This window comes from Cynocephalus volans, chromosome 2 (genome assembly GCF_027409185.1).
Source record: "Cynocephalus volans isolate mCynVol1 chromosome 2, mCynVol1.pri, whole genome shotgun sequence".
In the NCBI taxonomy this organism is placed as follows: domain Eukaryota; kingdom Metazoa; phylum Chordata; class Mammalia; order Dermoptera; family Cynocephalidae; genus Cynocephalus; species Cynocephalus volans.
Genome location: NC_084461.1, coordinates 90993134 through 91065222, shown reverse-complemented (window position 1 = coordinate 91065222; position 72089 = coordinate 90993134).

The window sequence follows — 72089 nt, the reverse complement described above, 5'->3', positions numbered from 1 at the left end:
TTTTTGTTAAAGGTGCTAGGAAATTAAATCAGATTATAGTGCCAGAAGGTAACATCCATTAACTTAAACCTTTATTGGTAATGGAGGTGGAAATGTTGCTTATTAAAATCACGTGAGAAGATTTTTAAATGTCACCCACTCTACTTATTGGAGACCAAGTATAGCCTGAAAAACAACTTCACTCGTTACCTCAATATGTACATCAAATTGGGAACCAGTACTCTCCCCCCTCAACAATAAAACATTAGCATTGTTAAATTATAAGCCATCTCGTATCTTCTTGGATAAAGTAATAAGTAGATTGTCAAACATAAATTACCACCAGGAGAGATGGCCTCCTTTATATGTAATCTCCTTAAGCTTTCCTTTTCTGGCCTCTTTCTTTCTAAAGAGCTATTTTTGATGTTTATTTCAGCCAGATTTAATTTGTCTAAATACTTCTTTAAAAAGAATTTGAGTACATGTTATATTTCATGAGTGACCTCCATCAGCTTATTGCAGAAAGTTAGATTTTTAGATTTGCAATTATTTAAAAGTCAATAGCAATGTGTGTGGGTGTGGGTGGGTGTGAGTGTGGGTGGGTGTGATTTCTGTAAAATCAAACAAACAAGCAAAACAAATCCTGTCTTTAAGCTACACAAGAAATCATCTAACTTGACCTTGAACTTTTCCCATAAGGAAAGTCATTCATAAAGACGTTTTCCTTTACGCTAAAGGCTCAGACGGAGGGATGTTTGATCAACTGTAGTCTTTGAACTAGCAGGAAGGTGTTTGCTTTGTATTTTTTGTATTATTTGTATTAGTTTGTATTATTTTCTTGAGACAATAACAATTCCTTATACTTTAGTATAAAAATTACATATTTCCTATCAATCTATCAATTATCAATGTATATTGATATAAGGGCATCTCCTTGAATTTATAAAAGAAACATGCCTTTGATTCCTATTGAGATCGTGGTGGTTTCTCTATTTCATAGTCAGGGTGGTGGAGGACAATGAACTTTATTTCCTGGGAGGAATAATATAAGACTCATGAAGTGGAAACTATCTTTTCTTGAATTACTCCAGTACTTTGCATCAATGTTAGACTGTTCTAGCTATGAAGTTCTAACATTTTGATTCATACTCATTTTCAAAGTATTCATTTACAGACTATAATTTATGGAATTTTAAATAAAGAAAATCCAAGTGTAGTAGTAATATGATCCTAGACTAAGTAGTCTCACATAGAAAAGGATTATCAACACAGAAGTTAAACCAAAACACACACTTTGCCACTGACATTCATTAATTATAGCAGCCAAACTTGAAGGATAAGCCTTCCAACATATTCTATAACATTGCTCCCAACTTATACAGTCATTGTGTTTTGGATATTTTATAATTATCTTACAATTTACTTAGCAAGATATGTGGAAAAAGTATATTCTCCAAAATACAGATCTGTAAATTTGAAGTTTTGGATTCCAGGCAGAATTCCAGGGATATATATTAAAAGTGTTATTTATGTTTACTCAAAAAATAATTAATGTATTGTTACTAAGAATAAACCTTATCAGGTAAATGTGTGTGTATGTTTGTAATAGGCTGGCTTTTTAGGACACTATTTTAAGTAGTTTAACTATAGCTTTGTAAGGCATTGCATATTGTTGCCTGGTATAAGGCTAATCTTTTCACTTTTTCAACAGCCTTCAAACTGAACTTGCTACCATCACATTGCCCCCTGTGTAATCGATTCCAGTATGGATGGGATGCATATTCTTAAATATCCATGTAGTAACATCTCTCTGTTGCTCACATATCTTCACTATTTCTGTGGATCCCAAGACAAACTAACTCTTACTCAGTTTTTCACAGCTCATCTTTAAATTGTTACTTTGTAATTATTTTTTTTATGATTTCATCTCAGATATATTTTCATTATTTCACATTCATGCTGTTTACTGACTTTCTAATTTGGGCATCTGTTCATGAACTTCCTCGGTCTAGAGTGTTTCTTCCTCACCTCTTTATGACCAGAGTACCTTAAACATTTAGTTTAAATGCTATTTCCTACATATATATTTCCATAATCTTTTATGGTTAAAACAAACAAAACAAAAATAATAACCTTCTTTTTACTATGAAAAACCCGTCTTCTAACATTGTCTGCTTCTTTCTGATGTCTAAGCTTTCCAACATATGCATTATAGTTATATATGAAGAGTAGTAATAATTATTGGCATCATTGTAGTAATGACAGCTAACAGTTGTTGAGTAATCTCCTACTATGTGACAGGCTAATACCTTTGCATATAGCATGTACTTGTATTTAATCTCCTAAAACCTCTTATTGGATATGTGTTCTTATCTTTAAAGCTGATCAATCTAATCACATTATCACATAATCTAGTCACATTATTACAAAGGGGTGAATATGGGTTCGAAACCTAAACAAATTGACTACAGGTTTTACCACCTTAATAACTATGCTCTATGTAGTAGATTGAATTGTGTCCCCCCAAAACTCACTGAAGCTTGAATTGTGTCCCCCAAGTTTTATGTGTAAGACACTTGGCCTCCACTGTGACTCTTAAGAGGGTGGAAAAATCTTATTATGGTAATTGACAAGTGGAGCCTTGAAAAGGCGATTGGATTGTAGGACCCTGCAGTAGTGAATGGATTAAAAGTAGCGATTGAGGACATGTTTCTGAGGGCTTTAAAAGAAGAGAGAGGAGAGTCTGTCCGTCTCTCTCTTGCTCTCTCTGCTCCACCATTTTCACAATGTGATACTCTATCATCAGTGAAGTCACCATCAAAGAAAGCCGTCACCAGATGTGTCCCGATCTTCGGACTTTAGCCTCTGAAACTGTAAGCAACAAATTTCATTTTCTTTATATATCACCCAGTTGGAGGTATTTTATTATAAGCAACAGAAACAGACTAATATACCCTACTTCTTAGAACTGAAGGAGAGCTACACTAACTGTAATGGATCTGAGAGTAGACTCTCTTTTTTTTTTTTTTTTAAATTTTATTTTGTCGATATACATTGTGGCTGATTATTGCTCCCCATCACCAAACCCTCCCTCCCTTCTCCCCCCCCCAACAATGTCCTTTCTGTTTGCTTGTCGTATCAACTTCAAGTAATTGTGGTTGTTATAGCTTCTTCCCCCCCCCCCGGTTTTGTGTGTGTGTGTGTGTGTGTGTGTGTGTGTGTGAATTTATATATTAATTTTTTAGCTCCCACCAATAAGTGAGAACATGTGGTATTTCTCTTTCTGTGCCTGACTTGTTTCACTTAGTATAATTCTCTCGAGGTCCATCCATGTTGTTGCAAATGGCAGTATTTCATTCGTTTTTATAGCTGAGTAGTATTCCATTGTGTAGATGTACCACACTTTCCGTATCCACTCATCTGATGATGGACATTTGGGCTGGTTCCAGCTCTTGGCTATTGTAAAGAGTGCTGCGATGAACATTGGGGAACAGGTATACCTTCGACTTGATGATTTCCATTCCTCTGGGTGCAGCTATCCCACTGTTGGGAATATAGACTCTCTTTTTGATACAACTGTAATATCACACAAGTATGGACAATTGACTATAATAAGTTAGAGCTTAATAAATATTTATAAAAATACAAATACACACAAAAGCAAAAAAGTGCAGAAATATTAACAGAATTTTGGTAAAATATAGTGAGTTTGCAACTGTTTTCGTAATAATATTCAAAGAATGTTGATTCAGGGTCTTTTGAAAAGGAGGAGGGTTTCACTACTTTCCTCTAGAATCCTTCCTTTAGCTTCATTCTATTCATTTTTTCACTGATTTGGGTAGAGATGATATTGAAATTGTCATAAAATTTTCAGATAATATAAAGCTAAAAGAATAGTAAAAATGTTAAGTGATATAACCAAGATGCCAAAAACTCTTAACAAGATGAGATAATTTTATTTTATCAAGGCAAATATAAGATAGGGGCAAATGTAATAATAAGGTAATGAACGTTAAGCAGTGGGATCCCTCAATTAAACTGGCCCTTTATAAAAACTTTCTACCTAATTTTGTATTTGTAATTCTGTTTTTATTTTTGTAAAGAAGACTTTTAAAAAATATATAAGCTTCTGAAAAGCCTGGATCTGTCTCTGTGTAAGACTCTACAACATAGTTTTATTCATCAAACACATGTGAGATGGAGTCCATTCCTAAGGAATGGAGGATTCTAAGAATTAAACCATGTCATGGTTTCTTTTTTACATTATTAACTGAAGAAAAATGAGTGGCCTTTAAAGATTTTTTTAAGAGCAGGACACAAAAAGAAGTCAAGAGGAACCAAATCAGGACTGTAGGGTGAATGCCTGATGATTTCCCATTGAAACTCTTGCAAAATTGCCCTTTTTGATGAGAGCAGGAACATTGTCATGGAAGAGAAGGACTCTCTGGTGAGGTTTTCCCAGGGCATTTTTCTGTTAAAGCTTTGGCTAACTTTTTTTTTTCTTATGGTAAATGCAATTTGAATTGCTGAGGTTTTTGTTTTTTTATTTTCTTTAAATTGAAATATAATTGATTGAACATATCTGTGGGGTACAGTGCTGAATATCAATACCTGTGTGTAATATGTGATGCTCAAATCAGGATAATTAGTATATTCAATATCAAACAATGTAATCATTTTTGTGGCCCTTCACCAATTTCTTGCTAAACCTCCCTCCCTAGCTTTGGCTAACTTTTTCAAAACATTCTCATAATAAGCAGATGTTATCATTTTTTGGCCTTCCAGAAAGTCAAGTAAAATGCCTTGGGCATCCCAAAATGGTTGTCATGACCTTTGCTCTTAGAATTTTCACTTTTGCTTTGACGACCACTTCCACCTTTTGGTAGCCATGGCTTTGACTGTGCATTTTCTTCAGAATCATACTGGTAAAGCCATGTTTCATCTCCTGTTACAATTCTTCAAGAAATGTTCCAGGATCTTGATCCCACTTGTTTAAAATTTCCATTGAAAGCTGTGCTACTGTCTACAGCTGATCTGGATGCAACAGTTTTGGCACTCAGTGAGTAGAAAGTTTGCTCAATCATAATTTTTCAGACAGAGTGGTATAAGCTGAACCAATTCAGATGTCTATGGTGTTGGCTTGTCATATGTTATAACAAGTTAGTTCAAGTTTAATTTGGTGCAAAAAAATTTTGCAATCCATGCATAGTTCTTTTATAATATGCATTTTCCATGAACTTTTTGAAGACCCCTTGTATATCTCCTACTGGTTCTGTTTTTCTGCTTGAACGCTGACTAGTAAACATCAGTTGACAATTAGCTCTGTAAGGATCAAAGATCTGATGTGGTTATCCCAAAAGTGAATTCAATCTTGGGTTGCTGATGAAAGAATGTCAGTGAAAGCTCAGTGATACATTTGACAGAACAAACTAGAATGTAGATTACTGGTCCCTAGCCTTCATTTCCCATGCTTCTGGAGAGACAGACTGAAGAATCTAAAGAGATTTAATCTAAAGTATAGAATAATAGTTAGGGTAGAAATGATGGATATTTAAAAATATTTAAGTGTTGTCAAATGGAGGAAGCATTTGATGGACTCTCTATAACTCCTCAAATGGTCTTAGAAAAGCAACTCTTGATTTATGCTACAACTTCCCAGTATAAGATGAGTCATTCCTGTATACACTTTCATAGCTTCAGGTGTGTTTTCTAATACCACATATCACAGTTTGTAATTATACATGTATTAGTGCTATTGTTTAATATATTTCTCCTTTACTATATTGTATGCTCCATAAATACCCAGATCATGGTGAGGTTTAATTCTTTGTTTTGTTAGTATGTTTGTTTGTTTGTTTGATCACAATTAAATCCCCAAACCTAGAACACTACCTGGCTGACATGTGGTAAGGGCATATAAAATCTTTGTTAAAAATCAATCAAACAAACCTAAATCAAAATATCAATCAAACTTCCATAAATCAATAATTCAATGAATGCCTACACTTAATAATTTATAAATTTGACTTATAACATCCTTGCAACATTTAGGCAAATATATATATATTTACATAAAGTACATTATTAAAATATAGGCAATATATTAGATTTAGCATCTCTTAAATGTATATTTGAAATCATTGCTAGTTTGGTAAGAAAGTATTACACAAAATTTTTCAACTAGGAGAGGTTATCACAGTCCTCATCACTCTCCTTATGTCTGCTCTGTTTCAAACATTCAAGCATACAAGTGTCTATCTCATTTTATCACTGAACTTTTGTTTTAAAAGTTCAGTGATAAAACAAATTATGAGCAAACTTGAGAGAGAAGGATACCATTACACAGGGTCACAAAGGAACTCACAAATGTTATTAACTCCATGCTTGCAGGTGAGTACATGGTAAATGAACAGAAAGTCAAGTATTATCAGACTAGCACACCCAATAAGTCATTAAACTAAGAGTCTATAAACATACCAATCAATTTTTGCCAACAATGTATTAAAGGATCACATAAAGACTCCTCAGGAACTGGATGTAGAGAAGAAATTAGGAGCTTTTTATTTTATTTTTTTAAATTTCTACATTAATGGTCTGGAGTTTCCACTTTACTCCCAAGGGCAGTAATAATGGTGATAATACCGTACCCACTGATAATATGTTTTAAAGACATAGCAATCAGCTATCAGCCCCCAAGGCCGTTTACTTTCAACACATTTTTTTTCAACATACACTTTTTTAAAAGAAGAATTGCTGAGTCACTAATGTAAAAGAAGAAGTGTGGATTCTAAGAATTGGCCTAGATATCTCAGGGAGGTAAAATTTAGCACTGAGCATCATGCCTAGCACGTAGCAGATATTCAATACGTATTTGTTGCATGAATAAATGAAAAATAAATGAATGGCAACTTTATGACATTTTCAATGATTTTATTTTACAAATTAATATAATTTATTTTTTTAAAAAGACTAAGTCACATGTTTAAAGTCATAGTGTTATTTAATGACAGAACCGAACCTAAAATTCATGTTCTAAAGTTTTTCCTACCAAATTGTGTTGTCTGGACGCATTCCACAAAAGTGAAATGGTGCCATACTGAAGTGATTAAGAGAGCAGAATTTGCAGCCAGAGGCTGGATTTGTATCTTTGCTCTTCTAATCACAAACTTTGGAAACTTGGCCAAGTTTCTAAACTCTCTGGAATTAATAGATATAATTTATATTCTCGCATATCTGTGCAAGGTAGCTTTAATTAGAGGCAATGTCAGGAGACAAATGTGGTGGTAAAGAGTGAGGGATCTAGATTTACTCTATGTGAAAATTTGTGTTCCACCAATTACCAACTCTGTAATTAGGCATGTTTATTTCATTTATTTTATTTTAAAGACATTCATAAGGTCTTAATATGCACCAGAATTTTTTTCTATATGCTTTACAGTTATTGAGTCATTTAACCTTCGTAAAAGAGGTGGGGATTGTATTATACTCATTTTGCAGATGAAGAAACTGAGGTATTAATGAAAAGCAGCATAGTGCAGTGATTAAACACATAGCCTCTTGAGGGTAATCGCTTAGGTAAAAATCCTGTCTCCACCACTTTCTAGTGATATGATTGAGATTATTTATTTAAGCTAACTGCATCAGTTTTCTCATCTCTATGTGATAATAATAGTATCTTCCCCTAAGAGTTGCTGTTATAATTAAATTGGACAAAATGCCAAGAAATTAATACAATGCCTGGCACATAGGAAGTGTTCAAAATGTTAACTATTAACACTGTCATTGTTATTATTATTGTTAATATTATTGTTATTACAGGTAGGGAAACCAGTTCTTCAAGAAAAGTAGTCACAAAGCCCTTGTAAAGGGATTAATAAGTGAGCAAGAGGAATGCAATCTCAGTTTATCTGTCCCCAGATCCTGGGCTTTTCCAATTATAACCTTTTTCTTTATGGAGTACCATTGGCCTCTCTCCACTGATGACAAGCTCATAGCTAGTCTGCTTCATACTGTTAAATATAATTAGAAGCAGAATGACTCCAGGAGTCTGAAAAGCAAAATAGAAGAGTTCCAGGTCTTGCAACAGACATCTCCATTATGTAATTCCAGAGCAACAAACTCATGTCACACACAGATTTTTTAAATCTGCCCAATCCAGTGTTAGGTTAGTTGCTTTTTTTGTACACATACCCAGTCAGCTTCCCATTTGTTGATGAGTGCCATAATACAGATAAGAAAGACAAAGTACTCTGCATCATGAAGCAAGTGAAGTGATAGTTTTGGAAACAATATAGATATCCTTAGTCTCAGCCCAGCTGAGTTTCTGTATGTCACATGATTTTATCACTGTTTTAAAATCCATTTTAAATGTTCACACAATTTTATGCTGATCACTTCCAGGTTGTTTGCTTGTACCTTATTCTTCTGGCTTTTTCTTTCTTTCTTTTTTTTTTTTTTGCAATGGCCTATGTCTTGGAGTTGACAAAAGATGATAGTGTGATACATTTTTCACTTGCACATACCTATATCTGTGACTTTTTAAAGATATTCTGTAAACATATTCTATTCACAGAAAAAACTGTCTTTCTGGGAACTGTAAAAATAGAAAGAAATAAATAGGAAATGCACTAAACAGGAACAGAATTAACACTAATCAGACAGCTTTGCAAAGTTTCAGCAACTTCAGACTTGATTTCAGAAACTTCATATTGATTTCAAAATAGAGTATTAATTATGTGATGAAGTGAATAAAACTCAAGGTACCCTTTAGAGAAGTTTCCTAAGGCCATCACTTTCTCAGCTGAATAAATTTCTAATGTCATCATCCAGGAAAATGAGAGTTTCAGCATGAGAACTGTGCCCCCTGGAATCATAGTTATTAAGTCTGCCCTTCTCCTATAGGACCTACGCACTTCACCACGTTCTTTCTCTCCAGCAATCATGCAATGTTATTAAACTACAAGTGAATCTCAAATTACAAATACAAATTATCCAGCTACAAGCATTCTCTCTCACAGTATTCAGTTCAGGTTGGCGCATTTCCACACATAATGGAAAGAGTGTTGGAAGAAAATCAAAAGACCTTGGAATAAGTCCCAGTGCTAGCGCTTTCCAGTTCTGTGACCTTGGGCAAGTCATTTGGCCTCACTGGTTTATAGTTTCCACATCTTTAAAACAGGGGATGATAATTTCTATTATGGCTGATGTGAGGATCAAATATAATGTCTGTGTTTAAGCACAATGGAAATAACCAAATTCCATGCAAAAGGGAGATATGATTTCAGTTGCTTTCCTTTCTTCTTTAGTTTCAAATGTGATGAAAAGCACAGTTAAATGTTAGAATATATAATGAATAAATACATAAAGGGATGATTTGGGGGTGAGTTTTATTGTTGTTGTTTTTGTGAGTTAATTGATATATACATTTAACCAACAACTATCAAGCACCTAATGTGTTATTACTATAATAATATTGGAGCCAGAGAAGACCAGAGGTTTCAGAGATAAGTAAATTAACAATGCCAACTCAGAATATTTACTCTGTACCATGACAGAAGGAGGCATAGAATGGTATAAGATGAGACTAAAACATAAGTGAAAATGAAGGGAGAAGGGAGTGACTTAGAGATGATAAGGCTGGAAAAAAAGTCAGGGCCAGGGTCACTTTGTAAAACATTTTATTCTTTTAATAAATTTTGTATGCTGATTTTTAGAATGCAGAGGTATTTGGAAAATCATTCCCTACTGGGTTCTCTAATAATTATAATGCCCTTAATAGGCACGTAAGTGTGTTTTGTGCAATTTATCCACCAAAAATCAACAAGCTAGTGTGATACAAGCCAGTTTGTTGGAAGAATCTCTAATATTCTAATATCCTCAAAAATATGAATTTTTTGCTTTACGTTGTGAGCACCATTGGTTGGTATGTATACTGCTTGAAAATTAGTCCAGCTGAGGTAAAGTTTTTATTGTTTTGCTGTTCTGATTAAACATAGATTGGCATACACAACTTCTGGTGGAGCTAGAACTTTGGTCACCATAACTAATCTCCGCCAGAGGCAGAAAATCTGCAAGTCCACATGTACGTTTATTTTACATCAAAATTTCCAAATGCTTTGTGTTTGTGTCAGCAAGGAGAAATGCCTTATTTTTTTCTGTCAATGTTTAGATTATTTTACTATTTCATCACTCGACAGTAATATTCTATTTTTATTTTACTCATTTATTGCTTCTGTGACTTCTTCAAAATCATGAGATTATTTCTAAACGTCACACAATCCCGTCTTTATCAATGATCATCTCATCCTCCATATGACCGTTTCAAGCATTTCAGGTTCTAAGCCCAGATGACTGTTAAAGCCCAGACTAGGCAGAACCAGGAGAGACACCCCAAACTCTATAATATGCATCTTTGCCTATGAGGCATGTTAAATTGCAGGTTGGTTAGGTAGGGTCCTCCCCGTTCCCACTGGTTCTATGCAACCATATTTTTGTATGACCTGAAATTTTACTCTAACTGCAGGGAGACCTGAGCATATTAATTAGGGATGTCATGTGGCCTGGCATCCTGTAGCCTACCCTGAGGCCTGAACCAGGTCTGTGAGAGATTAGCATCTTTCAATTAGAGCAACTCTGCAAGGTCGACAGCTGCCCTGTTCCCACATGCCTGGAGAAATATGAGCTCTCCTTTGTGGCATTTTTCTCCTTGCTCTAGGACAAAGATCAGAAAACATTTTTTTTTTTTTCTTTTAATTTATATAGGGGTTGTTTTTTTTTTTTTTTTCTGTTTTTTAATAGAAAACTTTCTCTGGTCTTGTAAAATAGTAAATATTTTAGGTTTATAAGCCAAACCTCTTTGTCACAAGTATTCAACTCTGCTCTTGCTGCACAAAATCACTCATAAACAATACCTAAAATAGAATTTCAGCAACTTGTCGAAGAGCTTACAAGTAGTGAGTGACTGTGGCAAGTTTAGACCTACTGCTAATATTAAATGTAATAGAAACTTTACAAAATTATTTTGCTCAGCACATATATATTGAGGGCCTGCTTGTGCCAAGAACTGTTCTGAACAGATATATCACATGGAAATGCAGACCCTCATACAGCTTATGAGTTAATAAGATCAGCTTCTGTATATGGTTAAAATAGTACCTGAAAGCTTAAAAGTAAAACTGTCTTTTTTGACCCCTCATCCAAATCACCAGACACATTTTTTTTTTTACGACGTTTTGTTTTAGATTTTTAGTTAATCGCCTCCATAACTCTAAATACTACATTTACACAACTCTGTCATGATTGGCCGAATTTAGTATGTGCCTCTACTTTACTGAAGATGAAGATATTACTTCCTTTTCCATTTCTTATTCTTCTTTCTTCCACATTACAAATTTTTTGGTAAACTTGTTACTTTTATTTTATCGAAGTTTTTATATTTACATTTTGCTTTGTAATGATAATTATATGTTCAGTGTTTTGCAATTAGCTTTTGACATAAAAATGTCAAAAACTAAATGATATAACACACCATTATAACTTATTAAGTATTGTTTGGTGAAAGTTCAGATATTATTCTATAATTTATTTGTTCTGTCAGAGTAATATAATGTTCAAGTGGGTTCTCATTTTATATACACTGCAAATATTCTTTTAATTTAGTACTCATGCACGGACTGTGGCATTACTATATAGTAATCTTCTAAATATTCAACTTGAACTGAATAAACAACATTAATATTTAAATGAAAAATATAAATATAAATGTATATTAACAAAAGTTACCAATAAACGTTTTGGAAAGTTTTTGCATACTGCCCTAGGAATTTTCAGAGTGGGAAATATAAATACGGTCTTTGGGACATGCAAAAGCTTTGCTATTTCCAGACTTCTTTTTTTCACCATTGGAAAAATTTAGTATGAACAATATTATTTTCTTTGTGTGAATGGATTAGGAATAAAAAAGAAAATTACCCAGCAATATAATTCATTTTTCTTCACAATTTGGAAACAAAGTTTTATTTTCAAAAGCTAAGAATGTAACATAGCAATTATGACATATCTTGGTCAAACAAAATTCTATCATTATTTCACTATGTTCTTTGATAAAAATAGACAAATAACTTTAATTTTAAGAAGGAGCAAGTATTCATTTTAGGACAATAGCTAATCGTTGCCTGATCATTTTTTCTAGTTTAGTTAAGATACATTGTTTTTTTATATAAGCATTCATATGTTGATTCTTATAAAATGACATTCTAGAAAAAGTAAGTTTCCCATATCTGAAGAAAAGTTACTTTTTGTGTTTTTGCTCACTAAAATGCCACCTTCAATCAGATTTTTATTAAATATTATAATATAGTGAATTGATAACAGTTGATACACAGGTCTTTGAAAAAGTCTTTTTTCTTTTTCTTATATTCACCAATTTTATTACTATTATATCTGGAAACAATGGCAAGATAAGAAAATGTTCAAAGAAAAGGAAAAAAAGAAAAAAAAAGTAAGAGCTGGAAAATATCTTAGTTTCAAAGAGATTTTTTTTAGAAATAGAACATGACAGGCTGTTTCTTGGTTTTCCATTTGCCATTGCTAAACTTCTTCAAACCCAAGAAGATGACACAGAGAATAAAATGGTAAAGAGAAGGACTCTTTGCTGCTTTCTTTCTCTTAGTGCAACAAACTTGTTCAAAACAGTTCTTTTATGGGCCTGTTAAACATTTTGCTAACAATCCTAAAAGGAATTGTTTAAAAAATGAATGATGCTGAATAATGAAATGACTTTGTTGACCTTTTAGCACATCATGGTCAGGTTTCAATAGAAGGGGAAAGTGCCGAAGAGATGACATGTAAAGTCTTATAAAAAGATAAGTAATACAGAGATACTTGCCTTTTTAAAAAACTGGAAAACTAGACTTCAGGAGACAAGTCAGATAAATAAACAGAAGCAGCCAACTTTTGACTTATCTGTTTATACTGAAGATGATGTGCAATTATTTAGCATTTCTTTTAGACAAAAACTTCCATGCATTTTTACCCCCAGAGTAAGGCATTAAAATGCCAGTACCTTAGTATGCACATATAACCTTACAATAATACTCCCCAGAAAATATTAAGAAAATCAATAAAGAAATCAATATTAGTCAAGAGTCTGCCAGAGCTGCAAAATACATTGATGGCTTCTCTTTTACGTGTTTTTAAAAAATTGATTTTAATTGTTTGGTTACTGATTTTCTTAGAAGTTCATCTTGAACTTTCTTTCTTTCTTTCTTTCTTTCTTTCTTTCTTTCTTTCTTTCTTTCTTTCTTTCTTTCTTTCTTTCTTTCTTTCTTTTTCTTTCATTCTTTTGTTCGTTCAACTCAGAAACATGATATTGTGAATTAAAATACAGACAGTGTGGCTCAGAAAAAAATAATCAGTGTTCCTTCTTAAGAAGGAAAAAGAATATTTTCACAGCTTTGCTAGTAAGTTAGACAACATAAGCTATAGGTCTAACTCAAAGAAAGAAACTCCTTAGAACTAATTACTGTCCGCTTTCTACTATGGCTTGAATGTATCCCCCAAAAGCTCACATGTCGAAAACTTAACTGCCCTTGCAACAGTATTAAGAGGTGTGATGTTTAAGAGATAATTAGGTTATAAGGGCTCCACCCTCATGAAAGGATTAATGCTGTTATCCTGGGAATGGGCTCCTAATAAAAGGATAAGTTCAGCTTCTGTTTTCCCTCTGTCTCATGTGTTCACTCTCCATATGATGCCTTCTGCCATGGGATGACCCTTACCAGGTGTCAATGCCATGCTCTTGGACTTCCCAGCCTCCAGAACCATGAGCCAAAAAATATTTCTGTTCCTTATTAAAAAAATAAAATAAAATAAAATAAAATAGAGAAAGAATACTGTGTGGAATAAAACAGAAAAATTTAAATATACAGTAAATTTTCAGTATTTTTAGTAAAAAATAAATATAATTCTAGTCTCATATCTAACACTTTTGTGTCAAACTGTGAACATTTTTAAATGCTTAATTTTGCAAGTCATAAATACATCTTTTTTGATTACTCATTCTCCACATTTTTTGCTCCATTTGTGTGCTCTTCTTTACAATACAACTTCATGAAAGAGTTTTCTATACATATGGTTTCCAGTTCCTCTCCTCTATTCTCTCTGAAACCCTCAATTTAGTCAGGCTTTCTTCCCTACCATTCCATGGAATCTACCTTTGACAGGTCCCCCAAGACCTCCAGTTTGCCAGAACCAACGATCAATTTTAATCCTCATCTTTTAAGGGTAAACGAAGGAGAGACAAAAAGAAACCCTAAACCAAAGGCCTTAATATGGGAAGATTTTTGGAGTTTTTGAGAAGCAGGAGAGAAAAAAAAAAAAAAAAAAGCAACTAGAGGCTCAAATAAACTAGGGAGAAATAGAATAGGGTACACAATCATAGAGTTAATAAGGACAACTCATACAGGGCCTTGTAGGTCATTGTAAGATGTGGCTTTTTCATTTCATGATATGCATAGTCACTGTGGGTAGCATTGATATGAACTGACTTGTGTTTTAAAAGGACCAGTTTCACTGGTGTTGTGATAATAAAATGGGGGTGATGAGGATGGCAGGTCAGATAAGAGTATGATGGAAAGCAAGGAGACATGGTAGAAGAAAATCTATCAAGAAGAAGGAAATGATTAACTCAGGCAAATGATGTGATGCTGAGAAGATAAAATGCTCAACAATGCTGGCTATTAGGAAAATGTAAATCACTAGAATTACTATAATCAAAAAGACAGATAAAAACAAGTGTTTGTGAGGATCTGAAAAAGTTGGAATTAAAAATGGTGCAGTCATTTTACAGTCCATCAAATTGGCAGTCCCTCGAGATATTAACCACACAGTTACAGTGTATGATCCAGAAATTCACCTCTTAGTCATATACCCAAGAAAACTGAAAACATGTGTCCACAAAAAAATGTTCATAGCTACATTATTCATAGCAGTAAAAAAAAAGTGAAAACAACCCAAATGTCCATAAACTGATGAGTGGATAAACCCATTGTGGTGTATTATTTAGCAATAAAAAGAAAGTACTGATACATACTAGAGCATGGATAAACCTTGGAAACAATATGCCAACTGAATATAGCCAGCCCAACAAGAGGATGTGTTGTTTTATTCCATTTATATGACATGTCTAGAATACACAAATCTATAGAGGCAGAGGGTAAATATTGGGCTGGGGAGTGACCTGGAATAGGGAATGACTGCTATTGGTTTAGGAGTTTTGTTTTGGGGTAATGAAAATGTTCTAAACAGATTTTGCCAATGATCACATAACTCTGTAAGTATGCTAAAACCACTGAATTATATACTTCAAATGAGGTGGTTTTAAAGTATCTGACATATCTCAACATGCATGTTAAAATAACCATAAAAGAATTAATAAATGAATGGAGAAGTCAAAACATAGCTTGCTAAGTCAATCAGTATATACTAAAGCTGAAAGCTGGAAATTTTCTAATAAATGTAAACAGGGTAGACTCAACCTGAAGTCTTTGGACAACCATTCCTTTATTTCTACATCATTTTGTATAAACTGCTGCAGTTACTTGTGTAAGAGAACAGAGAAGTGAAACATCTGCGTGATTTTCTTTATTTTTTTAGAACACATGATTTCTTCTGATGAACAATGTTTATGCCTTTACAATAACAGATTTTAATCAATATTATAAAGATATATTCCTGTTTATTCAACTTGTGCTTATCCATGCTGATGAAGGGAAGCAAGTGTAAGGGAGAGGCACAAATCATGTATGTTCGACTTTAAAAGTAGTGTAAAATTCTAAAAATTTCCAGTATTATAAACAAGCTGTTAAAACTTCCAAAACCTGCCTGTTCAGAATCTCCTGCCTGCCCTGTAGCTTGGCTTACTCAAATCCTCTCTCTCCCACTCCAGACAGAATTAAGCAGGAGGATTAACAAATATGAAATAGATGATTTAAAGCAAAGAAGCTCAATTTATAATCCAGAAAATTAATTTCAATTCATGATTCTTTTATCCACTTAATTTTATTATCTTTATCTTATCATTGACCATGGAAGCATAAATAGACATTTCCAGACCCAGTACCAGTGCCTTTCTGGCAAGAAATTACTCAGGGAGCACTGTGTAAATCAGACCGTTTTGCCTGCCAAAAGAAAAAAGGCGTACTTTCAAAATGGAGTTATCTTCCTTTAGCTTGAGAAGGCTAGTCTTAAAGTAAAGACAGAGAAAGCAATGATTTCTTAATTACTTGATTTTAGCCAATAATAATATTTCTTTTTCCTTTCTTCTGTGGATAGATATTCAGTTTATTCACCTGTGGGTCCACAATGATGCTTCACAGTAATGTTACAATCTGCCCTTTCTTTCACTTCAGCCCTAAACCTATACTATGTATCCTCCCCAGGCAAATGTCCTGCAGGCAAATGCTGCAGCCAGCAGCCTTGCTTTCAAGGAGGAAGGAGAGGTTGTGCCTGACCCAGCAGTTCTTCAGGCAGTCTGACAATTTCTGTCTCTGATTTCTGCCTCACAGTCCTCTCCTGCTCGCCCATCTGCCTCCTGAAAGTTTGAATTTGATACTGGGTTCTGTTGGGTTCTATTGGCACTTTAGTTTCCATCTCTGCTCTAGCTGTCTTTCTTGAATATGTGCTCTGATTTATCTATACTATCTTACCTACATTGGATCTTTCAGAAATCCATAAAATTACTTTTTTTCTAGATTCTTTTTTTTTTCAGCATTACAATGGCCTTCTCTGTCTCCTTTTTAGTCTCCTCCTTCATCATGATGGTGTGTGTGTGTGTGTGTGTGTGTGTGTGTGTGTGTGTGTGTGTGTGTGTTCTTTTTTCTTTTTTTTTTTTCTGGAAAACATGGGATTATTTACTGACCTGAATAGGATAAGAATGAGGGGGAGGCCAATAGCCCTACTCTTTTCACTGACCTGGAGTCTGGTGGTTACATTTTATCTGTGCATCTAACTTCATATATACTTTCTCAAAGTTGATATGAAGCACCTAAAGAACTGAATGGGAGATTTTGCTTCACTGCTGTCTACCTACTTTACTTTCCACCCTCTCACTCTCTCTGTTAAATCTGAGCACTTGGGTCTACCCCTGTCTTTTCTTGTGTATTGCAGTCTTGGAGGAAGGAATTATCTGCCTTTTTTTGTTTTTTCAGGAAGGTTAAGTTCCTGAATGTCATCCTGAAAATAAATTTCCTATTAGGAACTTAATGTAATCCAGGATAAATTGTATGTAATATAATCCCCATGCCTGGCTGGTTGCAAAAGTTCAGGGACTTACTCTTTCACCACATCATGCTCAGTATACTATCACCAATGCGTGAGAACAGATTTTGTAGGTAGACTCTATTCTTGTAGAAGCCATATATCTTGTATTCTTTTTTATTGTCAACTGCCACTATTCTCCCTTGGGACCTATTTTATTTTTTCTTTGCAAATGACAAAACAAAACAAGTCTCTGCCTACAATGGCGAGTGAAATTTCTGCACAGAATTTCAGACTCTAAGACTGGTTGTGTGCCCGTATGTTCTTCATTAACTAAGAAAGGATATCGGTGTACTGTGTTCATATTCTGCCCATTTCTTTCTCCCCTTTCTGAACCTACGTGTCTGTATACAACCACATATTAGAAAATAAATAAGTAAATAAGGACCACATTTCTCTCTTATCCATGCAGCAGATAATGATATATTTCATCAAAGATCAAGTGTACACAATGAGCAAAAAATAAATCACAAATTGTCTCATCTCCTTTTTCCATCTTCTGGTTTCTGATATCTTACCTAGTTGGAATCTCTGTTAGCAAAGAAATTAATCGAATAAAATTGTCAAGGGTTTTTAATTACAGTTGATAAGTGAGCCTATGTATAAGACATCACGACATTTAATATATTTCATTTTTTATTCATACATTTGCATAGTAATTGTCTGCAAACTATTATACTTTACTCACTTTATATAAACTTACTTTATCTGAAGAAGATCCTGGAGGAAAAGATGGAGATGGCTAGTTCAAACAAAGAGTGACCTTATAAATGTCAACAGGAATGATGAAATAAACATAATACCATCTTAGTGATCTCAAAAGTCATCTGCATATCGAATGGAAGAGAAACGGAGTACCATAAAATGTTTTATCTACCACGCCTGCCAAAAGATTAGGTAATTTACCAGACTTTTGTATAGTGAGAGTCATTTCCTTTATGAGAAAATACAGAAGAGTACACAAACATTACACTGTTACTCTTCCTGTAAGCACCTGAAAGTATAAAGATTTTATGGTTTTTTTTTATTTCATTAAAAAAAGATACTTTTCTATTTGTAAGCCAACCAAGTTGCTGTAAAAATGTTAGAATACTTTGGCAATGTGATCTTTTAAAATTGTCATGCATGGTAGGTTTCTTGGGGAGTGTTTAATGGAGAAACCATGTTCTTTAAACAGAGAAAATAAAGTAAACTTGAATGCTGGTGTGAATCATATTTTGAAACATATCAAGTAAGTATAAGTACTGAACACACTGATCAAGCATTAATTTTCCAAATATCTGTGTTGATTCTTCCTCATAAGTACATTATTTTATTTAAGCAAAATGGAAAATAAAATACGTTTTTTATTTATAAAAAAAAAAAAAAATCTTTGCCTTGGTAATCAGACTACTGCAACAGATAGGCGAGAGAGCAAAAAATAAGTTGGAACATTATTGAATATTATCAGCCTTTGTTGTCTTGACAAGCTATAAATTAAATTGTATTTTTTTTAAAGTATGAATTTGCTTGTGTCTTAAAAAACAATATGATTGCACAGGAAAAATAATTCATTTTTAATTATTATTTCACATATTTTTTGTTATAGAACTAATATGATCTCATTGTAGGTGTGGTAAAAAATTCAGAAAAATATTCATAATGAAAATCTTATCACCTATTTTCCAAAGTTCTGCAGATAAAATTGGTGGATTATTACATTGGTGTCCACTAATGTATGATACCTCTTAGTATCTGCTCACTTACATGGGCTTGGCCCTCTGACTTGCTTTGGCCAATAGACATCAGCAAAAATAACACAAGCTGAGGTTTGGTAAGAACATTGCATTGGTGATTGCTTTTTTGAAACATTGCCACCACTGTGTAAAAAACCTGGACTATTCTTCAAAAGAAACCATGTGGAGGACAACTAAGGCATCCCGACCTATAAGCCCCAGCTAATCTCCAGCCATGTGGCTCTGGTCTTCTTGGACCATTTAGCCCTAGGAGAGTAGCCAGACAACTGAACTTAATTCAAGTAACCCCAGGCAAGATCAGCAGATAAACTGTCCAACTAAGCTCAGCCCAGATTGTAGAACAGCAAGCAAATAAATGATTGTTGTTTTACGCATAGGTAACTGAAATAGAAATTGGAACCTAAATCTGGGGTGCAATTCTTCAAAAACATTAAACATATGGCATTAGATGTGTGACTGGACATTGGGTGAAGGGTGAAAATATGGTGCAAAAAAAACTTAGTTAAAGTTGAAAAGACAGTGAGGAAACTACCGTTGTAGGCTGAAAGGAAAGTGAGCTATTTGTTTCATGGTGGTAAATAGGAGAATAGTAATTGTCAGTTGGCTTCTTTTAGCTGAGTAAAAAGAGGGAGATAGAGATAGACAGAAAGATAGAGATAAAGTGAAGAAAGACCTAGTTGGCATGTAAGCAGCATTTAGAGGAAATATAGAACATTTAGCAATTATTATTAGGCTGGCAAATACAACTCTTTTTCAAGCCCATTCCACTTGATGAAAACAAGATTTTCAAAGTAAGAAATGGCTTCAGAGTAAGGATTACTCAAGGGTATTGCTGTAAGATACTTTGTGAAGACTTCTGAAATTTAAAGGTAATTAATGGCTAGCAGATCCTCTAAGCAGGAAAACAGAATGGCTTCTAAGAACTTTGGGAACAGAATCAGACACTAATCACAGAAAATTCCCTGCCCCTAGAATAAGGAGTCCTGAGGACCTGTTTGGCTAGATTTCAAATTCCCTATTGATGAGTATGGACTGAGGACTCCCATTCCACCCTTTTTGAATGCACGCAATTGTTGTGATTATCATGTCTTTGCCTATTCATTATAGAGCAGGTGTCTGCTCCTGCCTTCCTTCCCCTCCCCCTCCCTCCCTCCTCACTCTCTCCCTCCCTCTTTCTTTTTCTTTCTTTCTTTCTTTCTTTCTTTCTTTCTTTCTTTCTTTCTTTCTTTCTTTCTTTCTTTCTTTCTTTCTTTCTTTCTTTCTTTCTTTCTTTCTTTCTTTCTTTTTCTTTCTTTCTCTCTCTCTCTCCTTCCTTCCTTCCTTCCTTCCTTCCTTCCTTCCTTCCTTCCTTCCTTCCTTTCTTCCTTCCTTCCTTCCTTCCTTCCTGTCTGTTCTGAAGTCTCAAGATCAAGAGTAACTGCTGCTGAAAACTCTCATCTTCATCCAGACTTTTGAAGACGAGCAGATCATGAAATTCAGGCAAGACACTGCCAATGTTCTCCAGCCAAAAACCACCAGAATACACCTTAAGGAGAAAAGACTGGAATAAGACTAAAGCTAAAATTGTTAAGTAATCAATGTTTGCCAATTTTAGCCAGAAGAGGGGATATGTATTATTTTTTGTGTTTATTTTATAATAATCTTGGTTTTGTCTATGTTTAGATATGTGTAGGTCTTGTTTTTCTTTTTGTTTGTTTGTTTTTCTTTGGTCTCACTTCATCATGCTTTCAAAGTCAACTTGTTTTGCATTCTGTGAGATTTTTTTGTTTTGGGAAAATACCACAACCTAGATGAGAATACCAGGCCTGCTCATAACAATACTGTGACCTAGATGTTAGTGTCAGGTCAGTTCCTGGATGTCAATGGCTGATTTTCTCTTTCCTCTCTTGTCTTTTCTCCTCTTTCACTCAAGTCAGCCCTTCTTCTAGATAATATTAAGATATCCAATCTTAAAACCACTGCTACTTCCTGACAGAACAAAATTCAGAGAAAAACTCCACTTTCTTGAATATCATAAGAGGAGATACTTGGGGAGTCTTGGGAGAATATGAGTGTATTTTTCACATGGAAAAGTCTTTAATCATTGCATCCAGAGAGCAGGTTGTAGTAGACTATTACGTTAATATTTCCTAATAAATCATGCCCTTCAGTATCCATGCCTTGCTGTAGTTACTTGTATACTGTCTCTGGGCTTGGTCAGAACATGAAAAAATTAAGAACATGCCACCCCAATATATGCCACTCTTGCATATTGACTATTTGGAGTTAAAGTCACTTGAAAAACAGCAGGAGCCCAGCCCAAACTGATGATTTGTGAAACCAACATTAAGCTGTGTTGGCTACTCAACAAAAAATAAAGAACATGTTCAACTTTTGGTGACTTAATTAGTCTTAAAGCATTTTATAAGTGACAATATTTATAACAAAAGGAATTATGTGGTAAATATATATTTTTTAATATTCTTTATTTTCCTCACTTAACATGCTGAAAACCTCTTGTAATAATTAAGAAAACTAAGGCTTAGGTTACAGTTCTACTAAGAACCATTCTGGATTGTATAAACAAATAGTGTGCATTTTTTGAAAAAGACCTTAGTAAAATAATTTAAAAACGCATATTGAACTAGAAGTATTTGAAATCAGAAAAATATATCATACTCTTAATTTTTAAATTATTACTCAGATGTCTGTGTTATTAACCACTGAACACCCTTCTAGGGAAAGGATACTTTGTAGGATGTGTAAATGAGACTTACATGTAACAAAAAATATAGAAAAAGAGAATATTAGATACCACTTTAACCTTATTTGGGTTTTATATTATTGCTAGAATTTCAAAGGGAGCATTATTATTATCAAATTGACTTTCTTATTTGAACAGATACACACTACAAAATATGCAGTAATATCTCTGATATGGGGGTTTAAAAATAAAGTATATATTTTAAGGAAGGATGTGGAAGGACCCAATACATTAATTTATTAGTAGTATTCTATTTCTCAGATTTGGCAATATGTCCTTGAGTGTCATCACAAACAAAGAAAAAAAAAAAAACCAGCAAATAAATAAAAGCCTAGTATATCATCAATCAAGAAACATGATTAATTTAATTGTACACACCTGAGGTTCAGGAACAAAAAGAGGGAAAGTGTATTAGTATCTGAACCTTGTTTCAAAAAACATTAGTTCAGATTAATAATCACAAATAATATTGATATGACTGGAATAAAAGTGAAGAAGTTCCTATGGCTCATAGAATCCTACATTTTGTGATATTAGAAATAGTCTTTATACATAAACTACTCTCTAATCTACATTTTAAGAAATTATAAAGCAGGATCTTCCCTATGACTTCATTACCTGTCAATCTATGCAGAGTATGTGGTAATAAGTCATCAACAACTCTTATCTAGCTCCATCTTTCTGTTAAGAGAGAACTTTGAATTCATGGAGCTTGGAATAGTTACTGAGGTTTTAAATCTTTAGACAATCTTCTTAGTGTTAGATATCTGCATTTCTCACAACTTCAACCTTAGCAATATGCCTGTATCATGTCTGGCCAAAATTATGGAAGACTTTTTTATTCCCACAAGAACTGAAAATAAGTAACATACCTTAAACAGAAATGGGTTTAGCAAATTGAAAGTTTTTTGGTCCTCTTTTCCTGTAGCCTTCAGGAAAAAAAAAAAAAAGGTGCTGTGACCATGAGCAAAAAGAAAAACAAATACCGCTCTGCAGTACAGCAGCCCATTTCCCAGGCCAGCAAAGCTACTCATGAGCTTTGCCTGGGCTGGCATAGGAAGAAAGAGCCACAGCTGATGGGAGGAAGGGATCACTCAGAGGTCAGTGAAACGTTGGGGAGAACTCATGTGGAGACTGACTCATAAGAAATATTTGGAGTGCTGGGAAAAAAGGGGAGGGGCTGATCCACAAGGGGAGCAGTGGGGTGCAGTATTGGCAGCTGTTCTATCTTCCATTTGACATGGGTGCCACACAGTGAAGACCAGTCAGTGCAAAAGAGCTGAAGGAGGCACAGGTTGCAGGAAAGACTCAGTCCCGGGCCAAATTGTCCACACAGTTCAGATATGCTTGTGCAGACTCCACATGATCCAGAAGTGACTAAAAGGCCAATATAAAATCTGTTCTGCACAAAATGTTATCCCCAGTCTGAGAAACAGTGGCAAGGAAGCAGTTTAGCTCAGGCACAAAGCGCAAGATCCAATTCCAGCAGGAAGTTTCCCTCAATCCATGATTAACAGCAGGACAGTAAATTAATCCTAGTACAGTGTATAAGTGGTGGTGATTTCTGTTAATCCATCAAGACTGGAAAAAAATTAAATAAATAAAATAAAAATGAAAAAAATAAACAAATAAAACCTAAAGGACAAACCTAGCAATAGCAAATACAACAATCATGTAAGAGAGACAAAATTAAAAGGTGTAACTTTAAACAACTATGTCAGAAAGTGTGTGGTGGGGGGCATGACATCAAAGTGTAGAGTTGACTTTGTTTTTTCTTCTTTTTTTTTTAGCTAATAAAGGTAAACTGTTAGTTGAAAATAATCTGCTATTACTGTAACACGTTTTTTTGTAAAACTCATGGTAACCATAACCCAAAAACTTATAGTAGATATATTAAATAGTGAGAAATGAAAAAATACTAGTAGAGAAAGAGAAAAAAATCACAAAAGAAGACAGTAAGACCAGAAAAAAAAGGAAAAAAGGATCTACAAAACAACCAGAACAAAGGTAACAAAAAGTCAGTAACAAGCCCCAATGTATCAATAATAACCCTAAATGTAACTGATTAAATGCCCTAGTTAAATGACACAGAGTGTCTCAATTTGGTTGGTTCTGGTTTAAAACAAGAACCAACAACATGCTACCTACAAGAAACTCACTTAACTAATGAAGAAACACAGCAGCTGAAAGTGAAGAGATGGAAAAAGGTAATTCATGCAAATGCAAACCAAAAAGAGAAGGAATAGCTATTCTTACATCAGATAAAACAGACATCAAGCCAAGGAAAGTTAAAAAAAAAAAAAAAAAAAAGATTAGGATAGACATTATAAAGTGATAAAGGGATCAATTCAACAAGAGGATATAACAATTCTAAATATGTATGCATCCAAATTCAGAATTCAGAGGACCTAGTTATACAAAGCAATTACTTTTGCACCTAACAAGAGTGATGGACTGCAACACAATAATACCTCACTTTAAACAAAAGACAGATTGCCCAGAGAGAAAATTAACCAAAAAACATCAGATAAAATTGCTGTACACAATGGAATACTATTCAACTGTAAAAATATAAATAAAATAAAATGAAATCCTGGTATTTACAGCAAAATGGATGGAACTCAGTAAAGTAAGCCAGGTACAGAGAGACAAATACTGCATGATAATCAATCACATGTGGAATCTAAAAAAAGGTGGGTGAAAGAAAGTGAGCCGAGATGCCGAGTACTGTTCAAGCTTTATTAAAGGAAAAGAATGTGCCAGGCTGCACTCAAAGTGATGGGCAGCCTGGGGTTGCCCTCAAAATGAGGGACAGCACTAGATGTGGGGGTAGGAGAGCTTATATAGCACGCCAAGGGCTGGCTGATACCATCAAGGAGGGGCATTATGCTAATGTGGAAACTATGCGACCATAGTGGAGAACTGCACCCTTGCAGAAGCAAAAAGGTTTCTGTTTAAATCATGCGGCTTCTCCTATAGGGAAGGGGGGGTGGTGGTGATGGAGTGGAAGACAAGCCTGGCGGCTATTTTGTGCTTATTGTGTGCGCAATGGCGCCAGTACCATCTAAATTCTATCGGTGGAGAGACGGGGTTCTCATAGAAGTAAAGATTAAAATTATGGTTACCAGAGGCCAGGAGGGAGGAGGTTTTAGGAGAAGAGAGAGAAAGCGGTGGATTAACAGGTAAAAACAATGCTAATCTACCCTCAGTGAATTATTGTACAGTAAGTATTTGCATGTATTGAAAGAACACAGTGTATCCCACAAATACATGTAACTAAATATTAAAAGAAAAAAGAAAAGAAAAGAAAAAAAGAAAAAAAAGAAAGAAATGTTGCTCACTGGAATTAGAATAGCAAAGGCTGAAAACAAACCAGAGATTCTGCAGAAGGTGTTAATATAGAATAAGGATTAGGAATTTATATGTATATGTGAACCTAGTTCATTTTTCAGGAGAGTGCATGATTTAAAGCGGAGCATAGTTTAAAAGGGATTAAGACCTATAGAAATACAGCAGACTTAGATGCCTCAACGGGATTTTAAGGTACCAGTGGCAAGTTGGTATTCACAGAGAAACCCCTATTTAATGCAACCTTGGCATAACAACTAGCCTTGATTTTGTTTAATTCCTCAGTGATGGTTTTTCATCTTTTTATTTTGATACCTATTGCTGTGTTTGCTTCATCCAGTTCTTACGTATTTATTCCTATTCTGGCAAAGTGAGTTACACTTTAACATTTTTATTTTGTGAGATTTAACATTTATGTCTCGACTCTTTCTAACCTCACAATGGCCTTTAAACTGAGAAGACCAACAGCCTCCCTTCTAAACCTTTTTCCTAACTCTCTACACTGTGACACCTTGATGTTTTTTTCCCCTAATCTTTTTATTACTTTCAGTGACAGGTTTTAGTTTTGTTGTCATTCTTTTGTGAAGGATATTTTTTAAGTCTGGCAATTGTTAAGTCATGAACCTTATCTGGAAGTCAAAGTCTGTTTAGGGAAAAAAAAAAAAAAAAAAGATTCTGAAACACAAAGCAAGGTTAGGGAAGCAGAACTGTGATTCTTTCATTTGCTAGTTATCCTAACTTTGTAGGCGTGGACATTTTTTGTTATTTTATTCAGTGAATTTAAAGGGAGAAAAAGAAAAAGCTGTAAATCTAAATCTCAGTGTCATTTCCTGACTGAAGCAGACTGGTAAATTTCTCCAAAGGCTACTGCATTAGGATTCTCCTAGAATGTGAACATTTCTAAGATACTATAAGGGACTCCTTAAACAATCAAGTTTTAGAGCCATTGGGAATGATTTAATAATCCATAACAAACTTGCAATCTTCTGTAATTCTTTTAGTGATGTGAAAGCATTCTGTGCCTGCCTTTATATTCTACTTGACCTTTAAAATTACCAATTCTTAGCTCATTCTTGTTGATTCAGGACAAGTTAGACACAAAGCTGTCTTCTATGAGTCAGACTGACAAACATTTTATCAGGGTTTAATTAGATTTTTCTTTGTTACAACCAATGACTCAATATCCCTTTCATAAAACAATGCTGAGAGAATTTGTCAATGCAGCCTCAAGGGGGAAGGAGTGGGTTACCTAAGATATTTGCCAACATTGTAGAATCCAAAAACCTTTCAAAGATAGGGCTGATCAGCTGATTTTACATGGAGTAGATACTGTTTTATTTGTAACACAACATTTGATATATAGATCCATGGCATTATGTTTTTATCTTGTAATACTGACACTGCTGGCAGCTCAACCTGCTACTCCATTAGAACATCCCGTAGGAATTCTGAAATTTATCAGCTGTCCATGTAAGGAGATAAAGCAAAGGGAAAAAAATATCATGGCTTAACAGGACTGTACCTCCAGAATCAAAGCTTTTAAACCACTATCATGAGTAGTCTGAAAGAAAAATGATGAGAGGCAACAGCAAATAAATGTTCATAAACAGTGTCTTCTTTTGTGTGAACACATACATTCTATTCAGCTTATTTTTTCCCTTCAGAATCACAGAATAACAAATAGTTTTACTTTATTCCTCATTCTGAATTCTTATCTATAACAATGCCTTATCTAGAAGGTGGTTAAGACATAAGTGGTGTAGATACCTCAAGTCAAAGCCTCTTAGTTGCTGGAAAAAGAGAGCATAAGAAGGTATGAAGAGACAGATGCACTTTAGAGGAGATTCTCCAGCACACAGACTGTAGTTCCTATGTGGCCAATAGGATCTAAAAGAAGAGCCTTACTGAAATATTACAAATGAAAAGAAAGTTTTGTCTAATTAGCCAAAACTTCAGCCACTAAGGTCAGAAAAACACTGCCCAATAGAAATTTATTAGATAATGGAAATATTTTACATCTGCACTATTCATAACATTACTGCCACAAGCTAAATGCAGCAACTGAACTTGAAATAGGGATAGTTAGACTAAACAACTAAATTTCAAATTTTATTTAACTTTAATTTAAACTAAATGCAGCTATAAAACATTGGTCTAGTTTATGAAATTAAAGGAAAAAATAGTTCTAACAGTATAGGTAACTTAAAGAGTTTGATGAACCCACTTTCTCTTGCGTCCCTTTCCAAGTCAGTATTATTGAATGCTTTTTCTTTTTTACATTTAAGCATCACTTGCGTACGGAATATTTGAAACATTTCTATGCAGAAAAAGGTATTAAACATTTTTATTTTAAAGAAGTCAGATGACGGGTAAAGGGAGACTGTTGAAGAACTTTATCCATCTGCTTTCTAAGATTTCCAAATAAATATTTCCCTCATCCAAACTCCATTAAAATGGTCATAGGATGATTAGGGACTCGGATTAAAGAGACATAAATAGATACTACATTTATTTCCATTGTTAAAATGCTGTGGGCTTTGAGAATTCCAAAGGAGAAGATAACATTACTGGTAAAAATGATCAGATATTAATATGATTAATCATCTGTTTGGTTTTTACAGCTCCATGTATATGTGTTTGAGTACGAGTCTGCTTCAAAGAAAGTACTTAAGTTTCTCCCTTACTTCCCCTTTCTTCCCATTACTTCCTCAATTACTTATTTAAAAACCCTGTGTTTAACATGTATCATGTCATGTGCTAAATTGAAAGTGACTTGTGCCTTTCAAATAATTGTGCACCTGATTATGCAGAAGAGCCTGAATTCCACTACTTCTGTAAAATGTGTTTTTCATCTTGAGAAACAACAGACATTGAAATGATGGTAAAATTTGTATTTGCAAATATACTAAACTTCTTAAAAATACTTATTTGTTAAGTGATTTTATAGCAAATATTTCGGTGATAACAAAAGGTGCAGATTTTTTATAATAAATAGGATGCTAAATAAGAGGGCAGTTTTGAAAATTTCTAGGTACATACAACTTAACAAGACTTAATTATGATGAAATTGAAAATCTGAATAGACTGACACCTAGTAAGGAGATTAAATCAATAACCAAAAACCTCCCATAGAGAAAGTCCCAGATTCAGATGGCTTTGCTGGTGAATTCTACCAAAACTTTAAAAGAGATTGATACCAATCATTGTCAAATTGTTCCAAAAAAAATTGAAGAGCAAGAGACAATTCCAAACTCATTCTGAATCAAGCATTACCTGATACCAAAGCCAGGCAAACACACCACAAGAAACCTACAAATATCCTTTATAAATATTAATGTAAAAATAATAATATACTAAGAAATCAAATAAATAGATTATCACCATGACTAAGTGGTGTTATTCCTGGAGTACAAGGATGGTTCAACATATAAAAATCAACAAATGAATTACACTGTATTAACAGAATGAAGGAAAAAATAAACCCACGTGATTTTTTCAGTTTATGCAGAAAAATCGTTTGATAAAATTCAGCACACTTTTATGATAAAAACACTCAACAAACTAAGAATAGAAATATCTTAACATAATAAAGGCCATACATAAAAATCCACAGCTAATATCATACTCTATGGTGAAAGATTGAAGGTTGTTTCCTCTAAGATCAAGAACAAGAGAATGATGCCCACTTTCACCACTTCTATTCAACATAGTATTGGAAGTTCCAGCAGAACAATTAGGGAAAAAAGATCAATGTAATTCAAATTAAAAAGGAAGAAGTAAAATTATTTGTTTTTATTTATTCTTTTTTTGATTTTGCTAGTTTGCATCTTTTTATTTCACTTATTTATTTATTTATTTATTTTTTATTGAAACATAGTTGATTGTACATACCTGTTGGGTACCGAGTTGAATATCATTCCCTGTGTGCAATGTATGATGCTCAAATCTGGATAAATAGTATATTCAATAGCATACAATGTAGTCATTTTTCATGTCCCTTTACCAATTCTTCCCTTACCCCGCATCCTCCCCGATATTTCCCACTTCTGGTAACCTCAGTTCAGCTCACTCCTTTTGAAAGTTCAACATATTATTGTGATGGCTGTATCTTTCTTTACTTTTTTTTTTTTTTTTCATTTATTTATGTTTTAGCTCCCACTTGTGAGTGAGGACATGTAGTATTTTTCTGTGCCTGTCTTATTTCACTTAACACAATTTTCTCTAGGTTCATTCATGTTGCTGCAAATGGAAGTATTTCACTCTGTTCTTAATGACAGAATAGTATTTCATTATATGTACATACCACATTTTCCTTATCCAGTCATCTGATGATGGATATTTAAATTGGTTCCATATCTTGGTTACTGCAAATAGAGCTGTGATAAACATGGGGGTGCAGGTATCCCTTTGACATGATGATTTCCATTGCTTTGGGTATATACCCAGCAGTACAATTGAGGGATCACATGGCAGTTTTATCCGCAGCGATAAAACTGAGAAATCTGTATACCATTTTCCATAATGGCTGCACTAATTTACAGTCCCATCAGCAGTGGAGGAGGGTTCCCTTTTAACTACATCCTTGCCAGCATTTGTTATTCTCTGTCTTTTTCATATTAGCTAGTCTGTCTGGGGTGAGATGATATCTCAGTGTGGTTTTGACTTGCATTTTCCTGATGCTGAGTGTTGCTGAGTGTTTTTATGTGTCTGTTGGCTAACTGTATATTTTCCTTTGAGAAATGCCTATTCAGCTACGTTGCCCAGTTTTTAACTGGGTTTTTTGTTTGTTTGTTTGTTTTACTGTTAAGTTGTTTGGGTTCCTTGTATATCCTGGATATGAATTCTTTGTCAGATGAATATTTTGCAAATATTTTCACCCACTCTGTAGGTTGTCTTTTTGCTCTGTTGTTTCTTTTGCTATGCAGTAGCTTTTGAGTTCGATATAATCCTATTTGTTTATTTTTATTTTTGTTGTCTGTGCTTTGGAGGTCACAATCATAAAGTCTTTGCCAATTACTACTTCCTGAAGTGTTTACCCTATGTTTTCTTGTAGGAGTTGTATAGTTTCAGGACTTATGTTTAAGTTATTAATCCATTTTAAGTTGATTTTGGTATATGGCAAAAGGTACAGGTCTAGTTTCATTCTTCTACATATGGATGTTCAGTTTACCAGCACCCTTTATTGAAGAGGCAGTCTTTTCCCCAATATATGTTCAAGGTGCCTTCGTCAAATATCAGTTGGCTATAAGTATGTGGGTTGATTTCTGGAAAAGCTTTGAGCTTTCCCCCACTCAGTATGATTTTGGTAGTGGTTTTGTCCTATATGTCTTTTATTGCTTTGAGATACTTTCTGTCTATACCTAACTGTGAGATATCGGATGTTGAATTTTGTCAAATGCTTTTTCTGCATCTGTTGAGATAATCATATGGTTTTGTCTTTGATTTTGTTGATGTGGTGTATCACATTTATTGACTTGCATATGTTGAACCATCCTTGCATCTCTGGGATGAATCCCACTAGATCATTGTATTAGTCAAGGTTTTCCAGAGAGACAGAATTAATAGGATATGTTATGATTATATGAGAGGTATTTATTAGGGGAATTAGATCACATGGCTATGAAGAAAATACCATGATAGGCCATCTATAAACCGGATGCCAGTAGCATGGCTCAATCCAAGTCCAAAGGCCTCAAAACAAAACCAGGGAAGCTGATGGTGTCCTTGGTGTAAGTTCTGGAACCCAAAAGCTGAAGATTTTTAAGCTCTGATGTCCATGAACAGGACAGAAGAGTGTATCGCAGCTCCAGGGGATCGAGAGAGTGCCTCACCTCTTTCCTATGTCTTTTGTTCTCTCTGGACCCCCAGTGGATTGGATGGTTCCCATCCCATGAGGGTGGGTCTTTCACACCCAGGCCACTCAGACTCTCATATTAATCTCTGCTGGAAACATCCTCCTGGACACACCTGAAAAGATTGCTTTACCAGGTTTCTCAGCATTCCTTCATCTAACCAAGTTGACATCTAGAATTAACCTTCACAATCGTGGTGTATAATTTTTTGATGTTTTGCTGTATTTTACTTGCTAATATTTTATTGAGAATTTTTGTGCCTATGTTCATAAAAGATATCAGCCTATAGTTTTCTTTAGTTTCCTTTTTTTGTTGTATCTGTCTGGTTTTGGTATCAGAGTGATGCTGATCTCATGGAATGAGTTTGGGAGAATGGCCTCTGCTTCAATTTTTTGGAAAAATTTGAAGAGAATTTGTATAAATTCCTCTTTAAAGTTCTGGTAGAATTCAGCATTAAAGCCATCTGATTCTGGGCTTTTCTTTGTGGAGTGACTGCTGATTACTGCTTCAATCTTATTGGTTGTTATTGGTCTTTTCAAATTTTCTATCTCTTCTTGGTTTGGTCTTGGTAGTTTGGATGTGTCCAGGAATTGATCCATTCCCTCCTGGTTTTCAAACTTGTTGGCATATAGGTGTTTATAATAGTCTTTCATGATTCTTTGTATTTCTTTGGTATTGATAGTAATGTCTCCTTTTTCATTTCTAATAATATTTGTTATTTGGGTATTCTCTCTCTCTCTCTCTCTTTTTTTTTTTTAGTTAGCCTAGTTAGTGGTTTGTCTATTTTGTTTCTCTTTCAGAAAAATCAACTTTTTGTTTCATTGATCTTTTGTATCATTTTGGGGGTTTCTATTTCATTTTGTTCTGATCTGTTCTTAATTATTTCTTTTCATATACTAATTTGGGGATTGGACTGTTCTTGTTTTTCTAGTTCTATCACATGTAGTGTGAGGTTGGTTATTTGAAATATTTCTGTTCTTTTGACATAAGAATTTATTACGATAAACTTCCCTGTAGTACTGCTTTTGCAGCATCCTACAAGTTTTGGTATGATGTGTCTTTATTTTCATTAGTTTTGAGAATTTTTTTGATTTCCTGTTTTGATTTCTTTTTCGACCCATAGGTCATTCAGGAGCATGTTGTTTAATTTTCATGTGTTTGCGTAATTTCTAGAGTTTTGCTTGTTATTGATTTCTAGTTTTAATCCATTGTGGTCTTAGAAGATAGTTGAAATGATTTCAGTTTTTCAAAATTTGTTGAGGCTTCATTTGTGATCTAACATGTGGTCCTTCCCAGAGAATGTTCTATGTGCTGATGAGAAGAATATATATTCTGTGGTTATTTGATGAAATGTTCTGTAGATATCTGCCAAGTCCAATTGGCATAAAGTATGGTTTAAATCCTGTGTTTCACTGTTGATTTGCTGCCAAGGTGATCTGTCCAATGTAGAGAGAGGGATGTTCAAGTCCCTCACATCTGTGGTGTCTTGATGACACCTGTCTTGGGGGCAGTGGCCATACCTCCCTCAAACATAGTGTCTTTGGTGACAGTAAGGTTACCTTATGGAGGTGGCAGTGGCACCAGAGGCTGCTACTGCCTCCCTTTCATCTGCAGTATATTCAGCAGTGTCCTTGGTGGCAGTAAGGTTATCTCATGACAATGGCAATGGTAGCAGTGGTTGCAGCTGCCACCCTTGCATCTGTGGAGACCATGGCTGCATTGATGGGCCACCAGCAGGACTGCTGCTCTACGGGTAGCTGCTCTGCAATGGGCAATGGTTCTGGGACTGGACAATGGCTCTGGTACCTGCAGTAGCATTGGCAGTGGGCCCTTTAAATCTTCTTCTGCAGGAGGAACATGACCTGGGCACCCCTACTCCACCCTATTTCTGTTTTTAGATGACATGATCTTGTATGTAGAAATGATTCTACACCAAAACAAACAAATGTTAGAACTGATGAACAAATTCACCAAATTTGCAGAATACAAAATTAACATGCAAAAATTAGTTGCATTTCTATACACTAACAATAAACAATCCAAAAAGGAAATCGATTCAAATTACAATAGCATCAAAAAATAAACTACTTAGTAATAAACTTAACCAAGCAGGTGAGAGAAATATACATTGATAACTACAGAGGGTTTCTAATAGAAGTTGAAGACACAATTAAATGTAAAGGTCTTCAGAGTTCATGCATTGGAAGACATTATTAATATGCCAATACTATCCTAAACAATCTACAAAGTCAATGCAATCCCTATGAAAATTCTAAGTTAATTTTGCAAGCACAGAAATTCCATCCTAAAATTCCCATTGCATCTCAGTGGACCCTGAATAGATAAACCACTATTGAAAAAAAGTGGAAAGTTGGAGGACTCACATTCCTGATTTGGAAACTAACTACAAAGCCACAGTAATTAAAACAATGTAGTAGTGGCCTAAAGACAGACCTATAGACCATTGGAATAGAATGGAGAGCTGAGAAATTAACCCTCCCACACATACTATCAAATGATTTTTTGACAAGGGTGCCAGTAACTTCAGTGGGGAAAGAACTTGTTTTTTAAAAAAACAAATGGTGCTGGGAAACCTGGATATCCACATGCAAATAAATAAAGCTGGATCCTAAAGTTGGATCCTTACCTTATATCATATACAATAATTAACTCAAAATAGATTAATGGTCTAAACATAAAAGCTAAAAGTACAAAACTATTAGAAGAAAGCAGGGTAAAACTTTATGACATTGGAGTTGGCAATGATTTCTTGGATATCACATTAAAGCACAGGCAACAACAAAAAAATAAATAAACAATCAAAGCAAACTTTCATGCATCAAGCACAATAGCAGAAGAGTAAAAGGAAATCTACAGAATTGGAGAAAATATTTGCAAATCACATACTTGATACATGATTAATATCCAGAATACATAAAGAACTCCTGCAATTCAGCAACAAAAAAGCAACTCAATTCACAAATGGGCAAAGAACCTGAATAGACATTTTTCCAAAGAAAATATACAGACTGCAATAAACACATGAAAAAAAAAATAGTTAGCATCTGTTGTCATTAGGGAAATGGAAATCGAAACCACAATGAGATAGATACCACTTCATACCCATTAGAATGGCTGTTATAAAAAATAAAAAGTAAAAACATATATAGTAAAAGTGTTAGGAAAGATGTAACGAAATTGGAACACAAATGTGCTGCTGGTGGGAGTATAAAATGGAGAAGCTACTGTATGGCAGTTTTTCAAAAGAATTAACATGGCATTACCACATGATCCAGTAATTCCACTGTAGAGTATATAGCCAAAGGAATTGAAAGCAGGGATTTGAACAGAAATTTCTGCACTAGCGTTCATACCAGGATTATTAACAGTAACCAAAAGGTGAAACAAACCAAATAATCATTGATGAATGAATGAATAAACAAAATGTGGTGTATACATTCAATAGAATATTCTTCGGCTTCAAAAAAGAAGAAAGGTCAGACACAAGCTGCAGCATGAGTGAACCAGAAAGACGATATACTAAACAAAATACATCAATTATAAATAGATGCATATTGCCTGATTCTACTTACATAAAGCACATAAAGCAGTCAAATTTATAGAGACAGAAAGTAGAATGGTGATTGTCAGGGCATGGGGGACAGGAAAATGGGGAATTTTTATTTAATAGAGTTTCATTTTGGGAAGATGAAAACATTTTGGAGATGGATGGTGATGAAGTTTGCACAACAATGTGAAGGTACTTAATACCATTGAATTATACATTTAATAATGATTAAAATGGTAAATTTTATGTTAGGTATATTTATCATAATAAAAAATAAACATCAACAAAAAGCAACATAGTATCCTGCATTAGATGCTCTCCACTCTTTTCTGGAACAGAAACTGGACATTACTGGAAAGACTGGTGTTATCTGAACACAATCCCTGGTTTAGTTAATATTACTGAACCGATGTTAATGTCTTAGATTTGACAAAAGTACCATGGTTATATAAGAGGTTAACATTGGGGAAAGACGAGTTACAGGAACTTTCTGTATCTTTGCAATTTTTCTATAAATCTAAAATTATGCTAAATTATTTAATGAAAGAAAATTTAGAGGAAAAAATTTTGCTGTGCATATTTACAATTCATCTAACATTAACCAATAGCTTTACTCAATAACTGAACATTTCTCAACAATTCAAAGATTTTTAATTGCTCTACCTCTAATCACTCCTCCTATTTTTGGCATTATTATTTTCTAGTATTTTCACTCTATAATGGTTTCATATTAGTGTTTATATTTACCCACATTTTTATCAATTCTATGTTAACCATTTTTACTTATAAATTGTACTTTATTACTGGGATATTTAATTCCTTCCTGAGGTTTACCCTTTGGGATTTCTTTCCCTGAGAGTCTGTTAGTAGTGAATTCCTCTCTCTCTCTCTCTCTCTTTCTCTGATTGTGTTCTTATATTGATTTACAGTAATTTTATCTCAGCACTTTGAAGATACACTTCTGCCTTTGGGACTTAATTTTTGCTATGAAAAAACTATGGTGCTTTTAAATTGAATTTTAAATAGTCTTTCTGTCCTTTCATCCAAACTCTTTCTTCTTTTAGGGTCCTCACCTGATACCGAATTTTCTGGCACCTTGATCTTGGATCTTTGATTTTAGGATCACCTCATCTTTTCTGTGTGTTTTCCAAATTCATTAGAATATGTTTACATATTGTTTGTTTTTTCAATACATTAGTCATTTTTGTTCTTATTTGAATCTAAAGATTTGTGTTGATGATAAATTCATAATGTTGATGATAAATTATAAATACAGAATTTATAACACTCTAACAAATTGTTTATATTATGTTCTTTTGAAAAAATGCTATGACCCTTGACCCTTTCACATATCTTCAATGTCATATTTACCTTTGATTATGAGTTTTTATTCAATTGCATATTCTACCTCTTTCAAAATGTATATTTCATTCTATTTAAAGTGTGTAATGTAGGTGTTTCCTTCAAATAGATTTTCTTCATCATTCATTCATGCTGGTATAACAAAATACCCTAGACTTTGTACTTTCTAAATAAATTTATTTAGTTCTGGAGGGTGGGATTCTATTATCAAGGTGACAGAAGATTAAGTATTTGGTGACAGCCTGTTTTATCATAGACAGCACCTTCTTGCTACGTTCTAACATGGTGGAAGGGGCAGGTGGCTCTCCAAGGCCTCTTTTACAAGGGCGCTAATCCCATTCATAAGGACTCTGTGTTCATGAACTGATCACCTTCAAAAAGGCCCATCACCATATACCATCACCTTGGATGTTATAATTTCAAACTATAAATTGTGGGGGTACACAAACATTTAGACCACTGATAGCTTTTATGAAGTTTGTTATTATAATAAAATTCCCCTTCCCTTGATGAGAAATTGAATGTTTTATCTTCTCTAAGTTTCAGTGGACTTTTCATCCCCTGATAATCATGAGCAAAATATTTAAAAAGATTTTACATATATACATATTTTGAAAAAAAAGTCTGAAATTTTGAATAAAAAGTATTTTTTTCCTTACTCATTATTTCAGTTAACAGATTAACAAGAATAGGTAATATCAAAATGCATAATATTTACATAGCAACACTTACAGGGAAAATTTTAACTGTAAATGCTAAAAGAAAAAAGAATGAATAAATTAAAGTTGTAAGTTAAGTATCCAACAAAGAAGCTTGAGGAGTTTTCTGTTTCTATCAATGATGAAGTAAGAGAGACTGAAATTATCCTTTCTCCTTAAATAATGACGAAAATATACTGTAAAACTATATATAATAGTCGTTTTACGATACTAGACATAAGATAAAAGGCTTTGAAAGATGAGAAATCATTGAAGTGAGCATATTATTGCCCAAGTCTGAAGACAAGGTCGATACTGCAATGCAGGGAGGAGAACCCATGGAGAATATGATTGTCTCTATAAATTTGGAGACAGAATGGAGATTCTAGAGAGAAAAAGGTATCTTGAGTTAGCAGGACAGAGTTTAAAGAAGAAGAAAGTTAGACAAAGAGAAATCTCCAAAGATTGCAGAAGATCTCCTGTGCATATTCAGCAGAATACTAATCAACACATATGTGTGATCAGAAAACTACCTGAGATCAGGAAAAGAACTATCTGAAAGGATTGGTGGTAACAACACCGACCAATCACACAGGGATAGAAATAGTGTCAGTTCTTACCAGTTATATTAGAATATCCAAAGTACCTTTCCATAACAGTGCAATACTAGACCTATAAAGTAAACATCACTCTGGTCCTGCCTAAGTATTCTTAAAGCAAGAGCCAAAAGGGTCAAACTACTTCTAAGTAACTTTATAGTGTCCCAAAACAAAGCACAAGAAAATTTTTAGAAATAAAAAAGACACTGCGTGCAACAGTTAAAATACACAATGTCTGCCATTCAATCAAATATTAACAAGAATGTACAGAAGCAGGGAAGCACAATACATTACAAAGAGAAAGATAAGTCAATAGAAACCAATCTAGAACTGACATACATGACAGAGTTTTAAAAATGAACATTAAAACAGTTATTACAAATGTATCCTGTATATTCAAAAGTTAAGTAGAGACTTGAAGAATAAAATATTTAAAGGATCAATATCAAACTTTTAAGAAAAAAACTACAATGTCTGGAATGAAAAATACACTGGGTGAAATTAATGGTAGATTTGATATTGCAAAACAAAATAAATGGTACATTTGGATATATAGCTATAAAAACTCTCCAAAATGAAACATAGAGAAAATAAAAGAATTTAAAAAATTAAAACAGCAGCAGTGAGCATGGAATAATCTCAGGCACCCTAACATGTGTGAAATTAGAATCCCAAAGGAGAAGGGAGAGAGGGTGGGGCAGAAAATAAATTATAGAAATAATACTCATAAATTTTCCAAAATTTAATAAAAACTATTAACCCATGTATCTGAAAACCTCCAAATCTCAAACACAAAATTGGGAAGAAAAATTACAAAGATAAATAATTGGTGTGAAAGTGATATTCTTAAATGCTACTTTATAAGGACATGATTATACATAAGCAAAGATAAGAATAACAGCAGATTTCTCAGAAGAAACAATACAAGAAAGAAGACAATGAGTAAACATCTTTAAATTTCTGAAAGAAAAAAAGCCATTGTAGATTTCCATATTCAGCAAAAATATAATTGATACGTGTAGATCTAGGGATAGGGTCTGAAGCTCACAGACCCCTCGAGCCCATTCACAAACCCTTCACACACAGATCTGTGAGCTAGGTAATGGGCAAAAAGGTCCTTGGACCCTTGGTTGAAGTAGGAATAGTCTTTATTCAGCACACACATGTCTGAGAGCTAGGCAGTCCACAGAGAAACTCAGAAACTCAACTGCTACTGGCAAAGTCCAAAGACAAACTGAAACTGAGCAGCTGCCAGCAGAGTAAACATGCTCCACTGTTAGACAGGAGCTCTCTGCTGCCAGCCTGCTTCACAAACTGCAGAACACACAAAAGCATAACTAGAAAGATACATGGGTGCACATGCAAACTAACTCCACCCACACACAACTTGTTTACAAGAAATATCAAGTGAGCCTAACTAAATTATTCTATTTTCCACACAATCCACCCCTTCAGGGTCCCTCGCCGTACAATCTATGTGTTAAAAATATTTTGCGATGTTCCCTCAATGAGGATAAATGACCCGTTTCTTTATACAACCTATTGTCTGTTCGATATGCCTTATGGCTTGTCCTTAAGGCTTGTCCTTAAGGCTTGTCCTGTAGTTCTGTCCTTTAGTTGCACATGTCCAGTTAGTAGTCATCATTGATGTGATTTCCATTGGAATCTTGTAGTCATACTAACGTGAAGTTCAGTGCATATTCAGTAGATGATCACGCCAATGTATGTATGTACCCATTTGACTCTGGTGCGGTGCCTGCAGCCAGAACACTATGGGCAAAAAGACAGAAAGGTTATTGGTACCAGTAAGGGAAGTTCTCGCCCCTCTGGTAAGAAACATGCCTGTTTGCCATTCTGAGAAAGGATGGTTGCAGGAATAGGTATTTTACCTGGTTTGGGGCCTCACAAGTCCATAGAAACAGAAGGCCGGTAAATCTCTGACTTTGGAAGTAGTCCCTCAAGACCCACCTGCCACCATGTCAGGGGCACTCTCACATGAGTTATCTGCCCATCAGGGACACCCATCTGCTCATCAGGAGCACATCTGTCCATCAGGGGCATTTTTTCTCGGGTTTATGTTGTACCTGGCGAGCCATTGACCACCCAGTCTTGCAGCCAGCATGCTGCATTCTCCAGTGTAGCCACCTGGCCACATCAGGTGCTGGAGCTCTCTCCAGCCATCTTACCTTAGCCAATGCATCACCTTCACCATTGCCAATTCAACATGAAGCCTCAGGTCCTCACCTGTCCCCAAAAGACGAGCACCTTGGCCTGCTCCCTAATGGAAATGGAACATTTCACCTGCCTCCTTGGGAGCAACCAAAAAATCTTTTAAATCCAATGAATGTACCTTGCTACCAGTTTCTGGACGTTTAGTAAAATACTGTTCAGGGCATAATTGCTGCCACAAGGCAAACAGAACTGCATTGGGTTGCTGGTCAATTTTCTTTTTATCAACCCCTGCTGCAAGCAAGTCAAATCACATCTGCGTATTACTTGGTCCCTTTGGGATAAAATCCTGAGTATTTCTTGGGGTTTGGTCTTAGCCACCTTTTGGACCCCGTTTGCTTGTCTCCTATCCTCTACTTCACCCAAGCTGGTTATCATGGTCTTTATCTCGCATATAGGATGACCAATGTATGAGTCCAGTATGGCCATCAGTGACCCAAAGGACATAGGTCATTTTGCAGCAGTATGTCTCTCATGCTGCTGGTAAAATTTTCATCATCCGGGCCATGGGTGTTCACATTAAACATGGACTGCCGCATCCCCAGCTCTCGAATGATTTGAACTAACTCAGCATACGTTTGCCATTTACTAACAATCTTGGGCAGTTCTCCAGCATTTGCCCACATGGTTTGGGCAACTGCACTCACCCATTCCATTAAAGAGTGATTACCTGGCCCTTGTGCATAAATGCAGCTATTCTGTAGCCGCGGCCTCAGGGATGGGTGTATGGTGATGGAGGCCAACTTCTCTGTCTCCTCACCAGAGCATATCACACTATCCACCCCTAGATCTCATGCAGCAGCCAAGCAGCCAGGGGCTCCCCCTGTTTCTGCCGAGACTGTCTCCCCAAGTCAACTAACTCAACCTGGGTACACAGGACGTAGGTGGTAAATTGGATCCCCTGTGGATTGCCCACTGGTTGTCCACCTGGCCCCATAGGCTGCTTGCATTTCACTTTCTGATGCGCAACAGGTCATACCTGGGGACACACAGTCTCCAGGTGGAGACGACTGGGTTCGTCGTCTTCCCTGATGTGAGAAGCAGGAGTGGTCACAAAATGGAACCCAAGTGCTCATCTCTAGTAGAGTAGACAGTAAGTTGTGGCATACCTATACAATGCACTTTTGTTGAGCTCTTAAAGGAAACTGTTGTTAAACACAACATGAATAAGTATTACAAGATTAATGTTGAGTTTTAAAATACCAGTACTACATAGCTAATTCATATGAAGCTTTAAAAAAAAAAAAAAAGCCACAACTAATCTATGTTGTTTTAGGTCAGAATAGTGGTTATTCTTGAGGAAAAGGGAAATGAGATCTAGGAATGGGGTATGGTAGAGTTCTGGATACTAGTAATATTCTTTTTTCTCAGTGATAGTTATTTGTATTTGTTTACTTATTGAAAATCCAAGCAACCCTAGACTTATAAAAGTATTCACACTCAAGAAAGATATTCCATTCTTCCAAATGTGAGATTTCCCACTCTGGTACAGAATTCATTCAAAGACAAAACGAAAAAGGACATTTACAAGCCAATTTCATTTTGCACATAGATATAAAAAAACCTAAACAAAATATTAGTAAATAAATCAGCAATACATATTTTCCTTTTAGGTATATATATTTTAGGTATAGAGTAAAATTTAAAGATAGTGCTTAACTTAGAAGATAATGGGGACAGAGAGAAAATGCATTTGAAAATGGGTTAACATGGCTTTGTTTATTAAAATGAATGATAGACATGTTAAGTGGCATTTTCGACAATGCTAAAAGTGGAAATCTGATGAAATGAAAAACTCCTGAAAGAAATTACCCAGAATGTAATGAAGTGGCCCGGAAGATGAGAATAAAGAACTTAAGAAACATGGGGGGTAAAATAAGAAGGTCCAATAGTCATCTCTCAAAAGAAAATACATAGAAAAAATGAGACACAATATTCTGAAAATTTATTAGCCCAAGGGTATTTTTTTGTTTGTTTTTGTTTGTTATTTTAACAGCAATCCCTTGGGAGTTTCCTTAGCTCAATAGCAAAATTGGTTTTCTGTATATTGACAATAAACAGAAGACCCAGGGATACATTGATCCAATTGTTGGGCTAATGTTGACAGGCAAGCCATGCCTGTGGGACCCAAGACACCCTGAGGTGACACTAATGCCTCAATGCATCTTCAATCTAAATCAAGCATGCTCTTTTGTTTTCACTTGGAAAGAATATGCTGATACATCATGCAAATAGTTGTGTAAGATGATGGAAGCTAATGCTATTATAACAGTTTTTATATTAAATAAAACAAATTTTCACCAGATAGCTTTTATTTTCCTTATTAATTCTCTCATCTTTGAAATAATGATGGCATTTTAATAAATGAAATACTAATATCTATGACTTTTAAATGTCATGCCCAGTATTTATTTTCCTGATTTAATTTGTTCTAACAATTTCATTAACGTAGATTAAATGAAGAAAGTTTTAATGCTTAGTAGACAATTTTTTTCCATAATGTATTAGACACTTCCAGAATGAGAAAGAACAGCACTCTTCTTGGAAACCACTTTTATGTTATATTTAACCAGAGAGAGCAAAATCAATTTTGTCAGTATCCAAATTGCCATGGGGCTTAAAAAATATATGGTTTTGTTTTGTATATCCATAGCCTACATTAGCACAGGGAGGCCAATTTAATGGAATTGTAGTAGGATGAAGAAGATTAATAAAATGGGTTCTAGTTGTCAAGTGTTAGAACTGTAGTTATAGTATTTATTTGTTTAATGAACTGGGGGTAATCTTAATCATTTGGAAAAAGTGAAGCCTACTTCATATAAAGAGTAAAATTAAGCCCGTCTGAGAATTATTGTGTTTCAGTTAAGAAGAGAAGCAGCCGTACATGTACACAGTTATTCCCAGGGAGAAGAACTAAATTAAGAAAAAAAAAAAAATCAAAGGAAAGGTTATCCTCATCTGACGATTAACACACCAGCAATCTGTAATAATGTCAAATACATGCTAATAGTCATTTACTAAGATCAGCAACAGCAGGCTAATCAGTCCAAAACATAACGTTGTTCGCTGGAGCAAAGGCTTTCAAAAGCTATGCTCCTTGATCATGGAATTTATTTCTAATTCTATCCATGGTACATTTTTGGAAATTCAGAAAACTGGTTTTGTACAACCATTGTGTGGGGGCAGGGACAGTGGGGGCAGGACATTACCAATATAAAATATTTAGTGATATATACGTAAAAAGTACATTTTAAAAGTACATCGTATTTGTTAATTTTACATTTTTCTTTGTCAACAGTAACTTCCATCCATAGAAACAAGACCAATTGAAAATGAGCATTTTTCAATTATTTTGAATCTTGTTTTCTCTCAAAACTTAATATGTTTTCAGGAGCAAACTACACTATCACACTTTTCTTCCCTGTTGTGCTCTCATTTTTGATTCCCTAAAGGTGAGATAGAGGGAGAATTGCACTTCAGTTGAAAACATTAGATATCAGGAAAAAACATACATTTCATTCTTAAGAGCCCTTACTCTCTTAATACTTAGAAATGCTTTCATTTATTTTGAGCTTTTCAAGCGCAATAACCTTTTGATTTCATTAAATGTAATGATAATTTCCACTTTAGATGAATAAATTTGGAATTACTAACATATTAGAATAAGCTGGCAGGGTAAACAACTTTGGTTACATACATTAAAAATGCTTTTTAATTAAAGGGATGCTTAACTGTGGTATTCATTAGATTGTGAAGTGAAACATCAGAAAACATATGAGCTTTTTCCAATTGAACTAAAAGCTTAATAGAAATTTGTTATTAAAAGTTTTTTTTTTCATATTTTGGCACTTCAGGTACATATATAAACACACACTTAATTACACAAATCAACTTTTTATTCATTCAACAAAAACAACAAATAAACAATTGAAAATCTCAGAGACTGATAAGTGCTATGAAGAAAAATTAAAGCAGTGTAATATAGTGTAAAGTTGGGTGACCTTTCAGATTAGGTGGAAAGAGAAGTTCCCTTTGAGAAAATGACACTAAGTCAAAACTCAGTGGATTTAGGGGAAAGCCATATAGGTCCTGGGTGAAAAGCATTTTGGCAGAGGGTATAGTATGCACAAAGCCCTGAAACCTGTTTTTTTAGTGTGTTTGAGGATAAGAAAGGAAGCTGGGGTGTATGGTGCATACTAAGAAAAGGTGAGAATGGCAATAAAAGTATTTGCAGAGGTAGCCGGGGCTAGATGTTGTTGGATTGCATAGACATTAGTAATAAATTTAGATTCTATCCTGAGTGCGATGGCAAGAAGTGGTTGGATCCTAGAGTATGGTTGTAGACAGTTTTGGAATATGACCAAGTTTAATCCCTCACCCCTTAGTTAAGGAAAAGAAGACTAGACTGCTAGATAAAAAGTCTGAAGATGAGAAATGATAATTTTCTTTATACCTGAGGATTACATAGTAATATCCTAGCATATACATTTTATATTTTTAGAACTAAAGTGATGACTCTGGCTCAGGTGAGTGAACACCATATATTTTTTAACCTACAAGAATTCATGCTGAACCGCTTCAACTTCATGTAGATACAGGTCTGATAGGAAATAAACTTGCAGGAGGTGTACTATAACTATAACTCATTCACCAACATTTTAAATTTCAACTTGCTGAAGATTTCTATGATTATAAAGCCCACAGTTAGATCTTTTAGACTGTGTTTCTGGTCTCTAAGTGAACCCTGACTCTATTGACTTCTCTGTGTATCATTTAAATAAGCAAACCATATTTGCATTGACTAAATTATGTCTGTTGTTTGGTCTATTTATCAATATGGAGTTACTATTTGCATTTGTTGATATAATCAACCAGTAGGAAGCCATTGAAGGATTCTGAGCTGGGAAGAAAGATAATCTGACTTATGTTTTAAAAGAATGTGTAAAAATATAGTTAGGAGAACAAGAATAGAAGCAGGGAGACAAATGTTTAGTATAGGGCATTTTATGTTTGAAGTTCCTAGGAAGATCCAAGCAGAAATATCAATAAGTTAGTGAATATGGAAGTTTGAATTTCAGGGGAAAAATGAGACTGTAATCATAAATTTGTGTGACATCATTTTATTGATGGCATCTTAAGTCATGCAATACTGCTGTGACCATAGAAGGATAAAAGAACAGTCTTCAACTGAAAGTCAGATATTCCAACTTTTAGATGTGAGAGAAGAAGACCTACCCAGCAAAAATAACTGAGAAGAAATAGCCAGTGAGGTAAACACACACACACACACAAGAGCTGAATGTAAAAATATGTTTCAAGAAAGAGTGATCAGTTTTATCTTATGCTTCTAGACAGCAAATGTCCAACAAGACAAGATAAGATAAGATACATAAGATAAATAGCGAGAATGGATCACGGAATTCCTCAATGTGGAGGTCACTGATGACACTGACAAGAGTAAATTCGGTAGAATCAAATTGGGTGATCAAGAGAGAAAGGATAGTCAGTCCACTGTATTTAATTTTTTCTGTAATCTGAAACCAAATGTAATTCTAAGTACTATCCAGAGAAATTGGTTGAGGAGAGGAGTGTTAGCAAAGAAAGAAGACAAGAAAAAATATACTCTTTTGGGAATTGTCTATGTCTCAAGGACCTTTTGAGCTTTGTGGTCATATTTAAAGTGAGATCAACCAGATTATCTGTATGCTTTTTTCCAGCCCTCTTCAAATTTCCTGGTGCAAGTTGAGCATAAGCAGATAACAGGATTTAGTGAACATCATGGCCCAGCTAGCCTAATCTTAGAGCAAGAAAAAAGGTATGAAAATTAAATGTGAATGCAAAGAAATGGCTTTAATGACAAAGGAATCTAATTTTGGAAAGATGGGGAGTAACTACCAAAGATGGGAAAACAACACTGAATTACTGATGGTTTCAGTGGATGAAGGTCATGGTAGAACCAAAAAATTGGGGGAGGTGGGCTTCTAGAAGAGATTGTATTTTAATGTGAAAATATGGGTCAGACACAAATGTGTTCATAATTAAGATTTTAGAAGTGGTCCAAATTTTAGTAAAGACAATGTCTGGAGGGAATGATGATAAAAATGAGTAATTTAGGTTAAGTGTAGAACAAATTACTGGAGGTAAGGAGAATATGAAACTTATAATGTATTGAATAGATTGCCTATATATCTATATCTATATCTATATCTCTCTCTCTATATAGTAACATTACTAAGAATAATAATATTTGTACTGATGGGAGAAATATAATATCTAAGGTGATTGATTGTCAATGATATTTTGGTAGGTGTTTACAACTATTAGGAAAATATCCATATATCTTCCTGGTACACTTTAAACAGGTGGTTGTTCATTTATTTGTTTATTTGGGGGAAGGAGCAAAACGTGTTCTACCTCCAGAGCCATTGCTACTCAGGATGTCAATGAAACACTATTTAAGAGCACTGCTGGGGAGGCAGTTGTCCTTAGGTGAAATCTAGATTTCAGTTAGAACAAGAAGTGAAAGAGACATTGAGAAACATTGAGGTATAGATGATTTTGTGTATTCAGTGGTCACAATGAAGCAGTTTACGTTGTGGGAGAATGAATCACTTCAGTGCCTGTACAGAGCCTTGAATCTTTAGGAATCCAGATGATTAAGGAAAAACTGAGTGGCTTAAACTACTCAGGATGCTGGCATAAACAAGGCCACAGAAAGTGTTTGGATTGATTTTGGTGGTTTCTTATTGAGATGTAATAATTAGTTCTAATTATGGTCTTCTATAGAATAATCTTTTAGAAATTTTCTGGTTCTAGGATACAGAGGGTTAGGGATCTGAAGAAATGATGGTTTCATCATATGTGAAGGGAATTTTCAGATTCTTCACCTTCAATCTAGAAGTAATAGATGTAAAAGCTGGGAACAGGTGTCATCACCAGGAACATGTGGGCTCTCTGGGACATTTTATTTTATTTTATTTTATTTTTTTCATTTTAACTGCTCAATATACATTGTAGTTGATTTTCATGACCCTTTACCCATTCCTTTCCCCCCTCCCCACCTATATCATATCTGTTCACTTGTCTTAACACCTTCAAGGAATTGTTGTGATTGTTATGTCTTCTTCCCCCGACCCCTTTATTTGTTTGTGTGTTTATTTATTTATTTATTTTTAGCTCCCACAAATAACTGAGAACATGTGGTATTTCTCTTTCTGTGCCTGACTTGTTTCTCTTAATATAATTTTCTCTAAGTCCATCCATGTTATTGAGAATGGTAGTATTTCATTCTTTCTTATAGCAGAGTAGAATTCCATTATGTAGATGTACCACAGTTTCCTTATCCACTCATCTGATCTCTGGGACATTTTTAATCCCAAATTGAACATCACCCCTCAGCAAAGTGCTTTCCCTCATATTATGTTAGACACAAACTTGAATAAAAGTTTATTTTCCTCTAGTTTGTAATGGAAAAAAAGAGTCTTGCCTCATATTAAGAGGCTAATGTTTGGTAAGGTGAGGAAGCCCTCATGATGAATTAGCTTCTTGGTTGATTGTCCAGAAAGTTGTCATACTTGTTTTATCCTGTGAATGGAAGAATACAGATTAAAAGGAAAGCACATTGTCTCAGAGACCAATATTGAACTAGTCAAAATTGAGTTGAAGTAATATGTGGTTTCAAAGTTCCAGTTGGATTTAGTGACAATCCAATATTTAAATCAAGTATTAGTCCATTTTCTGCTGCTTATAACAAAATACTTAAAACTGAGTAATTTATAAAGAAACAAAATTTATTTCCGACAATTCTGGAGGCTGAGAAGTCTAAGGTTGAGGGTGCACATCTAGTGAGGACCTTGTTCTTGGTGGCAACTCTTCTACAGAGTTTTGAGGCAACACCGTTTATCACATGGTGAAGGCTGGGCAAGAGCATGTCCAGAGCACATTCATATCCTCTCCTCATAAGCCACCAGTGAAAGGATGAGTTGACACCAGTTGACGATCCACCAGAGAGAGCTCGTTTATTAGGCAGCACACACACATATATATAGGGCTTTAAGGGAAAGCTGATTGGCTTAAAATACAATCCCTACTTAGCTTGGGGGGTGAGCTGATTGGTGTGCGATTCACGCAGGCGGGAAGGAGAATGCGGAAGAGAAGGGCAACCAGCGCCATGATGGGGTGTGGCCAAGAAGGGCTTATGTGATCAGGGTGTGATCCCTTGGGGCATTTGGGTTCTTACAACCAGTCCACACTCATGGGAATCCATTAATCCATTAACCCATTAATCAATGAATGAATTAAGCTACTCTTAAGGGCATAGTCCTCATAATCCAATCACCACTTAAAGACCGATTGAGTGCCAACATGAGCTATGGAGGGGACAAACATTTAATCCATAACATATCATTTCTTCAAGAATTACAGAGAATGATATCCTTTGTGGTATTCGATGAAAAATGGTTTCTATGATCAATTCATTTTGTAACATCTTTTCTATTGTATGCATACCTTGGATTCAGATAGTTTAAATTATTGTAGTATAGTCTGAGAATTATTGCAGTGAAGAGATTCATTTACCCATGTTTGTGGGTATGCATGTGTGTGCATGCCTGTGTGTGTGTATGTGTATGTGCATTAGTAAATATCTCTTGAAATCCTACATAGAGATTGTCCCTATGATTAAGTTCTGGAAAATATTGATCTAAGAGACTGTTGTTTCTCTGCTAACCATCAATGTTCAAACATACAATAGATGTTATACTTAGTTTTCAACTACTGAGGCACATAATCTATACATAGAGCTTTCAATCTAAACATTTGTTAGATTGTCTAAGAAAAGTGAAGGTCAAAATGTGAGTTCAGTTAAACCTGAATTATCTGTGTAAGAGGGCACTGGTAATTTACATCTGACAATTTAAACATCTGACTATATTATGGAATATAGTACATAAATTACCATGTGAACTTAAGACTTTGAACTCATAGAGCATTGACATTACTTTTGGACTAAAAGTAAATGTATGATGTCTCTTGATAATATGTATAGACTCAAATCGTGTTAAATTCTCATTTCCAAGTTCTAGCCTTTTGAGTACAAGATTACTGAAACCATCATCATATATTTGTTGCCTTTTTTTCTTTCCTGGCATTGAGAAATGAAGTCATTGGTATTTGAATGGTCTGCTAATCACAACACATATCCATTAATGTAGATATATTTTTGAAATTATGTTTGAAAATTGCTTTTCTTTTGAGACCAAAATAAGGTCCCAAATATAGCAAAAGCAAGAGATAATTTTATACATCAGTAATATTTATCATTTGGCAATGCAAATCCCTTTGCATTTCCTTCACACGAAAATAATCAAACTTTTTTCTTTAGACCATTCATTGGAAAATTCTCATAATGATATCCTCCATTCAGGGATGGAAATGATAGGATAATATCCACTTATTATAATAATGACTTTCAACAAGATAGCAAGAAAACTTAATGGTTCAAGCAAACATTAAATGTGTAATTTTAACAAGCAACTATATGGCATTGGAAGAACAAGTATATACAAATTACCCAGTATAACTATTGAATTTACAGTGCAGCAGACAAAGCAAGGATTTGGTCTTCAATACCTATGAAGCATGTACAATAGCACATGATACTGAATACAAATAACATGATATAAAATGAATATTAAAAAATGATAATATATTTTGTAATAGTTTAGACATTTCAAGTGGCCTATTATTACATATATATATGTTATATATGTACATATGTATGTATAGGAGAATAGTACCCTATACATGAGTATGCTTATTCAATTACATAGCATAAATGTATTGTGTATATGCAAAATATATGTTACACACACATATATATATTACTACTAAATTTTGGAGCATGTGACAAAAATTATTACATTCAAAAGTCTTTTTAAATGGGTGTGGTGAATCTGCCATGATTTAGTAGATCATATTCAATTAGATGGCCTTTGACCACAACATATTATAAATTTATCAAACAAGTTATTATTTCAGTTCATCACTTTTTAAAATGTAAGTGAAACTTCCTGCTTATTTCCCATGCTGGCTTCTTAGAAATATAATAAGCATCAAGCTTGAGCTGAATGTATAACTGTCAACCAGAGACAAACATTTAGTAACTTTTCAAGTTTTTGAGTTTTTACTATTTTGTGATGACCTTCGAATTAAAAAATATAAGGGCACAACTGTACCACATTTATGCAATAAAATCTATCAACCATGTTCCTATTCACTATACAGTTCAACTGTTTTTCACTAAACAAACTATTCATAGTTTTGTCTTCATGTTATTAATTTGAAATAAGTTAGAGATGACATATTCTTTGTTGGGCCTTAAAAACTAACACCACCTTAAGTGACATTACAAGCGACGCCATTATGGGCCTACAAGGGCGTATTAACGTGGCAGCCTAAGACGCCCCGGGAGGAAGTAGGATGGGAGTGTCTGCGGGAATCTTGCTTTAGCCCTTATTGGCCAAATATGCACTTCCGGGCTCGTGAACACTGCGTGATTGCAATAGCTAGGCAATGAGACAGGATGCATGCTCTTGACCTTTAAGCTGATAGGATTATGTTAAAACCTCCCCTCCCCATCTGCCTATAAAAGCAAGTGCTTGTGTGATAATGAACGGAACTGCTCGACAGAACCCCCCACTCGGCGTGTCTGAGTGTCCTTTAACTGGGCTGGTTGGGGCCAGCGGCAGTGCTCACCTCTCTTCACGGCTCTCTTCCCGGCTCTCTTCCCCCATCTCCTTCCAAAGGGGACCGGAGGGAAAGAGGAATCCGGACCATTCGCTCACCCACCAAAAGGAATGAGTCTAAGTCTGTTCGGGTTGGCCAGCAGTGGACCTGACAATTCTTTGGTCCAACTTTTATTAAGTTTTGAATTTCTTGAAAACATGCACATTGAAAGCTAAATTCATATTGTAATCAATAATGGTCATGTCGCCTTTATACTGATCATTTAGAAGTTTATATTTAGTTAATATTAAGCAAAATACAATAAAAATATTAGTCTGAATTAATGTTGTAAAATATATTGTCAAAACAATTTGATGTTAAGATTGTTCCGGCAGCTTTCAAAAGAGAAAATATGAGAGTCTACTGAGAAAACCAGCAGAAAGAAATGGCTCTGTTTCTGATCTGAGATGAGTCAAAACACAGCATTCTTGATTTGATATGAAGAGCTGTAAAATAGAACTACTATTGCTTGCTAATAATAATATCTATGTTAGCATAAAAATATATATTTACACAATTATTCAACTTAAAATTGATCAATCTTACTGCTATCTTTATTAATATCTGTATAGATATGAAACACCATTTGATAAAATGAATGTATTTTTCTCCTAAATATTCTGTTACTCTGAAATGAAGATATATATATATATATATATATATATATATATATATATATATATATATATATTTAAAGCATAAATCTTCTTATAGTAATATCGGTTTTTACTCATATTACTCAGGTGCTCAAAATCCACAAATCCTATTGTGTTGTCAACACCTGGAGGGAGGAAAAAATGTTTTCTGGACACAAACTCTATGTTAAAGATTTATTTCTAAAAATACAGAGAGACAAATATACAAAATATGCAGCTTGCTGATAAAATGTCTGTTTCCTGCCATCACTCTTTGAAGGTGTATTTGATTTGTGGAACTAGACTATTGCCTCTAGTGCTAAGTAAATGATCAATCACAGCCACTTTTATTTTTATGGTTCACACTTCAAGTCAAAATTGCTCATTCTATTATCCTCTACTCTTTCCCATAAAGTATGCTAGTTTAATTACCTTTAAACATATTTCAAATGTTTTAAATATCCTAATCATTTAAGATTTATTTGAAAAGTAATTAAAACTGGCCCAGTGGCATTTTCATCTCTTAACCGTTTTTCAGATAATGGTAATTTAGAAAATAAACAGGATCACAAAGCCAGAATTGGCTTTGAGGGGTTATTGGTTTCATCTGTCTATTCTAACTACATTTGGACTATCACAAACAGACATGACACTTAACAATTCTATTTAAAATAAATTGGAGTCACAATTAAAAACAAATAACACAAAAAAGAAACAGAAGAAGTTATATATGGGAAAGGAATAAAATAATGCAATTTCTGAGCAAAATAAGGCATTGTCAAAAATCTCAACTTTTCATCATCAAAAAACACAATGACAATTTTGTTTCAGGTTCAAGTGTAACATGCAATTTATATTTCCTTCCAGATATTTAAATTTAGAACACTCAGTTCTACCTATAGGGTGTGAAAAGAATTGTACACATTTACACTCTAATGTTTATGAGTCAATAAAAAAGAAAGAGGTTTTCATCAATATTACTTTCACTTTATTTGATTGAATTACTTCAACAGCATCTTACAATTTTACAACTTAACTGGCTGAGAGATAAAATATGATTCAATCTGTGGCACATTATGTCCTTTCATTTTCAGGTGCAACGCTGCTTTTGTATGAAATCTTGCCTACATTGTTTTGTTTTTGTTTTTGCATTTCGATAAAAATAAGACTTGCATATATGTAAGAAGGAAGAAGGTATCAACCTCTACAGAGACCTTCCATCCACATTTAGTTTAGTTGAAACATATGTTCAGTTAGTTTATATGGCCAAACTGAGGATTGCATATTCAGATTAATTTAGTTCTGTACTTATAAAAGATTGAGATTAGATAGAGTGTCTTTCCTTTGTGTGTCCTGAATTTGTTCCTCCTTTCTACAAGGAAAGAATCTCATTTTGCCCTTTATTTCAACCTGGAGGGTAATAAGTCACTCCCGTAGGTGTAATAACCAAGGCATAAACTGTGATTCAGTTAGCAAGATGGTGATAATGATAACAATATCTCAGAGTCTTTTCCCCTAGAGACTCTCAAAGACACCACCAGTACTCACTCTCCCACATTATGAGTTTCACAAACTGTACCTGAAGGTTTAAATGTAGCCCTAAGCTGGAAAGTATTTTTTAAAAGTGGCACCTTGTTATTATTATAGCACACATCTGTTCCTTGCGTGCCTTTGGAGTTGTCTCTACTTATGACAACAACAAGTTTTTACAGCTGTCATCTAGTGCCAGCACAACTGGGAAAGGGGAGGTGAGAATGTCTTGTATTTCATGTATTAACAATATTACTATCCATATTCCTTTGCTGTAGATAGTCGAGTAAATATATACGTAGCAGAGTCAAATGATGTCAAGAAAAATTATCAGGTTCATGTAGCGGGGGCAAGTGCTAAATGCTGTCAAGCTGTTTCATTTTATAACAAAAATCTAGCACGTCATTTTTGCTCAGAGCAATATTTCTCTTTAATGTCTCAAGGGCATTTCTGGATTTTAATTTTCTAGGTATATTTGTGTACTGGTTATAGTCAAAAGTAACTCTTTAATACTTACTCTCTTGTTCATTTACTCCATGAACTAAAGTGAAGGGGCATGACGAAAATTGAAAATAGAAAATCTGAGTTTTTTAAACAGCTCATCTTTGACCAAACATTGCTTCTAGAATGATTGAATGAATATGTGATAGAAGATGAAGAGAAAAGCAAAGGTTAGAATAAGGTATTCAGGGGTCTGTAAAAATTTCTGATCTCAGAAATTTTTGCTGACTTTGGAAATAATGAACAAAGAGGTGTTTGGGTGTATGAAATTACAAGGGGGCGAATAGCAAATTGAACTACAATTGGACTATAATTAGAACATTTCCATTAGCCTATTTTGGTTTACTGTTATTATAGACTTTTTTTAAAAAAGGACAGCAGTGAATATTTTTTTTCCATAATAGTTTTCCTTTAGTGCAGTATTTGAGCTGGATGCCTTGCATATACACTCATGCAGGCAGGAACCTGTGTGCAACATACAGGCTCACACATTCATGATCACAGGCGTGGACATAGGATAGTAATCTAGAAGGAGGTAAGAAAATGAATAGTGAGAACTACTGAAATCTTGTTCTCTCTGAAATGGTCCTGGGCATCACGTCTTAAAGATTTGATTCCTATTAAGCAAGGGGAAAAAAGTGTATGTCCGTTTTTGACAAGGTCAGTGCTTTCATTTTCAATAGCAAATGGAACTGCAGGTGCAAGAGAGTATTCTATATGGCTATCCAGCTCTCCTTCACAGGACAGGGAGCACAATAATGGATGCGTCAATGTTTTTATTACTTCAGATCATCACAGCTATTCATGACCAATTTTCCCCCCCATGAACTTTATCTTCCATCCTCTTCGCAAAATTCCTTGTCAAGCTCTTTCAACAAATTGGCTCTAAAACACAAATAAGGATGTATATATCAGAGGCAGTAAATTAAGAATATATGTACACTTTCTTGAAAATACCTGTGGGTTGGCATAAAATAAGAAAATCTTGTATTAAATTATGAGAATGCACAAATTTTCTTATCGCAGTTTCTTAATTTTAAGCTCAAATTGCTATTATTATAGACAGTAATATATAGGAAACACATTTGCATAAACTGTTACTCAGAAAACCCTCTGTGGTGTAACTCAGTCACATTCTGCATATAGAAGGAACTACTGCCTGAAGATGTCAAGTTACTCAGGTAACTTCACAAAATTACATTACAGTTTTAGAACTAGCTGATCATAGTAAGCAAAGTAGTATTGGCTAAATACAAAATCCTATGAAACAAGATTTTTGAAAGATAGGGTACATTTGCTCTAAGTAGTGGATCCATGAATATAATTCAAAATAAAATAGCACAGTTTTCTCAGGACTGGAGAATCTAGCTGAAGTCTATGGTTTAGGGCTGTTAACGGACAGCACATCTCTAGGAATAAAGTTGCTTTCATCTGCCTTGTCCAACCATATGTAGGCAGGTCACTATTTAAATAGGGATTTTAACTTAACTGACTGGAACAGCTCCAAATGAGTCATTATGAACTATCATTGAAGCCCTCCTTAGTTCACAGATTATTTACCTGGAATACTAGAAGTACTTGAGCCTTTCACATCCACGCATCTGCTGTTATTACTCAAACCCCTTTTTCACAAGACTAAGGCCCATATGTAATCTTCAATAAGTAGCCAGTGATTATACCTATGGAACATTCCTTTATAATGCACTTTCCCAGACATCTTAAAAAAGAGCTGCTGAATTTATGAATAACTTCACACAACCCCATTTGTCCCCATTTGTACAACAGTTTCTTAAGGAATTCCATTCTGTAAAGATTAGCTGGCAAAACGAATTTAATAACCTCCTGGTTTGTTTGTTTGTTTTAGAAGTAGAAAAAAACTTACAAAATTTGTTATTCCAGCTAATTCAGGTTGTCATTTTTTTGAGTTTATTTGAGCAGTCATTTTTGAAAAATTAAGAAGCTTGTTTAAAAAGTAATTCAACATCTTAGCAATGGAATCTGTACCCTCAGTACTTCCAAGGCATTGTAGCTTAATTTAAAAGTTAATGTAATTTAAAGTAAGTTGATAAAAGTTATATTAACTTTTACATTTTTTAATTTAACTTAAGTTGGAAAATAACACGTGCATTTTAAATTTCAAAAAAAAAAAAAAATTTGGAATTGACCATCTAGTGATTACTTTATTTGGAAACTCAACACCTTCTCCTTTTCAAATGGCGCCATAGGGATGTAAAGAAGAAGGTAGCTGATGGAAGCCCAGTGGCTGGGACTCTGCTCTCCTGCCCTTTCTGTTAAGAGAACAGTCTGCCAATAACCGTTTAATATAGTGAGATTACATATAAGTTGATGGAGTTTGGATGTGTCGTCCACTCCAAAACTCATGTGGAAATTTGATCCCTAATGTGGCAGTGTTGGAAACTGATTGAGTTGTGGGGGCAGATCCCTCACTAATGGATTCATGCTCTCCCTGGGGGAGGAGGGGTAGTGAGTGAGTTCTTGCTCTATTAGTTTCCATGAGAGCTTGTTGTTTATAGGACTCTGGCACCTTCTCTCTCTCTCTCTCTCTCTCTTGCTTCCTCTCTGTTGCTTGCTCTTGCCATGTGATCTGCTCATACCTGCCGGCTGCCTGCCACTTTGTGCCATGAGTAGAAGCAACCTGAGGCCCGTGACAGATGCAGCTGTCCCAGAATCATAAGCCAAATAAGCCTCTTTTCTTTATAAATTACCCAGTCTCAGGTATTTCTGTTATAGCAACACAAACAGACTGAAACAGAAAATTGGTACCGAGGAGTGGGGTGTTGCTAAACAGATACCTGAAAATGTGGATGCAGCTTTGGTACTGGGTAATGGGCAGAGGTTGGAGGAGTTTGGAGGACTTTAGAAGAAGAGAAAAAGATGAGGGAAAGCTTGGAATGTCTTAGAGACTTATGTGGTGGCGAGCAGAATGCTGATTGAAATGTGGACAGTAAAGGCCATGCAGATGATGAGGTCTCAGATAGAAATGAGGAACTTATTGGGAATTGGGCAAAAGATAACCCTTGCTACACCATAGCAAGGAACCTGGCTGCATTGTGTCCATGCCCTTGGACTTTGTGGAAGTTGGAACTTAGGAGTTGTGAACCAGAGTATCTGGTGGAAGAAATTTCTAAGCAGCAAAGCATTAAGGATGCTGCATGGCTACTTCTAACAGCCTATTTTGAGTTATGGCAGCAAAGGCATGATGTTAAGCCAGAATTTAAAATGGAAGAAGAGTGTAAAGATTTGGAAAATTTGCAGCCTGGCCTTATGGTAGAGAAGCGAAGAGCAGGAGAAAAAATGCAAGGGTGAAGCAGATAAACTGGTTGCTAAGGACATTATCTTGGTGGTGAGGCAGCCAGATACTATAGTGGAGAAAATGAAAGGAAAGCCCTGCAGGCATTTCAGAAGTCTGGAAGGATGCCCCACCCATCAGAGGCCCTGAGGCCTAGAAGGACTGAGTTATCCTGGAGGACAGACCTGGGGCACAGCTGCCTTCGGGAAGCTGCTCCCTGCATCCCAGCTGCTTGAGCTGGAGCAGCCCCAAGTGTGGTTCATGCAGCAGCTCTGGAGAGTAGATGCCTGAAACCTTGGTGATGTTCATGTTGTGTTAAGTCTGCAGGCTGGCAGGACATGAGAGCAGTGGAGGTGTGGCAGCCTTTACTCAGATTTCAGAGGATGTATGGAAAAGCCTGGGGACCCAGGCAGAGACCTGTCGCAGGGGCAGAGCCACTGCTGAGGCCATCTACTATAGCAATGCCAAGCAGAAAAGAGGGGTCAGCACCCCCACAGAGAGCCCTCACCAGGGAAATGTCTTATAGAGCCAAGGCAGTGGGGCTGCTGCCAGGACCCCTGAACTGCAGGGTCACTGGTAATGTGCAAAACAGGCCTGGAAAAGCCACAGGCACCAGCACAGCCCTCTGTACTGAGCCTGGCAGAGCTGTGGGAGTGAGGCTGCCTGATGCTTTGGGGGCCCTGATGCCCCATCGTGCCCAGGATGCAGGACTTGGAGTTAAAGAAGATTATTCTGGAACTTTAAGACATAACGTCTGCCCTGCTAGGTTTTGGACTTGTTTGGGGCCGGTTTTACATTTCTTCTGGCCTATTCCTCCCTTTTGGAATGGGAACGTGTACCCAATGCCTATTCCAACATTGTATCTTGGCAATAGATAAATTTGGTTTCGTTTTTCAGGTTCACAGCTGGAAGGACTTTTGCTTCTGGTCTCAGATGAGAGTTTGGGATTTTAGGTTGGTGCTGGAGTAAGCTAAGACTTTTGGGACTGTTGGGATAGAATGATTATATTTTGTATGTGAGAGTGACATGAGTTTTTGTGGGGCCAGGGGCAGAATGATGGAGTCTGGATGTGTTGTCCCCTCCAAAACTCATGTGGAAATTTGATCCCCAATGTGGCAGTGTTGGAAACTGATTGAGTGATGGGGGCAGATCCCTCATGAATGGATTAATGCTCTCCCTGGGGGAGGAGGGATAGTGAGTGAGTTCTCACTCTATAGTTCCCACGAGAGCTTGTTGTTTATAGGACCCTGGTACCTCCTCTCTCTCTCTGTCTCTCTTGCTTCTTCTCGCCATGTGATCTGCTTGTACCTGCTAGCTGCCTGCCACTTTCCGCCATGAGTAGAAGCAGTCTGAGGCCCGTGCCAGATGCAGCTGTCCCAGAATCGTAAATCAAGTAAACCTCTGTTCTTTATAAATTACCCAGTCTCAGGAATTTCTGTTATAGCAACACAAATGGACTAAAACATAAGATTTCACTTAGAAAAACATTTGTGCCACTAAAATTCTTTCTAAAAATCTTGTTCTAAAACATGAATCTATACAAATGTTTTTAATAGTTTCTTTTAATTGTGAGTATGTTATAAAAATTATGAGAAATGCTTTATGTTCACAATTTATAGATGGAAATGATTTTAGTTACAGCACTTTAATTTAATGGATACTATACAAAAATAGGTCATGAAAGTAACAATGAACCACAATTCTTTTTTTCTAAATTTAATCTTACTGTGAAAATTGTTTTATTTACTGCTACTTGGTAAGGCTATTGTCAGACACCTCTTTGTGATTATGATTTTATGATTTTATTAATATACAATTTATTAATAAACAATTACTTTTTAAACACATGGAAGACATTCAAATAAATATGGTAAGATTCCTAAAAGAATTTCATATATCTTACCTCGATGGACCTTGCAATCTTGTACGATCGGAGATATATTTATTTAAACACAAATAATAATAACACAGGATATATTTCAAAGGAATCAAATTGGTTCTGTGTCCTATCTGCATCACCAGCCTATTAAAGTTGCTAATGTCCAGTCCCACTCCAGATCTTTTGAAAAAAGAATAATTTTCAGGCCCTAAACAAAATGAAAATGTGGGTGGCCCTTTTTCAAAAAGCAGAAAAAAAGTGTCATTAAATACTGAAATATACAGCTTTTTCCTCTGGCTTGTAGGTCTCCTCTTTTACCTTGTCATGGTATTTATTTGCTATTTTATGTTTTTTGAAGTAAAAAAATTAAAATGTTAAGTTATTAGCATACATTTCGTGTTTATTTTTAAGGGAGTAGGGGAGAAGTGGTGGACAAATGGGTACAAAACTATGCTATCTATCCTCAGTAAATCATTGTGCAGTATATGCATGCATTGAAACAACAGAATAACCCCCTCAAATATTTACAAATAAATGATTTAAAAAAATATTAAGAGCATTTAACATGTATCTGAAATCACTGAACTTAGGCAATTTGTATTTGATAGTCCAAACATGCTCATATACTCACTTAGGGTAGACAGCATACCCATCCCTGGAATATTTATCTTTTCTTTGTGGTTTACAGTCAAAATCCATTTCTCTGACTGCTTAGAAATGTACAATATGATATTGTTTGCTCTAGTAAGCCTAGAACATCAGAACTTATTTTTTCTATCTTCCTATAGCTTTGTACCTTTAATCTACCATTTCCCCTCCCCCTACTCCCCTTCCCTCCCCAGCCTCTGGTAACCATTATTCTACTCTCTACTTCTTCATATGCACAGCATTCTACCAAGGTCTTTCTCCCTTAGGCTTACCGATGAGTAAGGAATGACGGAAAGAAAAGAAACTATGGGTTGTTTCATATTTCCTTTTTCTTCTGTGTTACCATTTTCAGTGTAAGAAGTTGGCTAATACAGGGAAGTAACATAAAAAAAGATATGACGGGGTTCCTGATTGTCCCTATTTCTTATAATGCCATTGCTTTCTATACATTCAAGGCAAGTTTCTATTTGAAGGACATTCCAACAAACCCCTCTCAAGGCTGTCTGTTCCTCTGCTTACCCAGTAATAGAAGTAACATACTTACCTTGTCTAGCTGAACTCCCAAGCATCATGGGTCCACCAGAAATCTGTGATTATGTAAGCATCACAAATGTTGAATTAAATGGGATGGCAAGGAATGGTGGACAGACATAGTGTGTGTAGCTCCTCCCTTAATGTATATACTGCATTTTCCCGTTGAACTTCACTTATAAACGTTAGCTTAAAAATTTTAAGAATGTCAAAGCCGCAAAAGCAGGACATGAAACCAAGTGTGGAGACCCTTCTAAGCACAGGGCCCTGTACTACTGCACACATTGATGCCCAAGATGTCATCCCTGCACACGGTCAGGGATTTGGGTTTTTTTCACAAGCATCCTAGGGGGGTTTTAAGCGGTCCAAAGTTTGAGAACCATTTGGCTAGTGTATTCCAGAGTTAGGAGAGTTTTCTTTTACCTAGTTAGGAAAAGGCTCATAGGCTCAGATGGACTTGAGCTATTTTGTTTGAGAAAATTACCTCTGTTCTTAGCATTTTTATGCATCCCTGTCTCAAACACATAGGTGTTAGAATTCAAGAGTTTCACCTCTAATTTCAAAAAGTGACAGTGATAACGAGAAAAGTTTGGAGACTTGACCTGGCCATGGCTTTCCACAGAAAGGTTGTAAATTGATCAAAGCATTAATATCATCCATATGACTTTCTCCCCCTTCACAGATATTTCAAAAGTTGTACATGACATTCCATAGAAATGCATGTGACCTAAAATATTCAGAAAACTGCCTTTGCATCGTACCATTATGAACCACTTATAAAATAAAGCAATTGTTTTTTAACATTTACATCTGATTATTGTATAGGTAGCAGATTTTAAAACCAATATACAAGATCAGACATTTTTCAATATGATATTTTAAAAATTGGTTATGTTTCACACTAAACAATTGCCAGTAAGCAATAATTTTACACTATTAAAATATACAATTCACAGCAAAATTGTTGTTTCTAGAGATGGGAAAGTGTGAGGGCCAGGGAGGATACCAAGAAATGGTTAACAGACACAGAATAGCTAATTAAGAAAAATAAGCTCTATTGATGTACAGTCAAGCTAGGCACCTATAATTAACAATAGTTTACTGCATGTTATCAAATGACTAGAAGAGAGGAGATCGAATGTCCTCCACACAAAGAAATGATTACGTTTTGTAATCATGAATATGCTCATTACCCAGACTTGATCATCACACATTGTACACGACGAGTATTGATACTCAACTCTATACTCCACACATATGTATAATAAATTATGTTTCAATTAAAAACAACAACAACAACAACAAAAAACAATTCTCCAGGATAATTCATACAAGTCAAGTAAAATAATGAAAATTTTTTATATGAATATATCAATTAAAATAAAGACATAACTCGATTATATATAAATATGCTATTTTAAACTACTTTTCTAAGAACTTAGTCTCATAAAGCTAGCAAAAATTATTAACGTTTAGAAATAAAAAGAGGGAATAAATAAAAGTGGTGACACCAATGTGTATAGTTTAGCAATGATTAAAATATCTCTCTTCTTGGCTGTGAATATTAAATATTATTAGTTTTATTTATTATCACTGATAAATGGAAATTGGCCTTAATGGTGAAAATATTATTTTGGAATTTAACCTAAAATTTATGGGAAGGGCCAAGGTATATGTTTAAAGTTAATGATACATGGATGCAAATTTTCACTCAGTCTATAAAAGAAGATATCAAATCCTAGCTAAGAATTGAAGAAGCTACTTCCTAAAGAATTAGATCACCTTATTGGAAAGCATTTAAGCCAAGGCTAAATGAAGGTTCCTTCTACCTTCATTTAGACGAAATTAGGACTGGATGATCTCTAAGAGCATTTGCATCCCTTTTGACGTATTTAGGAAAAAGGTTTACTGCTCAGCCTTACTTTTTGTTTCTCTGAGTTTCTTCTCTATCCCCAAATAAAAAGATCATCATCCTTTTTCTTTATTTAAAGTAGACATGTCTGTGACATGTCACCACATGTATAGTACGTCTTTCACTTCTCGTCTCCCTGCAGTTCAAATGTGCTATTACTCCAACAGGGGAAAATTGACTTGTTATTTTACAAAGCCATTTACTTTTACCAAGTGAATTACTTTAACATAGAAGTCCTCATTAAAGTATAATTTACAAAAAACATTACTTAATTATGACATGCTGAGTCATAACCTATATCTTAAAAAACTATGTAATTGAAGATCTGGATTTTTTAATTCCTTTTGTAGTTTTCATGTTGATTTAAAATCAGTCTAAATTTATCTGTCAAACCTATATCTTAAAAAACTATGTCATAACCTATATCTTAAAAAACTATGTAATTGAAGATCTGGATTTTTTTATTCCTTTTGTAGTTTTCATGTTGATTTAAAATCAGTCTAAATTTATCTGTCTAACTTACACTGGTTATGAATCCAACTGTGGTAGATATCCTAGGTTGAGATTCACCATTCCCACAGTGATCTACCTAAGACTTTAATTTATTTCCATCAAAAACTTCTTGTTACTCTTTTAAGTAAAAGCCACTTCCATTTTTTCTTTCCAGATATGAAAACTACATGGGCAATGTGAAATGTTTAGAAAAAGCAAATAATATTGATATGTTTAGGTTCCTTACAATTTAAAACTCTGCTTTTTGAGTCCTTAATGTTAAAGCCCATCATCTCTTTAGCTCAGTCATATCAGAAGATTCACTAGTATCTGAGCAAGATTTGATGAGGATAGATATTAAGGAAACAACAAGAGAAAACATAACCTTAATACAGTGTAGTACGGAGATGCCTGCTGAAATACTGAAGTCAGAAATATTGCTTTCTTATCTATTTCTGTATCTATGTCCATACCCATGGACAAATAACCTACTCATGATACACCTCAATTTCCTAACCCTATAAATAAGGGGGTTTGACTATTTCACCTTTAAGTTGCCCTTTAGCCCTAAAATCCTATGTTTCTGTAACTTTCAATTGATGGACTGTACAGAGAGAAGAACACTTTTGGAATAATTCACACAGTCTAAAGGCCAATGCTGACACAGAAGCTGGTGTTTTTAAGGAGGTGATAGAAGATCTTTGATCCCATTGGTTTGGAGTCCACCAACTGAGATAAAGGAGGAGAGCTGAGAAGCCTTGTAACATTAGTGTTCTTTGTCTCTTTGTGGATGACCCCTTCACATTAATATCAACATCAGAAACGGAATTCAAGAAAAGAAAGGGAGAGTCACACATTCTTTCAATAATCCTTTGTCAGTGAACATTTGAGCATCACAGGAAGCCAAATCAGACATCACTTAAAATAGTTTTTGGGTCAAGATTACAAAAAAAGGAAGACAGGAAAGAACAGTGGAAACAGCAGGAGTGTGTCCCCTAAAGTCCCTTAAACTAAGTTGGAGCACAACCCAGAGCAAGTTAGCTAGAGCACTTCTCAGTGGGATTACACCCACTGAAAGGCATTAACCACAAATTGTTCTCAGAAACTCTTTCCCTTCAAAGCCAAAAATCATTGGGGAAAAGCAGGTTGCTTGCTAAGGAAACTTTAAATGAAACATGCATGACAAATCTCACTGTCTGCAAAATACATAATCAAACCTGACAGTGAGCATCTTAAATTGTGAAAGATCAGTTTGAGCATGATCCTCATCTCTCAGTTTCAGACCTGGGTTATATGTCTGGTAATTTTAAAGCTAATCTATAAGTTGACTAGTATTCACAGGTTTGACCAGTATGCAGGGAATAAAAAAGAGTAGTAGTAAGCAGTATTTCTGTGTTTTTGGTTACGGATCAGTATTTTCTAGATGGACATAGTGTTAATTTTTATAGTCACGAATATGACTGTGGCTATCGAAGATAAACTATAGGGCTGTTTATATGCAGAGAGTGTTTCAGTTCATACAGTGGAGAGAAAAATGAAATTTCAGCAACACGTGAATCTTTGACACATCTCTGGTAAACTGTTCAGTATAATTCACATATTCAGTAGACCACAATATTTCCTTCAGAGACTTTTCTATTCACTTCCCTTCTGTCCATTTCAAACATCCGGGTTATTTATTTTCTTTTCTTTATTTTCTTTTTTTTTTCAAAAGATGACCAGTAAGGGGATCTGAACCCTTGACTTGGTGTTGTCAGCACCACGCTCTCCCAAGTGAGCCACGGGCTGGCCCTACAAGTTGTTTATTTTCAAATGTCTATCTATCCTAGGAGACATATTATAAAAACAAAATAATGTTTGTCCAACATTTTCTTCATCAATAAATTCATTTTATTTTTTAAAGGCATAGTATATATACATTTTTATTTAAAAGTATTAAAATGAATATAAATTGCTAAAATTGATATATTAATAATTCTTCCATAGTTTGCTTAAAGCTTGTGCAAATTATCTTAGTTCAAAGGACTTGGGAAACAGAAGAGTGTAAAGATATGGTTTATTTTATTTTATATCTCAATTATGTATTCTTAATTGGCTATCTATAAAATAAAAGTTTAAATTGGAGCGGTTCGGACAAATAGTTGAATTAATTTCTACAGTTGCTAAATTATTTTTAGAATTGAAGAGCTACTTGTAATCTCAAACCATAAATAAGATAAGATTCCATTATTTAATAGGTTTTACAACGTATACAAAATTATCAAAAAAATAAAAAAAAATAAAAATGTTACATACCTATCTATAATCAGTATTAAGTCTCAATACATTTTATTTTATTGCCATTTTCTTTCATTAAACATTTCATAAAAATAAGGATTACTGAATGTTTTGTTTGTCATATTTCAAAAGCCAGGAGATAAATTCTGAATTTAATACATCACAGAATAATGCTATCCAAGTGATTGACCATGCAAGCAATATATTTTTTCAAGTTGACAGTTTTATGTGGCTACAGTCTATACTCATTTATCCTTTCAAACATGCAAAACTCATTCTAGGTTCAGTGCTTTGTTCTATCTTATTACCCTTCCAGAGTTTAGTTCAGTATATGTCCCCTCTGAGGCTAGTCATTGGTACCCATTTATGTTACCTAATATGCATCCTCCTTTTTAACAATTGACTTTCTCTTGGTTTTACTCCTGTTAGGTCTCCTCATTTTTAAAATACTTCGTTTTCAAGTAATGTATTCACTAATATAAATTCCCTTGTCAAAGTGGTTTTCATTAAGCCTGTAGATGGATTTTTTCATTTCATATTATGCATACACTTTATTTTTTTAAAATTATTTATTTATTTAGTCTTTTTGTGACCGGTAAGGGGATTGCAACCCTTGGCTTGGTGTGGCCCGAACCACGCTCAGCCAGTGAGCACACCGGCCATTCCTACATAGGATCCAAACCCGTGGTGGGAGCACTGCTGCGCTCCCAAGCGCTGCACTCTCCCGAGTGCGCCACGGGGCCGGCCCATATTATGCATACACTTTAAACAGAGGCAAATATACTTAAACAGTGGAAGAAATTTGTATTGTTAATACAGTGATTCAATTGCATAGGTGTGTGTTGATTCACTTGTTTGTGATAGACATAATTGTGGACTATCTTCAAATAAGTTCAAACAAGCACATTAAAACAGATAAGGATTTGGGAATTGATAAACAAAATTCACCAGTGTAAATGATATCTGAACAGCTCATGTTTAAAAAAAGGTAACAACTGGTTGAATTTGGAAACTAATAATAAATATAAAAAATAATGTGTTGGGTATTATAAAGGCCCCAATCTGGTGTATATTATCTAGACATGGTGAAAAAGAAAAACAAAACTATTGCCCACTCAGCTAACATTTTTGAACAAACATCCCAAATCAAACTGAAATAGTCATTACATTTTTATCTATGAAACAGACATGATATTATTATCAATAAAATGCCTTGATATTAAGTTGACAAAATTGTTAAATTGTTCAAGTTTTACTCTTATTTTATATGCATTGATATCTTTCCAGACTTAAAATGTTTTAAAAATAAAAATTTGGTTTCATCTTTATGTTCAAACTATCTCAAACTCAGGAATCAAGTCTTCTGAACCAAAAATAAAATAAAATAAAACACATATTCAAAATAGATCCAAAAAGGCAGACTTCTGGAATGGCATAGTGAGATGCTTCATGGGCCTTCTCCCCCTAAAAACAGTCTTTTAACTGAAGAAAATAGTTTTTAAAATATCAATCAATGTCCTTTGAAATTGTCACCAGGCATACAGCAACTCAATAAACATTCATTTAAGATATTTAATTAAATTATGGTATAACAAACAAGAATCTCATTTGAGCCAAGACCTGGTCCCTTCCCTTCACCCATCCCTCATCTCAGTATTATGAAAATTTTACTCTAGGCATTCTTTCCCAGGCAGTTGTGGTCAGGAAGATTGTCTTTCCCTTTCCCCAGATCCCAGTCTGGGGCTAAAGTTTCTCTATGGAGGAGAAGACCACTGGTGCTTTCCATTCTGCAAGCCCCATGCTGCAGAAGCTCTATTCTGAGTAGGCATGGCAAGAGAACTCCCTCCCCTCACCCATCCCCTGCTCGTAGTGTGAAGCCTTTACTCCAGGAGTGGTAAGCTGAAAATACTGGGATATAATTGCCCCTGTCCCAGTTTACTCATAGGGAGGGGGAGGAGTGAGCCAAGAAGAACAGCATTATACTTCCTCAGGCTCAGTTCATATAGCTGATGTTTCACTTGAGGAGAATATCTTCCGACCAGTTCTTATGTCATAGTGCAGAGGTTCTTCCCAAAGAGAGAGACAGGCAATAAAGCATCATGAACTCTGTACCTCTGAGGGGATAGTCTTTATTTGGAACAGTTCACAGATATTTCATTCCTAAGGGCATTATTGAAAACAATGGAGATATTGGTAGAGTAAAATTAAGAAGGTTATGGTAACTCTATGATACTGATAGCAATAAACAAAAGAACAGAGCAAACAGAATTTTAACAAATAATCAGGGGATCAGGTATCAATACTGGGGGTTGGAAAAGTTGTGCATGTGTGCTGGGCTGCATCCACCCAGGATCATTCAGATCTAGATGCAGGGCAGCTGAATTTGTAAAATCATTCCCCAAAATGCACTATGGTCCATGAACAAATGGTAGAAGCCTCACTGATACAATGAGCTTAATCCCAACTTCTGACAAAACACTGGCTGAAGAATAAGTTACTTTGACCTGAGGAGGACAAGCTCAAAAAGAAATTCACAGTTGTCTCTGGAAATATGGAAGACTGAGTGAATGCCTAAGCTTGTACCCTCCCAGGAGTGATCAAAGAGGGGACATCCAAGTTACTAGTCACTGTCGGCATGTGAAACAACAACACAAACTCCTTAAACTATAATAGCAACATTCAAAGCCAAATACACATCCAATGGTTCAGGGTAAAAATAAAACTGGCCAAAATGCCTTAAGCATAAATTTTAACTAAGTAATTTACACTAATCCAGGGACAATCTCTGATTGTCTAAGATTGCGGAAATAGACTGCAGATACTTAGGTCAGCCAAATCATTAAACAAATATGTACGTGACAAAGTGAATAACATATAAACTGTCTAATTTTCAAGAGAGAAACAAGAAAGTAAAAAATGCACAGAGAAAAAAAAAAAATCATGGGCAGTAGAAACTGCATTAGTGGGGGTCCAGAGGTTGGACTTAGGAGAAAAGGACTTCAAAGCGGCTGTTATAAATATGTTTAAAGAACTAAAGGAATCTATCTATGTCTAAAAAATTAAAGGAAGGTATGATGGTAATGTCTCCTATTGAGAAAATAAAGAGATGTAAGCTACAACAAAGAACCAAATGGAAATTATATAGTTGAAAAGCATAATAAAAAAAAGAAAAAACTTGACTAGAAAGTCTCAGCAGTAGATTTGAACTGGCAAAAGAATCAATGAACTTGAAGACAGATTAATAGAGATTATTCAATTTGAACGAAGAGAAAACAAAATGAAAACTGAAGAAAGACCCAGAAACACAGGATACCATTATTAAGCATGCCAACGCTTGCATAATGTGAATATCAGAACAAGAAGAGAAAGACAAAGGGGTGTAAAAAATTCAATAAAAGAATGGTTGAAAATTTTATAAATTTGACGGAAAATGTAAATCTACACATCCAAGAAACCCAACAAATGCCAAAAACAGAATAAATGCATGCAGATCTACACCCAGACATATCACAGTGAAAATGTTGAAAGCCAATAATAAAGAGAAAACCTTGAAAGAAATAAGAAAAAAATGACTCATAGTCATTAAATACAAGACAACCTCAATAAAATTAATAGCTCTATTAGTCTGCTCAAGCTGCTATTATAAATTATCACAGACTGAGTGGTTTAAACAACAGAAATTTATTTTCTCACAGTTCTGGAATATAGAAGTCCATGATCATGGTGCCAGCAAATTTGGTTTCTGGTAGGGCTTTCTTCCAAGCTCACAGACAGTCTCCTTCTCCCTATGTCTTCACAAAGCCTCCCTCAGCATATGTACACACACATATATACAGGGGAGAGAGAAAGAGAGAGAGAACGTGCTGTGGTTTTTATTCTTGTAAGGACACTAATCCTATCAGTTTAGGACCTCACCCTAAAGACCTCATTTAACTTTAATTAATTCCTCATAGGCTGTATCTCCAAATACAGTAACACTGGGGGTTGGGCTTCAACAAGTAAATTTTGAGTGGACACAGTTCATTCCATAACAATAGCTGATTTCTCATCAGAAACAATACAGCTCAGAAGGCTGTGGGATGACATGTTCAAAGTGCTGTTAAGTAAAACACTATAAAAAGTCATACATAGCGCAAAGCTATCTTTCATAAATGAAGATGAAATAAACACTATCAGATGAACAGAAATAGAGAGAGTCTACTACCAGAAGATCTACCTTAAAAGAAGTTCTAAAAGAATTTCTTCTAGCTGAAAGCAAGTAACATCAAACAGTAATTTGAATCCCTAAGAAAAAACAGAGTGTCAAAGAAAATTAGGTAGATAACTATAGAAAAATTAAGTAGATAACTACAAAAGACAACATAACTGAATTTTCTCTTCCTTTCTTCTTTTAACTGATTTTTTAAAAAATTGCATAAAACTATAAGCAATTATATATGTGTGTATATATATGTATTGTTTGAATCATAGCATATAGAAATGTAATATGTTTGACAATAAGAGTAAGAGGTGGGTGCAAACAAATCCGTACTGGATTTTAAAAATGATAACAGATGGCAACTTGAATCCACAGGAAGGAGAAAATAAATCAGAGATGGTAAATAGGTTAATTTAATAAACTGTATAAATATTTATATGCTCTCCTTTATTTTCTCTACTTCTTTCAAAGATTTATAAGATTACATAAAATAACAATTATAAGAATATATGGCTGGTTTTATGGAATAAATATGCAGAGTATGTATATCAATAACAGCAAAAACAGGGAAAGGAAGGTAAGGAATCCAGCTATATAGGAGTAAAGTTCTTATATTTCACTGGAATTAAGTTAGTATAAATACAAAGTTAAGATGTACTTGTATGTTGTAAGCCTCCAACAGTGACTAGGAAAATAATATAAAATGTGATTAAAAATAGCTAAAGTCATTAATATGTTGCACTAAAAAAAAATCCACTTAATACAAAAGAAGGCAGGAAAAAGGAAACAGAAGGACAAAAAAAAAAAATGACATATAACAAACAAAAAGGAAAATAAAAAATGTAAATTCAGCCATATTGATAATAGCATTAAATTAGATTGGATTATTAAAAAGGAAATGTTATCAAATTTTATTTTAAAAATGGTCCAACTATAAACAGTCTACAAGATACACACTTTATATTCAATAATGCAAATAGTTTGAAAGTAAAGGACAGAAAAAAGATACACAATGCAAATTGTAACCATGAGGGACCTGGAGTAGGCTTACTAGTATGAGACAAAATAAAGTCTAAAACAGCAATGAAAAATCAGGTACTAAAGGGAAAGGGGGATATATCATAATTACAAAAGGCTCATATCTTCAGGGAGATCTGAGATCAGGTGTTTATAGCTAGATACAAGGGTACTTCAAAAAGTTCACAGTAAAATGGAATTGAAAGATAATGCAAATCTTTCCATGAACTTTTTGAAGACCCCTTATATAACTATATAGCACTTCTTTAGATGCATGAATGTATTTTGGCATGTTGTGCTTTCATTTTAATTCATTTCAAAGTATGTACATAAACACAGAACCCAAAATATATGAAGCAAAGCCTGATAACTGAAGGGAGAAATGAAAAGTTAAATAGTGAGAGATGTCAATACTTCACTTTCAATGATGGGAAGAACAAACAGGCAGAAGATCAATGAGGAAAAAGAAGACTTGAAAAATACTATAAAGCAACTAGAAATAAAAGATATCTATAGAACACTTCATTCAACAGGAGTAGTAGACTATACATTCTTCTCAGGTGTACATAGAACATTCCACAGAAGAGACCATACACTAGGCCATAAGATAGGCTTCAATAAATTTAAAAGATTTGAAATTATACAAATTATGCTTTCAAATGCATTGGAATTAAATTAGAATTCAATAACAGAAGGAAATTTAGGAAATTTATAAATAGATAGAAATTAATCAACACAAACTCCTAAATAATTAATGGGTAAAGAATAATCATGTGGAAAATTCGAAAAAGCCTTGAGATGAATGAATTAGGAAACATTTTAAGAATGAAATGAAAACACAACATACCAAAATGTATGCAATGTTGCTAAATAAGTGCTCAGAAGGATATCTGTAGCTGTAAAAACATATATGAAAAAACAAACAAAAAAAGATTTCAAATCAATAACCGAAACTTTTACCTGAAGGAATTAGAAAAAGAAGTGAAAACTAAATTCGAAGCAAGCATAAAAAAGGCAGTAATAAAGAGTAGTGAAAGTAAATGAATAGAAAAACAATTTTAAAAAATCAGTAAAACAAAAAATTGTGCTTTAAAAATGTCAACAAACTTGTCAAACTTTTAGGTAAATTAACCAAGAAAAAAAGAAAAAAAGACTCAAATTACCAAAATCATGAAAAGAAGAAAGAGGAATTACTATAGAGATTACAGGAAAAATTTTTAAAAGATTGTAAAGAGATACTATGAGTATATGTTAACTAAAAGAGTAGATAAACTAGATGAACTGGACAAGTCCCTAGAAAGCCAAATCTACAAAAAAATGGCTCAAGGAAGTATAATTCTGAATAAGCCTGTAACAAGTAAAACACTTGAATTAGTAATCAGTAACTTTCTCCTCCCCTCATCAAAAAATGCTTAGGTCTGGTGACTTCACTGGTGAATTCTATTAAATATTTTTTTAAAAATTAAAAATATTTAATTTTTAATTATTAAAAATTATTAAAACTGTTCATGAAATCTTCAAAAAAAAAAAAAAATGAAGAGGAATCACACTTCTCAACTGATTCTATTAGGCCAACTCAAACTAATACCAAACCCAGTCTAAAAAAACACAAGAAAGGAAAACTACAGACCAATATCCTGTGTACATTAAGATGCAAAAATTCTCAGCAAAATCCAAGCAAACAGATTTCAGCAATATATAAATAGGATTATACAATATGACTAAATACGATTCAGCTCAGGAATAAAAGGTTTGTTCAACATAAGATGACCAATCAAAGCAACATACCATATTAATAGAATAAAGTATTAAAAACCACATGACTATGCGCATAAATGCAAAAAAAAAAAAGAATCTGGCAAAATATAATACCTTTTCATTATAAAATATTCAATAAACTAGAAATAGAAGGGAACTTTTTCAACCTGCTTAAGTGTATCTATGCAATCTCACAATTTAAATCATACTTTATGGTGAAAAACTAAAAATTTTCCTCTAAAATCAGGAACAAGAGAAGGATACCCATTCTCATCACTTCTATGCAACATTATAATGGAAGTTCTAGGGAAATTTTTTCAAGGGAAATAAGCAAATGTCATGAAACTGGAAAGGAAGAGATAATTTTTCACTATGCACAGTGGATATAATTTTATATACAGAAAATCCTAAGGAATTCAATTAAAACTATTAAACTAATAACCAAGTTTATCAGAGTTGCAGAATACAGGATCAAAATTTATAAATCAATAAATTTTTACATAGTAGCAATAAAAAAATTGAGAAAGATCTCATTTTCAATAGCATTGATAACAATAAAATACATAAGAATAAGCTTAAAAATAATGCAAAATTTGATAAATACAAAACATTGTTGATAGGAATTAAGATCTAACCAAATGGAAAAGCATCCATTTCTCATTTGTGGATTGGAAGACAATATTCTTAAGATGGTAATATTTCTCCATATGATCCATAAATTCAACAAAATATCTATGAATATGTCAGGTGCTTTTTTGCAGAAAATGTCATATTGATTCTAAAATTCATATGAAAATGCAAGAGATGAATAATAGCTAATATGCTCTCGAAAAAGAAGAACAAAGTCAGAGGACGCATACTTTGTAATATCAAAACATACTACAGAGCTACAATAATTCAGACCATGTTGTACTGGTATAAGGATAAAAATATAGATCATTGGAATTAGAAGTGAGAGCCAAGAAATAAAATCTTAGCTTTATGGTTCATTCTTTTTTCAACAAAATTGGTGATTCAATTCAGTTGTTAAAGAATTGTCTTCTGAATAAATGGTACTGGGTTAACTGGATATCCATGGGAAAGAAAATGAAGTTGGACCCCTATCTCATAGCATACACGAAAATAAACTCAAAATGTATCATAGACCAAAATGTAAGAGCCAAAATTCTAAAATTTTTAAGAAGAA